Here is a 72,089-nt window from a genome sequence, read left to right on the forward strand (position 1 = left end):
CACCAGCTCGTGGCGGTGATAGTGAACGATCTATTGTAGGTTGCGGTTCGATGCACAGGAATTTCTAGCGTACAGCCTGACCGGATATTGAACTGGTGCAGGGAACTAAGGTAGCGAAATCTGGTGGATAGGTAAAGAGGAGTGTTTTCAGAAAGCACTTGATACACCAAAGTAGTTGCGTGAAGTCTACGTCTGCCATTCAGTCGTAACCAAGATAATTGTGTATAGAATGGGGATACATGGGCGTATGGTTGTATGTCGAATGCATACCTGATGCATGCATTTTGGGCACGTTGCAGTCTCATGCTTTGCTCGTTATTGATATCAATAAAAACTGTATCACAGTATTCGAGACTTGGAAACAAGAGTGATTGAATGAGCTTTATTTTCAAGGACCGAGGAAATATATTTTTAAACCGCTTCATAGGATGCAGGCTTTGATATACCTTTTGGCACACTTTCATCACATGTTGCGACCAGTTCAATGTTTCGCTTATAGCCACACCAAGATTCATAACTGTTTCACAAAATGGAATAATGGTATTGTTTAGTGCTACAGGAGGAATTTCGTATTGTTTTAAGACGTGTAAGTGTTTTGAAGTACCAATGATTATGGCTTGCGTTTTAAGAGGATTAATTTTGAGATTGTTACTCAATGCAAACTTACTTATGAGACTTAAATCAGCATTAACTTTTTCTATAGCACTCTGAATTTTATCAGTTCTTGAGTGGTAGTAGATCTGCAGATCATCAGCATAAAGATGATACTTGCAATGTGTAATCGATTTGGCAACATCGTGTAAGTAAATTGCAAACAGCAATGGTCCAAGTACAGACCTTTGGGGGTCACCGAGGGGTTTGTTAAGCCACTCAGATCTGCTATTATTTACTTTGACACACTGACGGCGATTTTTGAGGTACGAACTGAAAACGTTTATTGCCGTCTTGCTGAAATTTAATGAATCCAATTTTGAAAGTAGCAGTTGAGGAACAACAGTATCAAAAGCACTGGAAAAATCAAGTAGAACCAGTACAGTCACTTGTCGAGTGTCCATTGCCTGTCGGATATCATCAGTTACTTTCAGTAGGGCAGTCGTTGTGCTGTGTCCTTTCTTGAAACCAGATTGGTAAGGGTCAAGCAGTGAGAAGTTAGTCAAGTAAGTGAGGACTTGTTCGTGTACCAAGCGTTCTAGTACTTTGGAAAGGGGTGGGAGAATGGATATAGGGCGATAATCTGATGGTAAACTAGGAGAATTCTTCTTAGGAATAGGAATGACGATACCGTGCTTCCACACAGTTGGGAATACTCCCTGTACGAGACAATGATTAAATATATGCGTCAGAATAGGTAATATGGCACCAATAATACTTTTTATGAAAGATAATGGTATGTCATCATTACCCGGAGCATCAGACTTGAGGGAGTAAATTACACGCTTCACATCGTTCGCCCCAACTTTTTTGAAAGTGAATTTTACTTGATTTACTCGGGAATGAGCATTTATGGCGTTAATATCATCATCAGTTAGGTCATCAACTGGTTGATGATGATGATGATGATGATTATTATTATTATTATCATTATTAGGATAGTTAGCATCATAGTCATTATTGTCAGTAATATCATTATTAGTGTATGCTGCTTTCGTAAAATGAGAATTTAGATCATCAAGTGGTATACTGGGTGTCTGCATGGTCAGGCTGCGACCTATACCCATCTGATGCAAATGTTTCCATATTAGTGCTGAATTTCGTCTGTTTGTTATCCCTTGAAGTGTTCTGGGCCACTTACGATAAAATCGATTTTAATGTAGCCCCACAGTACAATACCTGGCGGAGTGAGGTCAGGCGACCCAGGAGGCCAAAATGTCTGTGAAATTATTTGGTCATCAATTATACTGTCGATTAGAGATAGAGACTCATTGGATGTGTGGTGTTGGAATTACCTCTCTCCTGGGACAATCTACGTAATGATTTAAGAGAAGACTGCTCTAGACAGGCTCCGAACTCTTGCACTGCGCTTTGCGAATGAGATGTGCGATGCTTGCCAGCATTTCTTACCAAAGAACCAAGATTGTGTGTCTCTCATCGGAGGATTGCATGCACCATATTCTCTTCGGAATACCCTTTGTGTAGCAGTGATGGAATTCGATATCGAAATAGAGGGAAAAGATAGTAACTATGGAACACGACGGCATCACTCGGATGCTTCACAGAACTACACTTCCATAGTTCCGAAGTCGTTTAAAACAACAACCTTGAGGATCTGTGCAGCATGAACAAAGATAAGCTTTTTTAAAAAACCACCCCTTTTATATGGATCACTGTGGATACTTAGGCGCTAATATGTTTGAATTCGAACGGATTTAAGCAAGCCTCGGACATTATCTAGCCCGCACAGTGGTTCTGCAGCGAGATTTGCATAGATATTAGGGACACGGACTATCAGAACCCCTAAAATTTCTGCAACTACCTGCGTTACTGTACAGCGGACTGGTTGATATTCGCGACTTGCGTAAATACGTGCGCACTGTAATATATTCCTACTCAAATTTCCTTTCCCTGAGTTACCCGATAATGCTAACCATCACATCTCATAGAAGCTGACTTTCAGCGACCAATATCGACCACACATTCTACTACATTAAGTACCTTTAAATCCGTATTTTCTCATAAAATATTCAAGCCATACATAATAATGACTCCAATCGACACAAAGACAGAAGGAGGAACTTAGTAGTATATGCTCTGTGTCAACACACACTCCAGCAAAGAAAATTAAATAATTATTCTGCTGAAGCATGACAATGCAAAGTAACTCCTGCTCGCTTTAAACTAGTGTGGGTAATGTTTTACAGTACACATTACTTCAAAGAACGCTCTTTAAATGGAATAAACCGTGAATACTAAATAAAATGATAGTTCCAGGACATATTCCTTCATTATTATTATTATTATTGTATTATATGTCCAATGAATTAAGATTTCGTTTAGAGGAAGGATGTATTTTTATTGTACAAATACGAAGCCGTTCATCAAAGAAACTGGCGAATCTCGACTGTCTCTATGCCCTAGAAATGCGGATCATTTAACGAACTATACTAACTATATCAATTATATAATTTTTCGGAACGCCAAGGTTTCGGAAGTTTATTCCGCATATATCGACACACATTTGAGCGCCTTTATATACCACTGGACTGAGTTGAAATCAAACCCACTAACTTGGACTGAGAAGTCCGTACCTTCGTAACTACTCAGCCTGACACCAAATGAAGCTTCCTAGTGCGTTAAGCCAAGGGGGCTGTTAATAATAATAATAATAATAATAATAATAATAATAATAATAATACATGTGTAAGTCAAGGTGACGGTTTACCTCCATTCCTATGCAGCTCCGTCCAGGAAAAAGTAGTAAAAATTTGGAACGATAAACTGTAAAAACACAACCTATCTCCAAAAACACTAGGTAGAAAGAAGAGAGGTGTTGAAATACACTGTCTGGCATTTGCAGATAATGATGCCATGCATTCTGAAAGCCTGGAACGTGCAATATTACAAGTCGATCTCTTGGAAGAAAGAGCCAACAGAACAGGTTTAAGATTTTATGTACAGAATAAAAGCTATGACAAATTTAATAAATGATACAGATTTGCTAATAACAGAAATTGGTTGAATAAGGAAAATAAAGAAATTCAGATGTTTGCGAGAAACAATTCAAAGAAAATAGTTTGGAAATGTTCGCTGTAGAAGAAAGGATACGCAAGATGGAAATAGCATACGGTATAACCAGGAATATCTACAACAAAATGTGTTTATCTAAAAATACAACACAGTATTCAAACCTGAGTGTCTATACGCGAGTGAATGTCTAGTACTGGATTACAAGCTGAATAAATTAGAAGTACTGGAAAGAAAATTATACGGAAAACACCCTGGCAGCTAAGAACTACAGAACTCTGGAAATCAAGAAGTAGAAAACATAACAGATACAATACGGAAGAGGCGATTGATAATTTCTTGGACATTTTTACAGAATGGATGAGAACAGGTTAACCAGACAGATCTTCAAATATCTTTGGAACAAGAAGCCATCAGCAGCATGGATTCATGAAGTCAAGAAAGATTTTGAAAGAAACAACATAAGAGAAGCAGCAGCAAGAGAGAGACAGAGAGAGAGCTTTTTAGAAAGGATGTGTTAAAAATGGAAGGATTCCAAGGTCGTGAGGGAAAGAAAACATGCACAAAATGGTACAAGGAGAGGAAAAGGAGACATAGTGAGCAGATGATGAAGTACTGGAGAAGGAAGGAACAACAAAAGAACACGCATTGAAACTGTGTCGTGGTCCCCAGAAGACCCTACCGGAAAAGAAATATTATTATTATTATTATTATTATTATTATTATTATTATTATTATTATTATTATTATTAATAATTATTAATAATAATAATATAATTATCAGAGTCGACTCTTCTTGACAAATTACATTGTTTTCATGTATAGTACGTAGGAGTGTTCGTTGAGAAATAGCTGCACGCAAGAGTAATTCAGAGGTCTCAGATAATGAAGAACCGAAGCATTACTCTAGTCTTTACTCGTTCATTTCCAAATCCAGCAGAATTGACTGTGTCACGTGAATCAGCCCGACGAACTTCGCTGACGAATTGCATTCATCGCCATGTTGAGTAGATGAAGTTCTAAGAGTACCTGAATCAGGTCACAATGAAGGCTGCCAACTTTGGTGGGTCCCTACATTGTTTGAGATGAGTTCACGCATGTTAAGTCCATCGTTTCATGTCTGCTGACAGAATGTCCACTTTTCCAGAGTCCACAGATGTATAATGTTTACAAGCATGTGTGTCCACATTCATAATATCTATGATCATACAGGTCCACTTAATGGGGCATGATTACCTCGGTGGCTCAGCTGCTGACACCAAGAAGGCTTAGGTTCGAATCCTGGTAAATTGTAGGTTGATATTTTCATCTGGGAATCATGTGACGTCAGGAAGTACATCAGGTTTTAAAACCAAACAATTAGCCTCGGTGGCTCCAGAAATAACTGAGATAAGCTGAGGAAAGTTTAAAAGAATACAGGACCACTTAATCTATATCGAGAGACTTAAAGCTACTAAAATACATTAATTTGATGCAATTAAAATTATGAACGCTTTAGTTAATAAAGATTCAGTATTTCTAGACAGATGATATTATATTATCATTTAGATAAATCACGAAATTACATAAAACAATTGATTAGCTCTAAGTCACATCACGATCATCATGATCATCATCATGATCAACATCGTAGGTTCCGCCTTTCACCAGGTCGAATCACGGCTGTGGCCTCCATATCTCGTTATCTTGTGCCCTTTTCTTTACCTCTGCATATCCTTCCTTTCCTTTTCAAATCTTGTCTAATAGATGGTATCTCCTCCTTCCCCTTCCTCGTTTTCATTTTAACATCCGTGTCCAATTTTGCTTTCTTTTTTCGAATCATGGTTCTCCTTTCAGCACTACCTCGCACGTTATTCCATCTTCGCAACTTACTCCCTACTTTCTTCTCCACCGGGCGAGTTGGCCGTGCGCGTAGAGGCGCGCGGCTGTGAGCTTGCATCCGGGAGATAGTAGGTTCGAATCCCACTATCGGCAGCCCTGAGGATGGTTTTCCGTGGTTTCCCATTTTCACACCAGGCAAATGCTGGGGCTGTACCTTAATTAAGGCCACGGCCGCTTCATTCCAACTCCTAGGCCTTTCCTGTCCCATCGTCGCCATAAGACCTATCTGTGTCGGTGCGACGTAAAGCCCCTAGCAAAAAAAAAAAAAAAAAAAAAAACTTTCTTCTCCAAATCCACATCTCGAGTGCCTCTATTCTTCTCTGTTCTAAACTCCCCAGCGTCCAGGTTTCTGCAGAGCAACACTCCGAACATAACACTGTACTGCCTCGAAGTACTGTGTGTGTACTGCCTTGGAGTACTGTGTGTGTACTGTCTTGGAGTACTGAGTGGAGTACTTTGTGTATACTACCTTGGAGTACTGAGTGGAGTACTGTGTGTGTACTACCTTGGAGAACTGAGTGGAGTACTGTGTGTGTGCATCCAGCCTTGGAGTTCTAAGTGGAGTACTTTGTGTGTACTACCTTGGAGTACTGTGTGTGTGCATCCAGCCTTGGAGTTCTAAGTGGAGTACTTTGTGTGTACTGCCTTGGAGAACTGAGTGGAGTACGTTGTGTTTGTACTACCTTGGAGTACTGAGTGGAGTACCGTGTGTGCACTGCCTTGGAGTACTGAGTGGAGTACTGTGTGTGCACTGCCTTGGAGTACTGTGTGTGTGTGTGTGTGTGTGTGTGCTCCTTTGAAGAACTGTGTGTGTACTGCCTTGGAGTACAGAGTGGAGTAGTATGTGTGTAATACCTTGGAGTACGGAGTGGACTACTGTGTGTGTGCTTTCTTAGAGTACAGAGTGGAGTACTCTCTCTGTGTGTGTGTGTACTACCTTGGAGTACTTGGAGTACTGAGTGGAGTACTGTGTGTACTGCCTTGGAGTACAGAGTGGAGTAGTCTGTGTGTACGGACGTGTAGTCAGCATGTGGAACAATTGGTGTGAGTACATTTACAGCAGTGTCAACTATCGTTGTTATGAAACGTATTGTAGTGCTGGTTACCACTGTTTTGCCGTTGTTGTTGTTGTTGTTGTTGTGTAACCGCTGTTTATTTATGTACGAGTGTTGATTAGTTCACTGTGCGGATCGGCTACGTCAACTGACTGTGTGAGTTACCGGATAAAAATGTAGTCGAACCAAGGAACAGTCGACGTGCGTCATGGTTATCAACAGATAATGTATTCGAGCCTGACTGCGAGCAGCCGTTGTAGGGAGTGATTGAGCGTGCGAAGCTAAGTGAAAGGTGAGCTGTTAATGAGGATTCTCTCTGTGCAGGTAACATTAATGAGTTGGATTACGTACTGTGAGGAGGACAGAAGTTTTATAAGTAGAGAGCGTTTAGTGAGGTATGATCATTCATGATTGAATATAATTATGTATATATTAATTGGGTAACCCTGAGCTAGATTACATTCATAAAACGGACAGTGTTTTATTCCTAACAATAACAATTGTGTTTGATTATGATTACGTGATTAACTTCCAAATACGGTTTCAAATTTCAAGATTAAGCCTTTTTTGCATACTACAAGTTAAAAACGTCTCTTCTGGACTAATTTTCACATATAGGTGTATGTCTTACAGGACTTTTCTGATATCGTGATTTCTATGGTCAACAAAACTTTCAGGCTTAACTGGGATCCATCGTAGGTCTGGTTAGCTTAGACAAAGGTAGCACTCGGATGGCCAAAATTGTTTTTTGACTTTTCCCACTAAAATCGCCAGTGCTTACTTTTTGTTTTGTTTTTTATTGATGTTTTATACACTGAAGCCTTCCGCAATAAATTCGCTAAACAAAGTTTATAAACCGTATTACAATCTATTAGGTTGATCTCGATATTAGCTCATACAAACAACGATAGATAAAACACTTACCAGTTACAATATTTAAATATATCTATATTTTTCACTGTATTTATTGAAAATAATTTCTTTGAGAGAAGAAGATAATCAACTCATTGTATTTTCATATAAAATGTCAGCTATTTCTTAGAGATAATATTCCTCCTCTGGCTCAGAGTGCGACAAAATATGACAGGCGCAGAGAAATTTCCCTCCATAAGATGTGAAAGGAATATTAAAAGCCAACAGTTCCGTATTACGGACGCGGAAACCCGCAGTAGGAAGACCATCTCTTCTCTAATGGAGTGACACGTAAGCAGGTTCCACACAGCCACAATTACCGTTCCCTTACAGCAGATAGCATCTCGGACGAGGTCTGGACCAAACTGCTGTTGCTGTTGAAAGTGCTTCTTACAGAATTGCTTATAACGATAGCACTACAAGATCATGGTGTTGCATTACATAGCTTGCACCTTTGTAGTCGAGTTAAAGCAACTCTAACTTTACTACACAACAAAACATGTTTTACAATTTCGAAACTTCTGTGTTAAGTATGCAGAAATGTACAGCTCGGTCAATTGTAATCGGGGCATCCTACAAATAAAATACAGTAATTACATTTTTGTAAAATTTAATCCCATATACTTTAAGATATGTTTTATTGAGAAGTGTATATAGAACTTTACAGGGCGTAATAATGGTCCCGAAACTTTTTTTCAATAAATCAAATCAATCAGCAATTCAATCACCACCGATCTTCATATAGAGCAGTCAACCAGGTGGCAAATTCCCTGTGAGTTGTTTACTTAGTCTTTTCTTAAATAATTCGGAATAAGTTGGACATTTACTGAATATCTCCCTTCATGAATTATTCTAGTCCATAACTCGTCTTCCTATAAGCGAATCATCATGTGTAGTTTCCAGCTGTTGGCCAGGTCTGCTTGGAACATAGGCTTCTCCATCTCCTCTTGTCTTCCCATCACTCCCCCCTCTTCACCCTTACCCAGTCCTTTCTCGGTATACACTCCTCCACTCCTTTTATCCACCTGTATCTTGGTCGTTTTCCTCTTACCTCCATTTCGTGCATCCTTCTGGGTATACTTTCCTCTGTCATTCTCTTCACGTGTCCATACCATATATTCTGTTCTGTGGTGGCTCTTCTTTTACTATTTCCCTAACTTTCTCATTTCTCATCTCATCAATTCTTGACACTCCTGTCCTGCTTCTCAGATATGTAATTTAATTTGTCTGTATCCTAATCACAGCCCCCTTCTTCTTCTTCTTCTTCTTCTTCTACTTCTTCCCCTTCTTCTTCTTGCGTTACGGCCTCTGTAGGACCACGGACAGCTCCTTCATGGATTGCATTTTCTTCTTCTCCTCCCAGAACCTCTTCATCCTTTCTCTTCTTCTCTCCCGCTCTTCTTCCGAAATATTCAGTATCCTCTTCTCTTGTGTACTCCACTGGTGACTCTCAATCCTTTTCCTGTATCCATCCCTATCATTGATTGTCCTCATGTTCCGGTATAGTTCTTCCCTGGGTCTCCTCATCCATCTCTCACCTCCTCTCTTAGGGCCTAGTATTTTCCTCAATATTTTTCTCTCTTCTTTCTGTAGTTATTCCGCACCATTTCTTCCTAGTGCTATTGTCTCAGCAGCATATAATACAGCATTTCTCACCGTTGCCTTGTAATGTCTGATCTTTGCGTCTGTAGATATATTCTTTTTATTGTATATATCTCTGGTCATACAGAAAGCTGATCGCACCTTCTTTATCCTCTCTGTTATTCCTTCATTGCCCCTATCCCTTCCTGTTATAAATTCTCTATGTGAGTTCGCTGTGAGACGTGCAAGCGTAAACATCGAACGCGCTGTTCTGTTGTGTTCTGTGAGGTAGAGTGTTTCGAGTGGTATTAGTACAAAGTGCAAGACAATGGCAAGCTTAAATATTAGGAAGAATACAGTAACATGTGCATTTCCTGATAAACTAAACAAACCCGGACCGGCAGAAATTCATGAGTGGATTGAAACAGTTTTAAAATTAAATGTTGACCAAGTGGAAGCAATACAATTGGACAATTTGGAAACAGCAGTGTACATAAAATTAACCAGCCAACTTCTGATGGAGCGCATTCTCACTTCAACAGCAGGAAAATCTCAGGTAAAGAAATTCAATGGTTCACTTTCGGAGGTAATTATCACATGTGCTGATGTGGACACGAAACTAGTACGGATAATGAATCTTCCTATTGAAATGGCCAATGAACGCGTGGCAACTTATTTCAGTAAATATGGGAAAGTTAGGGACATACGTAATGAAAAATGGTCTTCTACATACACATTTAATGTATTTAGTGGCATTAGAGCTATGCGTATCGAATTACAAAGTGCTATCCCGACAATAGTGACAATCGACGGATATCGAGCTCAGGTACTTTATGAAGGACAACCAAAAACATGCTATTATTGTCGTGGTAGTGACCATCTCCGACAAGATTGCCCGGTAAGGCGAGGAGCACCTTCGACAGGTGAAACAGGTAGTAGGCTTATGAGTCAAGTAGTTGCAGGGCACTCCACTGCCCCATCTCTCGCGAGCGACACAGTTGTAAACACAGGCAGGAGCGACAAGCTGGACTCACAACAGGTTATCGGTCTTGAGTCACAACAAGACCAGACCAGCCGGGGACATACACAAGATACACTACACGAAGTTCAAGTTATCACAACGGAAGCAGAGATACATCCCCTTCCAAATAACCTTCTAACACATGGACAAGGCAACTCAGTCGATGTGCACGGACCAGAAACAGACACACAATCAGCTCATGTCGGAACTGTAGGACTGGAACAATCTACGGACCACATTCAAGTTGAAGAACACTCACCCCACCATAACACAAATGTCCCTGAACTTACGACAGGAAACGAACTTATTAATTCTGACCTCGTAAATACAGACTTTGACGTAACCAGTTTGTTGGCAGACAAGTTAAATAGTTCTAGTTACCCCAACACTAGCAGCCCTCCGAAGGAAGATATGGAACTAGACACTGATGATAGTAACACCACCGAACATTTGACAGGTCATAGTGAGACTCCTAAACAGCTGTGGTCAGATGACCTTGAACCCTCGCCTCATTCACTGCTTAACGACATTAGCGAAGTTCCCTCAAGTCAGATTGTTCCGCCAGAGAAAAACGTTAAAAAGCTAAAAACTACCCCGACCACCAAATATGGCGTCCATAAGTCAGTACAACCTTATATCAGCCCAAAGGATCCTCGAAGGCAAGGAGGGAGGATAGGTGAGAGACGGTAGTTTGGCAATGTCTGTCAGATCCAAGGGCTCGACAGTTCAGTTTGGTATCCAGATGAATGTTACATTCCTCATGTTATTGACGTACACTATAATGACCTTAAACATTAACTGTATCCAGATAGACAGCAAGCAGCAGCTTCTTAAGAAATTAATTCGTGACCAAGATGTTGATATAGCATTGTTACAGGAGGTTGCTACAGATGATTTACTTCATATATTTGGGTATGAAAGAATAGTAAATATCAACGAGACCAAAAGAGGTACAGCTATATATATAAAAGATACAATTCCCCATACAGCTCCCGTTTTTCTTCCCAGTTCTCGTGGTATCAGTTTCAACATCCAAGGACTTCTAATTGTAAATATTTATGCACCTTCTGGTTCTCAGGCGAGAGTGGAACGAAATGAATTCTATACAAGTGATATCATACATCTAATTAAAAATCATAGAGATCGCATGGTTATTGGCGGGGATTTTAATGCAGTTATCAATGCTAGAGATCAGAGCGGGAGTTTTCAGAATTGTATAGCCTTGTCAACTCTAGTGAAAGGGCTCAAACTGATAGACACCTGGGAATTACAAGCATCATCCGACCCCGGCTATACATATTTTTGCGCGAAAGGAGCATCGAGATTAGACCGAATATATGTCAGTCAAAGTCTGCAAGAGCATGTTGGGAATGCGGATGTGTGCCCCGTCGAATTTTCGGACCATGCAGCATATATATGTAAATTTAAGCAATCAGAGCTGGGAGTAGCTTGGGGAAGGGGTGTATGGAAACTAAATGCAAATATTCTCAACAGTGAAGAACTGCAGGAACAGTTTTATGTGCAGTGGCAACTGTGGAGAAAACATCATTCACGTTATACAACGAGACTTGAGTGGTGGTTATCCTATGCAAAGCCCAATGTAATCAAATTTCTGAAACGGTTTAGTGCTCAGTATACTCGACAGCTTAATCAAAAATCCGAATTCTTCTACAAGTGTTTACGTCAGCTTTATAGGGAAGATCCCAGGAACCCATTAACATATCTTCGTATCAAGAAAACAAGAGCACTTCTCCTCAAACTACACAGAGAAATGATTGAAGGACTTAAAATACGAGCACGAGATCATCGGAATACTACCGATGAAATATCATTGTACCATCTCATTCGTGAGAGTAAACGAGGCAAACAAAAATATATTTCGAAACTGGCATCGTCAAGTGGTGAGTCTTCTGGGGATGTCAATATCATTAAGAACACAATTGAGCATTTCTTTACACAGTTGTATGAACAAACGAATGATGTTCTTCTTGACAGCAACAGCGCCTTTTTTGATTCTGTTCGAGGAAGACTGACACATGTGCAACAAGACTGTCTTATTGAAGAATTGCGGGAGGAAGACATTTATGAAGCCATACAGCGCAGTCTGCCTAACAAATCCCCTGGATTAGATGGCCTTGGACGAGAATTCTACCTGACATTTTGGCCAGTTATCAAGGAAGACCTTACGCTAGCTTTAAATGATGTGTTATATTCAAGACCAAATATAAGTCGCCTAAAAGAGGGATTGATTGTACTGGTACCAAAAAAGCCTAATCCTAAGAGTATAGATGATTACAGACCAATTACTCTGCTGAATTTCGATTACAAGTTACTCACCCGATGTCTTAAACAGCGACTGACCTTCCTTATGTCCGATGCTTTAGGGGCACACCAATCGTGCGGAGCTCCCGGTAGGAGCATTATACACTCAGTATGTGCAATAAGAGACATTATCAGTGATTGTAGGGTCAGACGACAGTGTAAACAACTAATATCTTTAGATTTCGATCACGCGTTTGACAGAGTGAATCATACCTATTTAATTGCTGTTCTCCGTGCAATGGGACTAGACAACCGCTTTATTGGTATCCTACAACATGTTCTTCAGGGCGGTTCTACGAAGGTCCAATTTAATGGTTTTTTTACTAAGGCAATTAACATAAAAACAGGAGTACAACAAGGATGTCCGTTATCTATGTTATTATTTGTGCTATCTCTGGAACCACTATTGAGTAATTTAGCATGTTTACGCGACCGAGATAAGATGGAAATCCTTGCCTTTGCTGATGATGTCACTATCATTGCGGACCGCAGAACAAACGCACAAGATCTCCAAAAAACTATCAGTGACTACTGCAATATATCTGGTGCACAGCTGAACGTTAATAAATCGTGTTTGTTAAAACTAGGAGCAAGCCATATACGTAATAAACCTTTGTTAAACTGGGCAACAGTTCAGAACGAGGTAAAAATCTTAGGCCTTAGTTGTTTTAACAGTATTCACCAAATGATCCAGCGTAACTGGGGCAAAACAGTGAATGTGATACGCGGACTGTTACAGCGAGAAAAATACAGGAATTTATCATTACTGCAAAGAATTCAGTACATCAATACATACATAATCAGTAAACTGGGTTACATGGGTCAAATCCTACCTCTGCCTCGGGTATCCGGTATTAAGATAATGTCTGCTGTAGGATGGTACATATGGCAAGGTTCAATCCTACGGGTGAATCGTGATACTTTAACTCTGTCAAGATCTACTGGTGGATTAGGACTCAAGAATATCCGGAACCATGTGACAGCCTTATTCCTCAATCGACACATAAAATTCCTTATTGGTGAAGGTCATCCGTATTCTCAAAATTTTCTCCAACAGTGGTGCAGTTTACAGCAGTTGCCTAACCCTCCCCTTTTCCATGATGTAGATAAATTCGCCCCTCATGCGCGATATTTGAAATATGAAATGAGCTATCTACCACAAACTTTTATAAACAATAACGTGACCTCGAGAAGCATCTATATGTTTCTGCAGCGTAGCCAATATGTAGCTCCCAGGATTCAGCAGTCTATTTTGGTATGCAACTGGAATCGCATCTGGAGGAATATTACGCATCGGGTTCTTCCTCTTGAACTTCAAGCAAAGTGGTATATAGTTGTTCATGATATTGTGCCGACAAATAGTAAACTGTATAATATTCGTATGGCAGAAAGTTCACTATGTACCGTGTGTCGCAGAGGAGAAGACACTCTTCTCCACCGTCTGCATGATTGTGCCCGTGTTACGCAAGCTTGGCGATATGTGACGTATATCATCAAACGGACTGCTCGATCCCAACATTTTGAAGTACCACCGGAATGGCTTGTCCGCCCCACCTTTGGGACAACTTCAGCTCATTTTACATCTGTGCTCGTGTTAGTGCTTGCAGTGTACGTGCATACAGTATTAAAAACTCCTGGAACTTGGAACTCTCGACACAATAGTTTGTGTCCAGATATTCAAGATGGTATTGGTCAAGTTTTATCGTCACCAAAAGCTAAATATGTGGGGGAATATAGTCCGTTATTGTACTCAATCATGGAAGACTTCTATACTGAAAACAACATGAATAATTAAGCAACTTATTTATTTTTAATGTCTTTTGTAATTCTCCGAAACGTGTGCTACTGTTTCAGCTCGGTAAAGCCAAAAAGAGTGTGTTGCTATTTTATTTTATTATTTGTATTTATTTTCATCCTAACGTTTACATAATAATGCTTTCTAACAAACTTCAATAGTGCCAAGTTATCAAAGCAAAAAGAGACCTTTTACTTTTTTTTACTCTCTATATTTCTACTAAGACATTGTTTGTTAAATTTGTACTGTCATCTATGTCATTATTGGTGTTGTATTCTGTATGTGTACCAACTGCGCCGAAGGATTAGGCACAAGAACTATTCCTTTTTTTGCCCAAGACCAGGTCGTTAATGGTCATCAATTAATGTCATAGCAATGTAAGAATGTTCCAGAACTGACAAGTGGTAGTGGAAGTGGAACGGACTTACTGTAGACCAGGAGACATGTAAACCTACCAACTGTAAAACTTGTAAGCATGTATTTGTCTCAATAAAAAGTTGTTATAAAAAAAAAAGTACTTGAATTTGTCCACCTTTTGCACGGTGCCTTCCGGTGTTGTCCAATCCTCAGTGGTATTCAATGTCCTTGTCTTGTTGTAGGCGATCCTCAGTCCTACCATTCCGGCTATATTGCTTAAGTTGTTGAGTTGTGCCTTTGCATCTTCTTCTGTCTCACTTACTATAGCTATGTCGTCCGCAAAGGCTAGACAATCTACTTGGGCCCTATTGTCCTTTTTGTTCCCAACATGCGTCTTTGGTATTCCCATTGTCTCATTCATTGTTCTCCACTGCCTGATGACTTCATCCAGAGCTATGTTGAACAACATTGGTGATAATCCATCTCCTTGTTTGACACCAGCGTTGATATAAAATTCTTCAGAGAGTACTCCTCTGAATCTCACCCTTGCCTTTGTGTCTGATATAATTTACATTATGAGTTCATGTGTAGTGCCATCTAATCCTCTGTTCTTCATGATTCTTTCAAGGGTTTGTCTGTCGATGGAGTCATATGCTGCATACGTCAGAATAGGCACATAGGACGGCCTGTATATCACTCTTCTGCTTCTCTGAGGGAGACGTCCGTGCTCCAAACTAGGCCTCTGACACTTTTTAGGAACGCTCCTGCTTGTCTTCCACGTTCGATTATTTCCTTATCATTTCTTCGAATTTCATCTATGTTACTTCCCAGGTACTTGTATATTTGATCCCATTTGTACTCTTGAATTCAAACCTTATCTTCATGTTCTGATCTTTCCTACTTTTAAAAACACCCCTAAACCTCATTCGTCTACTACTGTCCTTCCACGACATCTCTCCGCTGACAGCTGGGAACATACCACTTAGTCGAGCAGCTCGTATCCATACACTCATGTCTTCCCACCCTAAAGTTGGCAGCAATTTCGTAACACAACTCTTTTCTCGGAAATGATCCAGAACAAATCATGCGGCTTTTCTGTGGATATATTCCAGTTCTCGAATCAAATAACCCTGGTGAAGGTCCCATAGTCTAACTGTGGTCTTACGAGCAAGGCTATCCCTCTGTACATTCTACATCAGATTCTTTCCATACGAATATTTACTCAGGAATCGCTGATTTCTGCCCCCATCCACCACCACCACTTAAAATCTCCTTTAAGATGTAAGGGTGGCGGGCGGGAGGGCTCTTCAAAGTTTATCACTCGGATTGTTCTGACCGTATGAGGAGAAGCATTATCTCGGAAATGGATTAACCGTTTTGAATGGAATCAATACACGGAGAGATTAAATAATTAACGCTGAACAACGACGAATAAAACATTAAAATTATGAGAGGGAAGACAGACAGCCAGCCATCCTGACGTAATGATATGTCTGGTTTTGAGGTTGTCGACACTTTTATCTACTTGGGCTCGAAGATGCTTTTTCGTCTGGTGTCATCTTATTTACAGAAGGTTGGTAACCATTATGGAGTAGGTTTTCCTATCTAATGCTCCACGAATTAGACTCGCCACATCGTGAATGTCGGTCCAGTGTGTAAGGTTCCACGTCCATATTTCCCTTCGTATTATCAGACTGTGAATGTCACTTCTGAAGATGTGGTCAAAATAGGAATTTTGGCAGGGTTGAGATTTTACATCATTTCTCAACATGACGGAGAATCGTCTATACCAGCAAAGTAAATCCGGTAGAAATTCATTAATTGCAGGTATAAATTCACTGGATTAACCGACGCACAACAGAGAGTGCGTTAATACTCCGTTTATAGGAAGAAGACAATCATTAACTTATACTGTAGAATATTTAAGTGATATAGACAATGCTTCAAAATAAATGCATTTACTATGTTATGGATATTTCGAAACCTGAAGAGCCAGTTCGAAATAAATGAAAAGTTTATTACTTACAGGTTTGGAAGTCCTCACGTGGCTGATTAAATCCCAGATCCTCTGATTCCCAATCCACTTGTGTAAACCAGTTGTTCTGTCGGCGTTCTCATTCGCTTCACCTCAAACTTTCCTTTATTCGCATTACATTTTAGCAAACATGTTAACAGTTCACCCTTTTTCTTCGTTATGTTCGATGTATATACCTACACAGGGTGTTTAAAAATAAGTTACGGAAATTGTAAGAGTACATTCTGTTCTGAAAGAAAAATCGATGTCTAGCGTATTTTATTTCCTCCTGGTGAAAGCTCACCTGGAAATCGACAAAGAAATGTAAGTTCAATCATGGGCAATATCTGTGTCAGCCTATGCGGCGTATAGCCGGCCAAGGTCTCCTGCTTGATAACCTTGAGCGGTGCGCTACCTTAGCACACTGACGTGTCGCTCGCTCACATGCAGCCTTGCAAACAATGGCGGCGTATCATAGAGCAACATCTAATAATGCAGCGTATTTATTCTGATTATCATGCGCTAAGGCATCTTGAACCGACTGGCGAACAAAACTGAAATCATAGCAGTTAAACTCCTCCCGCTTTCGGTGAGCACAATGGATCTGTTTTGTAAATCATATTGATAAAAACGTACATTTCGTGCATGTCAAAGTGTGCCACACTGCAAAACCCACGTAAGATAAGTTATGAAATAAATGTAAACACCGAAAGCAGCATCCTGTGATATTTACAGGCATTAAAGGCTAAGTGCGGAACAGAGTGTTTCTGTTGGGTGAACAGGTAAAAATAGACCGAGCGAGTAAACTACGTGGTTCATATTGCGTAGATGTGACGTGCCATTCGGGAGACTGAGAGTTCGAATCCGACCGGCAGCAGCCCTGAAAATGCTTTTCTATGTTTCCCCATTTCGGTACCAGGCAAATACTGGGGCTGAACCTTAACTAAGGCTACAGTTACTACCTTCTTAATCCTAGCCTCCGCCCATCATTGTTTCCAAAAACCTTCCATGTGATACTTAGACGTTTTACCACTATAAATAAATAAATAAATAAATAAATAAATAAATAAATAAATAAATAAATAAATAAATAAATAAATAAATAAATAAATAAATAAATAAATAAATAAATAAAAATGGGTTAAGGTAGGTAAATAAATACTTCTTTGTTTCACATTCGCATGACTCCTCTACCTTTCGACATATAATCACCAAGCATTTGTAAAGCGTAATATCAAGCATATTATTTCCTTGACAATGGAGAGCAGCGTGCTGTTCATGAACACATGTAACGTGTTATACGTCTCTTGTCCCGTTTCATTTCATGAATGGCATCAACAAATGTGTCTGATATTTTTAGACAGCCATTCCCCTCTTCTTCTTTGATAGCCATTGCACCCATTACAAAAATTCACGACGCCATTTGAACACTAATTAGACTAACATAATTTTCTCTTCATTCTCTGTAAATATTGACATGTACCCTGCTTTTTTCTGAAGAAAACTGATTGCTATACCGACCTCCTCCCGTTCCCACTCGTTTAGTAACCATGTTATTATAACTGCCGCTTCGCCAAGTTTCTGATTTACCGACTTGTGCACATGTGTGCAGTCTATCGGTGTGGCTACATACTGTCGGATAGTAAGTTGTGGCAAGATCCGTTCCTTTGTTTCCGCGCAATAAGACAGGAAAACTTACTTTCTGGCAAATCCTCGTAATACTGACAGGTGATTTAAGGTCAAATAGCTTTCCTGATGTGAAATGTATCTTCAAATGGAATTTCTAGGTCCCACCAAACTGGAGCTCAAGTTTAGCGGTGGAAAACTATAAAATTAGAGCCACTATGCCAGTCAGGTCTAAGCCGGCCCCGCGATGTAGGGGTAGCGTGCATGCCTCTTATCCGGAGGCCCCGGGTTCGATTCCCGGCCAGGTCAGGGTTTTTTACCTTGATCTGAGGGTGGGTTGGAGGTCCACTCGACCTACGTGATTAGAAATGAGTAGCTAACTGACGGTGAGATAGTGGCTCCGGTCTAGAAAGCCAAGAATAATGACCGAGAGGATTCGTCGTGCTGATCACATGACACCTCGTAATCTGCAGGCATTCCGGCTGAGTAACGGTTTCTTGGTAGGCCATGGTCTTTCGGGACTGTTGGAGCATGGAATTTGGATTTTTATTCCAATCAGGTCTACCGAAATACGATGGTCGTAGTGATAATTGTTTTAATGGGAATAACAACTAGGCAACCATCCTCTGTTAATACTAATCAGAGAGAGGAAAACTGGAAGGCCTCCGACACTTCGAAAAATGAAGGTATCGACGAAAGAAAGTTAAAGACCACGCAGGGCGTGAAAATGAAAAACACCCTTGGGCTTAATACCGTCGGAGTCGGTAAAGAACAAGTGTTGACCAATAGAGGTAGGAAAGTAAAGCTGAAAGTCAGAAAGGGCCTCGTGGTCTCGAATCCACGCTCCCCAAGCCTGGGGCCAATTTTAGTCGCCTCTTATGACAGGCGTTATTATACCACCCCCACCCACAGCGTACCGGGATACTAATGGCGATAGCTAGTTAAATAAAGAAAATAGAATAGAAAGAGAGAACTTCCAGTTTTACTGTAGTAATCGTATTTCTGATAACTGAAATAAACTCGACAAAACAAACAGTATGTTGGATGGCGTGTACACTCCCCCTATAATCACGTCTTCAACTCCGCCCATTCCGCTGTGACAAATGCGCTCTTCTACTCGTAAGCCTTCTGCCTACACTGCCAATGATTTACGCGTCTCTTTCACAAACTTTAGACCGATATTTAAGTGCAACGTCTCCAAAAAGATCTGGAATTAAAAGTCGTGGAAGGTCGATCATCTACTTGGCACCCAACTTATTCATATATCACGACTGCAACTGGAGAAAATACACAGCTTAGTTAACCCTTTGAGTGCAAGATAACCTTGCAGTTTACCCTAAATAAATCGTCAAGTTATTTTAACCTTTTCCGACCTAAATAGTTTTTATTATGAAGAAAAGAAACCTTTTTTTAAAAATATTTCTGCCATACATGTTCTGAAAATGTACCAGTACTATCGTAATAGTTAGGTGTTTATTCACCAAGTTTTCCTATTATTCTACACAGGAGAATGTTAAATATTCTAAATGTCTTGTGATTTTGAGAGGGAATACCAATTAATGACAAAAAAGCCGATCATTTTTAACATAGTTAGAACAATCTATACGAAAAATTCCAGTCAGATGGTCCATTTGAACTGTTTCTAGAAGAACAACTTGAATTTATAATTCCACCTTTACAGTACTGTAATTGTCTTCATTAAAAGTTCTACTTGCATTATCAGCGTAACTCCACCTTCTAATCAAGAAAGCAATTTAATGTGGCATTACCATCACACTGTTTTATGTACAATATGCATATAATTTTATTCGCACAGTCACTCACGTTGTTTTATAATAGGACAATTCGTCGCTTTTAACAACAATTTAATCTGTGATTTTAACTGGACTTCATGCTTCATATCATGTTCATGCCGCACCATTTTAACATTGAAGATTGACAAGACGCCATCACGCCGCATCATAGGATACAAAGACTTTTTATTATTTTTCAACATGTCCTCACCTTATTTTTAATGTTTTGTATTTGTGACTGAAGATGTCCCGTAAGAGGACGAAACATGTATCACGAGTATAATCTAATGTAGTCTTTTAATAAAGACAATTACGGTATTATAAAGATGGAATTATAAATTCAAATTTTCACAAGTTGATACTTTGACAATACGGGCTCTAATATGAAATTTATAACGTGCACTGTTTCTAGAAGGTAATTCAAAATTTCACACGCGTGTGGACATTATTAAAAATATGTTTTCTTTGGAGACACATTTTATCTGTGAATTTTACTTCTATTTTTGCATTTCAGGCTGACACCTCCTAGTCGACCACAGCAACAATAAGAAGAAAAACTCTTTGCGAGGACCGCGCAATTGTTGCAGTCTAGACTGTCGCAGAAAAGGAGGCTCATTATTTGGAAAGCATTAAAAAAACCACATGATCTTTCGGGTCTGGTGAGAAAAGTTTATCTGAAAATTCATGCTACATATCTATTTTAATATCTAAGCAAATATGACATGTTTATTCCCCGTTCTTTTGTCTACTTTGAAGCAGAGGGTTTATTTCACAGGTGAGTTATGAATTTGAACATTTTAAAGCGGAAAATAGTTCTAAAGAAGCAAAATTTTAAAATTAGTTACTTAATTTTAGGAATATATTTAGATTTTATATATTTTCAACACTTCAAATAAGTACAGAATCACTTAAACTAAGGTTTGTTGGTGGTAGAATGCCTACTCGAATAGAGCTCAATGGTCAGCGTAGAGGCCTTGGGTTAGAAAGATCCTGGGTTTAATTCCAGCTCGGTCCTGTGATACAACTGTTCTCTAAATACTTTGAGAGTTAAACTCGGTAAGTTTCAGTGAAACCTCGTAAATAATACCCTATGTTAGGTGTGTAGGGTTAGAGCCTAAGTTCGGATATAACTTACTCAGTGTGGTGTTAATGTTGCTTTATATAGACTCCTGTTCGCTCAATGTGCGAAAAATAAATAAAACTACGGCACAACCAGTCGAATGAATTCCGACTGTGTTACTGGTTTTAATGCACATAATTGAGTTTCATTTCCTCACTAATGGAGTGGAATACTTAAAAAGGGACACTGTTTCAAATTAAATGAATCGAAACGCACAAAAGCTCATAAAAAGTGCTAAAATAGAATAAAAAGTAACATTGCCGGGAAAAACTAATCACGATTATTCATAAATTTGAATAATAGAATGCGGTTAATTACTATGATAAACACGTAACAGTTATTATGTCTATGTTCATGTAATCAAATCCATGGACATTTGATTTCAGAGGCGCTCTCGGTTAAACGTTGATCTCTGCATGTTTCGATGCCAATTGAGGTCGGTGGAATGTAAGGTGGTTTAATTGCGACAACTGTGTGTCCTTACACTTTGAAATACACCTGAAGAACAAACGCGTTACAGATTTGCATCTATTAGTCATACATTCTAACTCTTATGAATTTGCATTATGGGTCCCCCTTTCAATACACTTTAAAACTTACACTACAGTTGAATGATGAAATCAGTCATGTGCCATTTTTTTAATTCCAGCACATGTTTCAGCCATCTTAGAAGAGTATGATATCATCCGTCCTTTTTTTCCGTTTATTTACGTAACGACTTAATTCAGCTCATTTTTGAGAACATTAGATCAGCATTCATCTGTAGTTCTCCGTTTCGCAGTTGGAGGCGATGTAAAATCGTTTGTAATATGGCGGGGAACATTGTTAATTTTACCGAATGTGCAGATGTATGGACTTTAGTGATGATATTAACCTTACAACTTTATTTATGAGAAGGCGTAAGTCAATTACCCTTCAAAAATATTTATATGTCTCTGTTACTAAACTGCATTGTTGAAGTACGAACTTGAGTTCTTTTAACATTCCAGGAATTTGATAATAAGTAAATGGTGATAAATATGATATCATATCAACAAGTTTAAAAGAAAATATACAGGTTTATTTGTGAAAAGGCTCAAGTTAAGTGAAAATTCATAGCCTTGTTTCCAGCCATTCGACTGGGTAAGGAATGGAATGAATGAATGAAGCCCCGTCTAGCGGTGAGGATACGAATAGTGGCGGCTGCCGAAGCCTGCCGCATTCCGTTCTTGCGATAATTAATGACTGACAGATGAAATTATATTGGAGAGTGTTGCTGGAATGAAAGATGGCAGGGGAAACCGGAGTACCCGGAGAAAAAGCTGTTCCGCCTCCGCTTTATCCAGCACAAATCTCAAATGGAGTGACCGGGATTTGAACCATGGAACCCAAGCAATGAGATACCGGCGCTCTGCCTCCTGAGGCATGGGGAGTCTGCAAGTCAAGTATTCTTAATAAAATGTATATGCTTCTGTTGTTAACTACATGATAACCCAACATTCCTTTAACATTTGACGAAGCAATACTTCATGGAATATTGGAGGTAGAGAGGTAATGATTTACGCACATGATTGGCATGGCATGAGCTTTTATTGACATCACAATAAAGTAATTAAGGTTTCACTAACAGTGCCTTTTCTGGTAACGCCAACACGCCGCGATTGCAGGTGCATCTGACGTCCTCTCTCACGACAGCTACTTTTATACCATAGAGGGGTCTCATGTGACATCACTGACGTGTTGCTGTCCAGCGCCATCTGTTGGCCTGTTTGTGCACTCGTTGATGATGTCAATAAAACCTCATTTCATGTCAAACAAGTGTGACAATTTTTACCTGACGTGTTGCTGTCTATCGCCATCTATTGGCCATTTTGAGAACTTTATTTAGGTGTCAATAAAACCCCATATCTTGCCAATCATGTGTGTCAATTATTACCTCTCTACCACCAATATTCCGCGGAGTATTGCCTCATCAAATGTCAACGGACTTTTCGGTCATCCTGTACATTGTATAGGATACAACATTCATCACGTAAACTCGCCAAATAATTGGTGGAAAATGTTAACGACTTAAGTTTCCATCAATGATGATCGGGAAGATGTATTTACATTTTGCCATTTCCGAACTGTTGACTATTTGGACTTATGACGTTTCATAAATAAACGATTATGATGTAATTTTAGACGTAACGAATTACCGAAACTTGTGTATATATTTCCAGCTATTTTAGAACGTTTAGCAAAATACACTTTTGTAATTGTAAGTAAGAACCTATTTGCTTTTCCGCTGAATAAATATTCAGTCACTTGGACCTTAAGAAGACATTAGTCAGTGTATTTTAAACTTCTAACAAATTTCAGCTTTAAACGGTTGTTTTGATCATGCACCTGTCCAGGGAACTGAAGTCTGCTACGTATCGATCACCGCTGCAGGTAATTGCGTGACACGACAAATACCAGCCCACCGAGAGCGAGCTCTTTTAGGAGCGTTTTAGATTGTCTTCAGCAACCTAGCGGAGTATTAAAAACAGATTAATAATAATAATAATAATAATAATAATAATAATAATAATAATAATAATAATAATAATAATAATAATAATAATATATTTTGAGAAGACTGCGGTCATAACCAACACTGAAGAAGCCTCTCAGTTGTTGAAGTTAGGAAACGAAAACATAAGGAGAGTTAAGTGCTATAAGTATTTTATTATTATTGTTATTAAGAAATACATCGCAGTTGCGGAATATCCGGGAGGCAATGCTCCCTTACATTAATGTGATAATTAAGTAAAGTTAAAACATAATTACCCAACTACTACTACTACTACTACTACTTATAACAGCAACAAGCAATTCCATGGAAGAAAATATTACAGGAAATACTACTAGCATAACATTCTAAATCCAGTATCACCATACACAAATTCACACACAACTTAAGTATTTCCAGTGCTTAACACTAAGGCTTACGATACTATAGGTTGAGCTTACTGCCAGCTTAACATTTCAACACCGTCATATACAAATTAAAACATTCCACAAACAATTCAGATGCCTTGATACTTCAGTTTAAAGAGGGTAGCGTTGCATTAAAGTACGACACCATCACATAGACATTTGCATACAATTTACAGAATGCTGGAGTATATTTTAGAAGCATCTTATATTTTTGGGAAAAGGCTCTATGACAGCTGCACGTAATGCATTACAGTCATCAATTCCCCGATTTACAAACTAATATTTAGCATAGTTACTGTAGTTTTCTGCGAACTACCTTTTACTTTAAGCGGATGATCTGTCTTTCTGATGTAACAGGGCTCTTCTAGTCGACTGTTCAACTCTCCCGAAGCTGGCTTATTCGTGTAGTCATTATACATGACACATAAGCGCATTCGTTTCCTTCTTAGATCCCAGGGTCTGCCAGCCAATATTTTCTATCGTACTTGTTACACTACTTCTAGGATTGGAATCGTTAAGCACGAATCTAGCAGTCATTAGCTGTAACATCTCAAGTTTCTTAATGCGTCCAGTTTAGTATGGATCCCATAAGGCTGCTCCATATTACACCGTCCTAGTTAGTGATATACAGGGTGTATCCCTGATGATGTAACAAACATTCCGGGATGATGGACGATAGCAAATAGATCAATTTGCAATAAGGAATCATACGCCGGAAACGATCGAGTCAAAATTAAGCAAAATTCTACTCATTTCAGACCGTTTACCTGCACAAGTTTCACAGGCTGCTCTACTTACAACAAATGCTCGAAATGGCATCCCCCCACGACGTCAATTCAGGTACGGCATCGTCACACAAGGTACTGTCATACACGGTGTCGTTTGAATAGCGTCACAGGCAGCGAGTATTTTTGCCAAGAGATCCTCTTCAGTATAGACAGGTGTCTCATACACAAGGCTTTTCACATGGCCCAAACAAGAAGAAATCAAGTGGGGTGTGATCAGGCGAACGAGTGGGCCACGAAACAGGACCTCCTCTTCCTATCCAGGTTGCAGGGAATGTGTGTCCCAGGTATTCACGATCTCTCAGTCCAAAGTGAAGTGGGGCTCTATCACGTTGGAAACACATCCGTTGACGAAGGGCAAGTGGGATGGGTTCCAGGAACGTGGGTAGTACATCTCTGAGCACCACTGTGTACACTGCGTCTGTTAAGAACGAACGGACATTAAATAAATTTGATTATTAATAACTTTTGACTGGAACGTTTGCGGACTATGGTCCCTTATCTCAAATTGATCCATTTGCCGTTCTCCATCATCCCTGAAAGTTTGTAAGATTATCACGGATACACTCTGTATAGCCCTGCACCTTCACCAGGGAACTGCTGCCCTTTAACACCCTCACCCGGGAGTGTAAGGAGTGTACGCTTTAGAAATCACACTTCTTACGCTTCGTATTTGGGAGAAATGTTACAAGATAATAGGCCATAGACCACGATCAAGCATCCAGAGCCGGATTCACTTGCGGTCATTTTTTTCAGCCAGTTTTGTGATTACTTTATATGTGTATATATGCTAAGTATACAAGTCTAAGCAGAGCTGGACAACCAATCCTGAACCAGCCTGCTCTATGCGGAATCTAACCACCGCCTTCGAACTCCATGAAACTGCTCGGTATTCATATTAGGGAGAACCTAAAATGGAATAAGCACGTAGAGGAAGTGAGGTGTAAGACATACAGAGCACTAGGTTTTGTACGTACATGTCTCCCGGGAGGAAGAAGCAAAGCCCTACGAACGACTTATATTTCCCTGCTGCGGCCTATACTACTATATGGCAGGGCCTCTCAGGGTGCATGCATCGATGCATTGCGCGGTTGGTCATAGTGCAGTTCCCCACTCCTGCCTTTTGAGCAATAGCGCTGTCTCTCTTTTTTTCTACGGCTGTCTCCCCCAACCACCGTCCTTAACTGCTGTGTAGCGTACCACCATCCGAACAGAGTTGAGCCGAGCTTAGCCCAGCCACCCCGAGACAAAACGCTGGTCCTAACCAAGCCGAGACGGACCGAAGCCTAGCGCACAGAACCTCTGCGCCTCGGTTTGCACTCGTGAGAGAGCGTTTGAGAGGCCCTGTTATATAGTCTTTTTTTCCTAGCACCAATGGCAACAGAAAATATGAGAAATTAGGTGTCCGGCGTCGAGCATAACCTATAATTAACAAACATATCCCTCTAAACACAGCCAGGTCATTGCTTTCTCCACTATTTATGTAAACAAATAGACGTAGAGCCTCCCTTAAGAAATCCCTGACAGACAGCACACACCTCTCCCCTTTCCACCACCTGCAGCTTGATTACCGCTCTGTTAAGAGAGGTCAAAGAGTTACTCTTTTTCCAAACCTCGCCAGAACACCTCACATTTAAATGGATTTTTCGCACGGTCTGCTCGTCTCTGGAATCTTTTAAGTAAAACTACTTCCTTTTCCTCACTTCCTCCACGCAGTAAAGAAAATGTATATATAAATAGAAACTCATATGTGATGTACATAACTTGTATCAATTAGAATTTCAAGAATGATGTGTGCACATCTACAGCTGAATGTGGGCGGAAGTGTATGCGTGCGGGTGTAAGGGTGGTTGTGAATGAATGTGTATACAGGGGTATGTGTGAGGGTATAAATGACTGGGTCCTCTTACTCTAATATGTATATCAGAAATCAATATACTTATTATTCTAAGAGTACAGTGTTTGGAGTGAAAATATGTTAATTTGAAATTGTCTATCCATATGTGCATATTCAGTAGAGTTTATGTAAGTGTATACATGTGGCGATAGAGGCACTTCCGTGTACGTGGGGCTTTACCTTTCTCCATCAAGCACCCCTAGAGTGTACTCGTAAAATTTAAGGAAAATAATACTGATAATAATCATCTACTCAAAGCAAGAATCTCTGATACTCGAAACACAAACCTGAAATTAAAAACAAATATCCTACCTTATGGATGACAGCCGCTCACCACAGACAGTTTATCTGGAAAGAAAACAAGCAAATCATTAGCAATGTATTTGTGTCAAAGGGAAGTACCTCAAAAGAGCCCTCGGTAATTAATATCTGGGAATTATTCTTCAGACAACAGGTAGCTCTTTCTGATTGCATATCAAAGAAAAGGCGGTTGCTGCCCTCAAAAACTATTTACAGAATTCATGACCTACATAAACTTTCACTTGAATCAGCAATGAAAAAATTCAATGCAGCCATAAGCCTGATCATTTCTTAAGGGATTCATTTAGGACTATTGAGGATATCAAAGCAAGACATTTGAAGAGAGCACTGTGTCTACCAATATATACACAGTCCAGATTAGTGTATGTTTTGGCTAAGGAGACTTTCTTCATCGAATATTTAAAATTTAAGATTTTTCTCCCAACTACAAGACAAAGTACATAGTTTCCTGAAGAAAGGAAGAAGAAAAATGAAGAAATCTGGCTTGAATTTTATTCAACCGATGCCATGATGGAGAGAAAATGCATGGGTACAAACCAGAACTTCAGACACGTACAAACAAGAATAAATATCATAAATGATGTGCGACCACACTATACAGTATCATATGGCGAAAAAGGATCGGATTTGTACCCTATGTCACGAAAGATGGGAAAGATATCACATCGAAGGATGCAAGAAGATAATGAGTATCAGCAAAGAAGGGAAGCTAGCATAGAATTTTATGTTTTTAATGCACTTCATTTGTCGTTGGCTGCAATCAGCGTTGCCAACCACCGAAGACTGAAAAACCATACGGAAATTCAAAATAAAACCGTATTCTTTGTCGTAAAAGCGAACACCCGAATACAACAAAATTCAATAGAATACCTGCAATAACAGCAAACAGCAATAATATCAAATAGGAATACTTAACTGAAACGTATTACTAGAAGGAAGAAAATGCAACATATAGGCTGCACTTTGCCCTTTCTTCACAGGCTGGATCAGGACACAGCCACTTCCTATACTGTCTAAACTCTCTCACTACTGCCTGCATTTTTCTTTCATACTGAGTGTTTTAACAGAAAGTTTTAATTTTTGGCTGTCGAAGGACCTGCTTCATTTTTGGAATCAGACGTTAACCGCATCTTTGCTTAGTTAACATTCAAAATAAACGCCAAAGAAAATAACGTACACTTAATACATTGTAAGTTAACCAACAATAAATTGAAGCACTGCACTGTCACGCAAAATAATTTGTAAGTACATCACAATATTATTCATAAATTTGACGAAATCACATTTTCCATAATATTTACAACTAGGCGCTGCACTGTTACATGTTTGATGTTACACCACACTTGACACTAGTTAAGAAACGAATGAAGGTGTTCATTGTGGGCTCATACAAGACTGTGACTGAACAAATATAAGACTACGAGATCAGCAGTTGATAAAGTCTGAAGTAGAGTAATACCGGCCGCAGAATGAAACAGAAAAAGCCTACGTGTCGGACTATTCAGGCGCATCATTGGTTGATCTGAAACTAGATCCAAGGTAAATCACAACATTCAAGTCTTGGGAGTCCCCTGGAGAAATGGAGGTCATGTCATTATGTCCAGGAAATGAGGTTATGTTCAAACAGGAGAAAAATAATTTTGTATACAATATCTAAACATTTCTAATAAATTTCGCAGAACCGTATATAACGCATACGGTTTGACATTCGAACAGAGCACCGTACATAGAGGGTTAAAAACCGTACATGTACGGTTCAAAAGGTACATTTGGCAACGCTGGCTGCAATACACATTTCAAAAGTGGAAAGAGAGACATTTTTATACAGTTGCTGGTGCTTTTGATGAGTCATTTTAGAGCAAGAATTATTTAAAATACCGTTGAAAAACCCCTACAAGAATATTGTTGAGATTATTTTTAAAAATGCACGTTCAGGATTATTGTTCAAAATTTGTTATAAAACAATATTATTTAGCTCACCAGTCCTCAAAGCTTGTGTTGCCAAAATTTTCAATCCTTTGTGATATTCCTGATGAAGGCAATTAAAATAAATTGCATTCAATATTTATTTTGAAAAAGGAACATTAGGAAAATATTCAAGAGTTCTTGAACACAAGTATTGTGACAATGAAGGCCGAATATGAAGGAGGGCCGGTAAGGCTACAATGCAGACGCAGCGACAACAATATGTGCGGGGTGACCAGCGAGCAAAACAATACCGCCGTCGAATTGTTGGTGCTCGCGATAAGGAAGCTCGATAGAAGAAGTTGAAATCTGATTAATCAGGAAGTTACCTTGAATGATCTAGAAGTGGAAACTGTGAGAATCTCCCGCTGGCTTATAGAAGAAGCGGAGACGGCGGCAGTCAGTCGCGAGTCCCTGCAATGCCATCCAGCGACGAAGGAGTATATCAGACGGCTAAGTGCAATTCAACGTGGCTTATAAGTGAATATGAACAAAGTCCAGAGGTAAACTCAAATGCGAGTGAACTTACAAATAATTATAAATACTAAACCCTAACCCCATGGCGCTACAACTCCTGAAGGGCCTTGGCCTACCAAGCGACAGTTGCTCATCCCGAAGGCCTGCAGATTACAAGGTGTCGTGTGGTCAGCATTATTCTTGGCTTTCTAGACCGGGGCCGCTATCACGTAGGCTGAGTGGACTGCTTCTGCCCGTGAGTAGTCATTTTAATTGTAAGGAATCGCCACAATATTTTACAGGGGATTTGTTCGCTTGAATTTTATAATACTTTGCTTTATTAATAATTCCTTTTTTTTTTTACACACCTACAAAAGTACATATTCAGTATAGACTGTATGCCTTTCAGCGTTCATCTTCAAGCCTCTGTGAATTTGTTAACCTTCGCCACAATGCTGTATTTCTAACTAGTTCTGTGGCCTCATTCAGTGCTATACCTCTTATCTTTCAACCGCTAGAAACTAAGTCTGACTATCGTTGTCTTGCTCTTCCTATACATCCGTTACCCTCCATAACAGAGTCCACTTTTCTCCTAGGTAACCTATCCTCCTCCATTCGCCTTACATGCTCCCACCACTGAAGCCGCGATATCCGCACAATTTTAGCCATTCAGTTAATTCTTAACTTATCCTTTATCTCCTCACCCGGGTACCCTCCTGCCATTGTTCCCACCTGCTTTTTATCAGCGGTCATTCTAGATACTTTCATGCATGTTACTTCTAATTTATTTGTAAGATATTTTGAATCCAGCCAGCTTTCAATTCCTTAAAACAAAGTTGGGTGGAAAACAAAGCGTTGTAAATGTATTTTCGTACGGGAGCTGACTTCCTGCGATCTCACACCATTAGCTTTGCTGCGCCGTGATTCACTATAACTTATATATTTCCTAATCAGCGGACAGATGTCACTCGCGTAGAGTTCCCAGACTTCCCAGTATAGCCAGAACAGTACCGAATTTTCGTGCATCTGTTGCCATGATTCGAAATTCTGCGTGTTGGACGTCGAATGTCTCGGATTTCGTTCAAACCGTAGGATGACAATAATCGTTTATGAGATGCTTTCACTTCGAAATGAAGTCGTCATGCTCAGATGACAGTATTTCTCTCCTCTCCAACTTTCCCTCAAATGAACTGTTAAGCAACAACCAGAGCCAGGAAAGGGTACGGCAAAGAAAATAACAAATATGAGAAGGAAAATACACGAATGTACCTGTTCAACGATTTTGTTCATCATGATTGTGATCGCTCTTGTTCTCGCGTTGCTGCTTTCGGGAGTTCGGCTGTTTTTAACAATTAGAATATTGTTAATGGTTGGTACCTTTTGTAGGGTTTTATCTAACGTTGCAATATCCTAATGCCAAAATAGAGAGGATTTTCTCACTTATGAACTCTTGGCAAAAATAGTCACTAGACAATACGAGGGTTCTAAATAAAGTAGTGGCAATACTGTTTGAACGCAATATTTAATGAACTAACAAGTGCAATTGCATTACATTAGGTCAGTGTATAACCCGCAAAGTCTATCACCTTTTGTCAAATGTCGGTAAGGCGTTCTCTGTTGATGACAGTGAGGGAGCGCCCTAGTGCACGGAGTACAGTTGCCACGTCAGGATATCGGCGGCCTCGGAGGGGTCTCTTCAATTTCGGAGGGCCGATGACCTAGATGTTAGGCCCCTTTAAACAACAAGCATCATCAACTTCGCAAACAGGTCGACGTCAGAAGGACACATATCTGGTGATTACGGAGTGTATTCCAAGACCACATTCCGACCCGCACGAAACGCCTTGACCCATCGCACAACCCTCCTATACGCCACTTGACGGCTCTCGCATCCTAATTGCGCATGCCCGATCTCCTGCGAGTGTTTGGACTATGTTGTCACTTTATTTACAGCCCTCGTATATATTTACCGTGAAAATGCAGTACAAAAATGTATCGTGCTCAGAATTCTATTAATTAATCTCCAAAGTCAGCGAACTTGATCAATCTATCACTGTTGATCTGCATTTAGGACTGTCCTCCAGGTGGAGGATGCCCTATAAATAGCTCACTTTGTCTTACCTTAAAATATTTTTAAAAATTTGGAAACTTATACATAATATTCCTTGGTAAATTATTCCTATCCATAATTCATCTCCCTAAAACAAATGAAAATCCACAGCCTGTTTCCAGTCTTTCGACCGGGTTGGGAATGGAATGTATGAAGTCCCCATCTGGCGGCGAGGATAGGAATTGTGCCGGCTGTCAAACCCTGTAGCAATGATTAATGAATGACAGATGAAATGAAACGATAGGGAGAGTATTGCTGGAATGAAATATGACAGGGAAAACCGGAGTACCCGCAGAAAAATCAGCCCTGCCTCCAACTTGTCCAGCACAAATCTCACATGGAATGATCGGGATTTGAACCACAGAACCCAGAGGTGAAAGGCCGGCGCGCTGTAGACTGAGCCATGGAGTCTCTGCTCCCTAAAACAAATACTTTCACAAATTTTTCGTCATAAACTACACCGCAATTTAATTTTCGTATTATGACCTTTCACTCTTCTGAAGAACTCCGTTCAAGTTTACGTGTCTAATAACGTCATTGCGTGTCATCTCTACATTGTTCACCTCCGTAGCTTACCCGTTAGTGCTTTTACCTGCCATCCTCCGGGGCCTGGGTTCGATTCCTGCTACTGCCAGAAATTTAAGAACTGCAGGATGGCTGGTATGTGCTTGAAATGGTACATGTAGCTCACCACTATTGGGGGTGTGCCTGAAAAGAGCTGCACTATCTAAGGATGAGGACACGAAATTATTTTTCCTTCATCTCTCCACTAAGAGTTCGGAACATACCGCTTAGTCTAACAGCTCATCCGGTAATCAGAAATCTTCATAGTCTCGAGTTTGCAACTATTTTCTGGGCAGAACTAAACATCATGCATATTTAGGTGGATTACGGAATCTGAATATGTGTCTGTCATAACTATAGCCTGGAATTCTTAGGCACTAAGAGGTTAGAATGCAAACTTATTGCAGCGAGTAACAAGTATAGTGTATACTGCGCAACGGTTATGTTGCGAGATTTGTATAAACATTAGGCGTTCGGCACATCGGAACCCCTAGAATTTATGTTACACTTGCTACATTGTGGAAGAGCGGGCTAGTCGACACTTGCTAATTACCAAATTAGTTTGCATTCTAACCTGTTACTGTCCAAATATAAGGAGCTAAGTCATAACCTCCTTATGGATTAATTCACGTACTAGAGTTCACTTGCACCCTGTGCAACTTTAATATAATACCGGTTTCTACATTTTTATTATGAAAGCCTCCATGTTATGGTTCATAATTTTTTCTGAATCCTTAATCCTGTCCTGCGACCGTAGTAAGAAGGCAAGGGTGGCCAACTGTAATACAATTTTACTGTGATAGGATCACTTCACTAGAGAGCGGCGACGTTTGCCTCCTTTGTTGAGATTTTAAGATTGCATCCCTTCATAATGATAAAATATCCACGAGCGAATTTCTACAAGTTATTTCCAGAGCCAGAAAATAAAATCTTATCAACTACAAAGAAAATTGTGTGGAATGGGGAGTAATTTAAGAGTAAATTTGTCCACTGTTGGAACACGACGAATTTTATTTCTGCAGAAGACTGGTTAACAGTGCTCCCAGCGTCTCAGAACCATTTTAGAGTAGTGGTTATTGCTAGAGTTTAGTGAAGTTGCACCTCGCTGCGAGACACCGTGGTAATAAGCAGGAGCTTTTATTTAAGGCTATCTTCAAAACAGCTGACTCACAGTTTTCCGGACACGCAAGCACTGTGTGTTCTTAATCTTGGTACTGTGTCACAGTCCTTTACTACTTGCCCTCCGCTCGTTCACTTTATAGCTGGGAATAAACTAGGACACGACATAACCTGACCTGCCAGCTCTTAGTTATACTCTGGTGAGTGTTTCAAAGACGCTTTGGAACATCTCTACGACGCAGAACAGCGTAAGACATTCAGTATCTGTAAGGCGATAACAAGGTCAAGGACTAAATAATCCAGCTACTAGAATTTTGTGTATTTTTGCAGAATAATAAATTTTCCTTATCTTGAATAATTAAACAACATTATGGTATGGATTCATGGTGCTGACTTGCGGAGATAATGGTGTAAACAAACTGAAATATTGAAACTTAGTGCACTTCTAAGAAGCCCTTAAGTGAGTCATATTTAAACTTCGGATTTTTAGGCAGTAACAGGTTAGAATGGAAACTAATTTGGTTACTAGCAAGTGTCGTCTAGCGCGTTGCTGCACGACATAACCAACGCAACATAAATTCTAGGGGTCGTGATAGGCCGTACTCCTAAAGTGTATGCAATACTCATTACATAAGCATTGTGTAGGGTAGACTACGCTCGTTACTCGGGTCAATAAGTTCGCATTCTAACCTATTACTATCTACGAATCCGGATTATTTATATTTCGAGCCTTTCCCAGGCTCTTTTCATTTTGTTGCCGATACCTGCATTTTCTCTACTGGCAAGGTTTAAGTGTGGATGGTTACCTTTGTACTTCCCCTTGGAACAACAATCACAACCTTCAAACATGAAGATTTTTTATTATTTTTTTCTACTCGTGTAACGTTGCTCTAACATATCGAAGGGTTTCGATGACGGAATGGTGGAAAAGGGTTAGAGATAGGAAGGTAGCGGCCGAGGCCAGCAAGACACTATACTCCGTACGGCTCTACTTCTAGATTGACGTTTTAGCAGATTTTGGCTCTGTCTGGTGGTTATGCGCTGAAGCATAGACATCCAACCAATCCCAAGCTGCCATTCATATCGATTTATATCGGCAGAGCACAATCTCGAAACTTAGTTGCCAACTCTAATATTTACATTCGCCACGTGGTTAACCTATCTTGCTCAGCGTGTGTGGTATTCGGTATGGTACGCGATCTTTTGCATTTTCTTTCAATATTTAGTGTGTTTTTCATATTGTTGGAGGGTTCCAGTGACTCTGAGATCAGTAGAGTGTTCCCTTTGTAGGCCATAACCTCCTTTCTGTGCCAGCCATTAGCCGTTAGTGATGTGTTATTTCCTCGTTCTCTTTTATTGTTAATAATATATTTTCTTTTAGTGCCAGATATTGTTAGAAAGTGTAGTTCTTGTGAATTTGTTTTCAATCCATATTCATTCGTTTTTCTGAGTTCTGTATTACAATTTAAAAGGCCTGTTTACCGCGGTCGTATTGCATCAGCTGTTCTCGCAGGCGTAGCGCGCTGGCAACAGAGGGAAGGTGATGCTCATTTGTTTTGCGAAACTTCAATTTAGAAGTATCACGTGACCGAATCCAACTCTCTGATATGCGGATTTAGAGCTGGCCATTTTTGTCACAAAGCAATCGTGGAATTTTACTAATTCTAGAAAATGAAGAAGGTCCGCCTCTGTGGTGTAGTAGTTTGTGTGATTACCTGCCACCCCCAGAGGCCCGGGTTCGATTACCGGCTCTGCTTCGGAAAAGTGGTACGAGGGATGGAACGGAATCCACTCAGCCTCGGGAGGACAACTGACTAGAGGAGGTTCGATTCCCACCTCAGGTATCCTCGAAGTGGTTTACCGTGGTTTCCCACTCCTCCTCCAAGAAAACGCCGTAATGGTGACAAACTTAAGGCCACGGCCGCTTCCTTCCCTCTTCCTTGTTTGTACCTTCCAATGTTCCCATCGCCCCCCCCCCTTCACAAGGCCCTGTTCAGCATAGCAGGTGAGGCCACCACGGGAGGTACTGGTCGTCTTTCACAGTTGTATATCCTTGACCTGAAGTCTCACGCTCCAGGACACCGCCCTTTAGGGATCCCTCGCTGAGCCCAGGGGAAAGACCAACCCTGGAGGGTAAACGGATTAAGAAAGAGGGGAAAAGAGGAAGAAGAAGATGATGATGATGATGATGATGACGATGATGACGACTATGATGATGAAGAAGAAGGAAAACATATCAAAACGGGACCTAAAGTTCAGTTGAATAGCCTAGTTACAAACGTTGCCATCTTCCTCTGAACTTTTTTATCCTTCAGGAATGAACAAAATTTTACAATTCTTCTTATTCTTCCGCTTTTCGCAGCCTTTGTGGTCGCGGGTGAGAACTATGTGGCACATGTAGATTTGGCCCTGTTTTTTTCCGGATGCCCTTCCTGACGCCAAACCTATTTCGTGTGATGTATTCCTATTCCTCGTTTCTGTGGTGGTTGTCTGAATATGAAGAAGGGAATGTTGGGACAAATACAAACACCCAGTCCCCAAGCCAGCAGAATTAACCAGACGCTATTAAAATCCCAGACCCAGTCGGAATCGAACCCGAGACCCTCTCATCCGAAGGCCTCAACGCTGACCATTTAGCCAACGAGTCGGACAAAATTGTCTCGTATTAAGGACGATAATTAAGAATTCGATATTTTAAGTATAGACTCAGGGGAAGAATTCATAATCGATTCGAGCTTTACCTTGTCAAAGTTTTTAAAGAACATTAATTACAACAAGAGAAAAGATGTAGGAGGCATGTTTTGTAACCAAGACGAGGAGCTGACAGTTTTCGTAACGTTTCTGTACCTTCTCTAGCCTATTCACACCGAGCTCGATAGCTGCAGTCGCTTAAGTGCAGCCAGTATCCAGTAGTCGGGAGATAGTGGGTTCGAACCCCACTGCCGGCAGCCCTGAAGATGGTTTTCCGTGGTTTCCCATTTTTACACCAGGCAAATGCTGTAGCTGTACCTTAACTAAGTCCACGGCCACTTAATTCCCATTCCTAGCCCTTTTCTGTCCTATCTGTGTCGGTGCAACGTGAAGCAGCTTGCAAAAAAAAAAAAAAAAAAAAAAAAAAAAAAAAAAAGACTAGAGTTGTTATGAAGTTTTCTTCAAGAAATATAACATGAATGCTACTGAACAGTGATGGTGTATTTTACTACAGAGTAGCATGCCCTATAAATATACACTTGCTTATTGTTTAAAAATGCCTTTGCTGGCAGGACCTAGTGTTTACAGTGCACTATGTCTTCTGGTATAGGCTAGAACAATTTTGTTACTTTCATAGATCTGTCTCTGTCTTATCCTTGGCTTTGACAATATGAAAGTGACTGAGGTATGAGCGATGCTAGTAATGCCAATCCTTACGCAGTCAGTCCCTGCTATGAATGGTGTGAAAATGTTGCTCATAGGGTCGGTTGGTGTATGCATTTCAGTGGGTTTGGCAGACTGATATGTAATAGCAACTCTGGCTCGATGAGGAAAGCAACGGGAAACAACCTCACTCCTCATTTCCCTAGTACGCCTCTTCAGTGATGTCTAGCCCATCTATGGCAGAGCTGTTGAGGATCCCACCAGCGGCATCGCTGACGGACTGAACATACATTATTGTTTAAAAGTGGCTGAACATCCAGGTCATCGCCTCTTCACATATAAAAAATCGAACAAAAATTTGTTTGAAATATAAAGGTACAAACTTGTGTTTAAACAACGACATTCTAGCTACACTGATTTTCATTATCCAAAAGTTTTATCAACCAAAAATGTCAAAGCATTTCGTAAATACTAATCTAGTCCTTTTTGCATGTTTCATTATTTTCTTACTGTCTAACACATATAATCAATATTTTTCATCAAGCATGTAACTACACTCATCCTTAACATTTCTTTTTTCTTTCTCTCCTTCTTTCTTTCTTTCTTAATCTGTATACGCTCAACGGTCGGTTCTTTCTCTCGGACTCAGGGAGAGATCCCACCTCCGCCGCCTAGCTGCGTCCTGGAGCGTGAGACTTTGGGTCGGTGGGATACAACTGGGAAGGACTACCAGTACCTCGCACAGGTGGCCTCACCTGCTACGCTGAAGGATGGGAAGGATAGACAAGGAAGAGGGAAGGAAGCGGCCGTGGCCTTAAGTTAAGTACCATCCCAGGATTTGCCTGGAGGAGGAGTGGGAAACCACAGGAAATCACTTTGAGGATGGCTGTGGTGGGAATTGACCCTTCTTCCCTCCCTACTCTACTCAGATAAACTCACGAGGTTGAGTGGACCCCGTTCTAGCCCTTGTACCACATTTCAAATTTCGTGGCAAAGCCGGTAAGTGAAACCGGGCCTCCGGGTGTGGCAGCTAATCACACTAACCACTGCATCACAGGGGCGGACCATTTCTTAAATTAGCTTTACGTTGCACCGACACAGAGAGGTCTTATGGCGGCAATGGGATAGTAAAGGCCTACGAGTGGAAAGGAAGCGGCCATGACCTTAAATAAGGAACAACCACAGCATTTGTCTAGTACGAATATGGGATACCACGTCAAATGATCTTCAGGGCTGCCGACAGTGGGGTTCGAACCCAATGCAAAGTGATCCCCACATGACCACCTGCTCGATGTTTACCATTTTCTTGAACAGTCGTTGGTGATTGTTTTATATCATTTGAACTGTTCTATGTCATCCTCGGAACTGACAAAGTCAACGAATAACAACTGTTCAGTAATCATGAGATTGAATCCAACTCCCTGACTGTTGGTTTGGAACGGGCTGTGTTTGTCACAAAGCGAACACGAAGTTAGCAGTTTTCATAATTGTATGAAACTATTTAAGCGGAACTTTACAACGTTTCTACTCAATATATACGAAATGCAAAATTATTCCTTGTTTTTAGTAATAATAATAATAATAATAATAATAATAATAATAATAATGACGTAAACTCGACATTTCTGAGCCTCCGTGGCTCAGGCGGCAGCACGCTTGCCTCTAAGCACTGGGTTCCGTGGTTCAAATCCCGGCCACTCCTTATGAGATTTGTGCTGGACAAACCGGAGGCGGGACAGGTTTTTCTCCGGGTACTCCAGTTTTCCCTGTCATCTTTCATTACAGCAACACTCTTCAGTATCATTTAATTTTTATATGTCGGTAAATCTTTGCTCCAGAGGACTGCGACAGGCTTCGGCAGCGTGTGAGAAAATCAAATTATCATAATTTTGTTATAATATGTCTCTCATTCATGGCCATCCATCAACGGCTGCTAATTTCAGATGGCCACCAGCCATCGGTTGCTAGGTAACAATACTTTACATCACAGCCTGTGCGGCTGCTAGGTTACACCTCAGTCACACATTTTGTTACATACACTATTTCCCTAACACACACATTTTCGAATGACCACAAGTTCTAAGACAAATTGATGTTAACAGTACGTCTGTAACGGTCCTTTATTACAAGCTGTGCGCACTCTCTCTGTCATTTGTCTTTCCTGCACTTGTCACGGAACAGGAAATGCACAGAAGTTTATTATAAGGACTCCCAAAAAATAAAGGACTTTTTCAAACACAGACCGAGCAAAGATAAAACCCAAAACTAATGCTATAAATTTACAACGTTTGACGGAATCAGACAAGGGGATACTTCATGAACTTTACTGCTTATTAGCTTACACTAAAAGCGAGAAATAAGTTGATTTTTGGAGGACAGATGCTGCTGGCATAGAGCCAAGCACTCTATCCCAGTGGCGAAGCGTGAACTATGCAAGGGGGTAGACAGAGATTTATTTTATTTAAACTGTTTCAATCATATTATTATTATTGTAAGGAATTTTGTTTTGGACGCATACATCTGTATTCAGCAGTATATTAATGAGTGAAAATAAGACAAATCCTATAACAACCTATAGCCCTATAGACCTATAGACGAAATATGCCGCGGGAGTTGTCAAATAACAACATACTTTTAAAATAAAAAATAGCAATATATTTCATTGTTATGTAGATTTAATAAGAGAAATAAGAAATAAATAGTTGTTCGTACAAGTCACCTTAAACGATATTCCTGTACAGTAAATGAGTTTAATCCGCCTGTCCTTCATTTCGGCAAATATATCTATTACTTTCGTCTTGAAGTCGGGCGTCTTGCTAAGATTCCATAGAAATTCCTTCTCTATAGCTAGAGTTCCCAAGTTAGACAGTCTCTGGTTGGTCATCCAATTCCTTAAATACGTTTTAATTCGTTGAAAGGCACTCATAGCGCGTTCAATAGAAACTGACTTTAACGGAATATTCAGCATCAAGTTAAGCAATTTTTTTCCGTATGCGTACTCTAGAATACCTTATTAAGACTGGAAGCCAATAGTTGTTGGGGTTATAATACCGCAACCGACATTGGCGGGCAAGAAAATGCACGTACGTAAAGGGTTTTGATGCTGTCATTCATTTATTAGGTGTAAGTTTACTATACTTCGTATTTGAATATTATTAATTTATTTTTAGACGTGTCTTATAATAAAGTAAATTCAAATTAATTACATTAAAAGCATGTCTGTGATGGTAGCCAATAAGAGCACCTTTACAAGAGAGATCCAAATACTAGCCAATGAGAGCAAGAAGAGACGCTGGTAAGTCTGTCTACTGGGCGGTGACATCTCGCTATAGGAAAGTCATAGATCCACAGTCAGTGCCTACAGATAGCGTTAGTGTTGCTCTATCTGAAAGCTTTGAAAATCAAAGGGAAAATACACAGAACGGACAGCGTCTACTTTCGCCTACGTGCTTCGTGTAACTGACGCGAGCCTTAGCATTGCCGAAGTGAGAAGAAAATAAGTAAAGCGGGGAATACAATAACGTCACGAATGTCGAAATAATTAATGTCCTAAAAACTAATTGCATTGACTAGACAACATTTCTTTCACAAAATGTTAAGGGTACACGCTGTCTACCCTGTCTCCCCTGACGCTTCGCCCCTGCGTCTATCCCATTGAGTGCTGAGGTTACAAATGGTGAAAGTCTTTCTGTACACACTTCGTAAGGTCTGCATGCCTTGTAAAATGATGGATTTGCTTTACTAGTACTGCCCTGGAAATTATAGTAAGGAACATTTCAGTCAGCTGCAAAGACTCGATCTTTATGCCCAATTGCAGGAAGTTCCGTCAATTCAGTCCTTGGTGGCAGACCAGGTGATTGATCATCAACTATGATTTCTGATTGTGTTGCAGCAAACCTAACCTCCGATAAACTTGTTCCGATTTATTGATTGAAAGTCTGAAAAAGGAAATTAATCTGGCTGCAGAGCAATTCGTTATCACTGCCATGTAGATTCGTTATGGATGGTGTCGAGCAAAGACATAAAAGTAGCAGTGGATCAGGAAACAGCTGACTGTATTGTGTGACAGCTAAATAATAGCGGTCTAGAGGCTTCGTTTTGATTCATTTTTCGACAAAATGAGTGATGTACACAGTGAGAATGTGAGGCACCGAATTTTTCGTTAAGTTATAGAGCTACTGAGTATAGTACAAGGGAATATTCATGTTATTGAACAGAAAAAAACGAATGCTGTGTGGGCAAAACAGGAGGCAATATGGAAGGAAATCGTTTGCGACTTCATTGAATCCGGTTGACAATAACTGATATCACAAAACACGTATAAAACTGTTCTTGTCTATCATTAAAAATAATTCTGGTATAATTTGTTCATTTTTTTTGAAGATTTCTTGATCAGAAGAATCCATATTAATCAATTACTAGATGGAAATGTAATTGCCAATCAGGCTGGCAAGCAGCTATCGAAGTACGGTGCAAAAATTGCAAAAGGAAAACAAGGATGTTGCAAATAAATTGCAGTTTTGTCTTGTTGGCTGGAGATAAGCATTTGTTTCAAGATGTGGAGTAATTTTGGCAATAAAAATGAATAATCCTTTCCTTGCCCTAAACCCGTATAAGATTGATGTTATGTGTGAGTGTAGTGACTGTTGTTGTTGTTGTTGTTTGAGTCTACAGTCCTTAGACTAGTTTGGTGGCAGCTCTAGATATCACCGTATCCTGTGCTATTTTCATTTCTACATAACTGCTTCATGCTACATCTACACTAATCTGCTTCTCACATTCATATCTTGGTCTATCCCTACAGTTCCTACCACCTACACTTTCCTCAAAAACCAAATGAATAAGTTTTGAGTGTCTTAAGATGTGTCTCTCTTCTTTTCCTAAACCTTAGCAAAATTGGTCTCCTCTCACCAATTCAATTTATCACATCTTCATTCGTAATTTGATCTACCCATCTCACCTTCAGCATTCTTCCGTAGCACCATATTTCAAAACCTTCTACTCTTTCTTTCTGAGATAGTTTTCGTCAACACTTCAATACAATGCCACGTTCCAGAAGGAAGTCTTAAAAAACGTTCTTCTAATTCCTATATCAGTTTTCAAAGTGAGCAAATTGATTTTCTTAAGAAAGGTCTTCCTTGCTTTGCTCTGCACTTTATGTCTTCCTTAATTCTGCCATTGTTAGTGATTTTACTACTCGAGAAACAATATTCATACTTCCATTATTACTTCATTTCATAAACTAATATTTCCTGCATCACCTGACTTACTGCATTACTTTGGTTTTAAAGTTGTTATTTCATTGCCGAACTCCTCCTTCAGGATTCTGCCCATACCATTCAGCAATCTCTTCAGATCTTCTCCAGTCTCAGATAAAATAACAATATCATCTGAAAATCTCAGGGTTTTGATTTCTTTTCCTAGGATTCTGATTCCCTTTCCAAATTCCTCTTTGATTTCCCTTACCACCCGTTCTTTACAAACACTGAAAAGGACAAAGGACAAACTAGAGCCTTGCCTCACTCCTTTCTGGATTGCTGTTCTTTCTCAAAGCCCTCGATTCTTATCATTGCAGACTGACATTTTTATATGCGTAGATTGTAGGTAATTCTTCTTTCTCGGTATGCGATCCAGATAACCTGCAAAATATCAAGTACTTTGGTCCAATCAACATTATCGAATGCCTTTTCTAGATCTACGCCGTATAGTGACTGCAGAAAACAAAATATTACGTCATTCAAATCGCACCTTCTCAAGTGCTTAATGAGATGTATTTAATAGAAGAATTCAATTAATAGCACCCTGTAGTTTAAAGATTGCAGGCACTGATTGGAGATTAGTGCTTGATCAGCATGAATTTGCTGGTCAAATCAGATGAAAGACTGATCGTCGATCAAACCCTGACTGCCGTTCCTGCAATTAAAAAAGAATAATTGCCAATCGGATTCCGGTCAAATTTTGATTGGTCTTTCTACAGCATGGAATTATGCGTACAAGAAAATATTTATCACCTCTGGATGACACTATACTTGTTGCTATGAAAGCAATTGCCTTGAAGGGATCTTTAAATCTACTTCAAACGGGTGCAAATTGAGCCGTACTGAATTTGCAATAAGACGAAGTTCCGGAGAAATGGGAAGAATTTTAATAATATAACAAATTCCAACTGAAAGACAACATGATGTATCATGCCTTAAGCACTATACGCCAATTGCTTGCTGTAGTATCACTCACGACTTACAATACAGTACTTCTGTACAGAAGAAAACTTACACCTGTGATTACATCGGCTTTACCGTGGTATTTTTAATCGGCTGGGTAAATTCGTGGTTTGGGCGCTTACCTTCTCCAGAAAGATTCAAGATCAAATCCCAACATGTTGGTTGGTACTTATGGGGCGAGGTAAACCATTCTAGATTCTTAACATGCAATTATGTGTTTATATACACACTCTCAATATATTAAATGCAAAATAATTCCCGTTTCAACCTTCTTATTTCAATTTTAAATTCTCCCCTTGTTTCTAAGCCTTCTGTAATATATCTCTGTAGGGGGCTGCAGGCAAAGTAGAGCATCTACATCATTTTAGGTCAACATAAATATCAATACTCAATACTCTAGCCAATCATCTATATATGAACCTAATTGGAAACAGACACGGATGGATTAATGTTCGGATTTTATACGCAAGCAGTTCGCAATGAGCTCTAGAGAGCTAGAAATGTTGGTATAATAACACTGGTCTCCTGGATATGTTATGTGCTCGCATGAAATAATGTCTCTTTGTGAGCTATAAAATGCGGGGTAAACGTCATTGTGTCCCCAGATGCCCCATCATGAGGACTATCTCCTTTCACATCAAATCTGTTGTCTTCACGCTTCCTCGACTCGAGTCTCGTATAAAAAACAAAGACTTTTTACAACGAAATAAAATGTACGAGACAAACGAGGATTAAATGAAAAGTCGTTTGCCAAACATTGCTAATGTATTGAAAAATGTACACAGAGTGTTTGAGGAATTAATTTCGCAAAAGTTTGGAGATCGGATTCTTGGAGGCGTTACTGAAAATATTCTCAAAACTTTATATTTTGGAGGTGCAGAGGAAAGGTAACAATAAATGCAGAATATATTAAATTGTTGAGTTATTTGTCTAAATGGTCAGCGGCGGAGCCTTTCTTTCAGAGAGTGCCGGGTTCGATTTTAGCCGCCTCCGGCTAATTGCTCTGGGTGTTCGTGTTTTTCTTAACACACAGCTCTTGATATACACACAACACAGGACGCCGTCAACCAGCATAAAAACACACCATAGTGAACAAATTCCCACACAGAGTTGGGGAAAGGAAGGACATCCAGCCGTAAAACTGGGTAGACTCCGCATGGGCGATGCAGCTTACACCCACGTCTTCGGTAGAGTGTGGGAAAAGGGAACGTAATCACGGGGAGGAGAATACATTTAAGTATACATTTGTTACACTGATTTTTCGTTTTATTTATAAGTTAGGGACATTGTAGTCATCGTGTACCTCCATGGTTAAATGGTTAGCGTGTTGGTCTTTGGTCACAGCGGTCCCGGGTTCGATTCCCGGCAGGGAATGGGTGTATGAGTCGTCTTCACCCTCATCATCAACGCGCAGGTCACCTACGGGTGTCAAATCGAAAGACCTGCAGCTGGCGAGCCGAACATATCATCGGGCACTCCCGGTACTAAAAGCCATACACCATTTCATTTCATTTAATTGTAGTCATCAACTTCTTCTTTTTCTTTTTCTTCTGTGAATCATACTTGAGACAGGTATCAACTAGACAGCCTCCATAATTTTCTGTCCAGGGCATTTTGCTTCAGTTGTTCATAGCTTTTCCCTTGTGTGACATCTCTTAACATTCCAAATATTCTTCTTCCATTTCCTTTCCTTCCATCTATTTTCCCTCCAGCACCCTCTGTTGAAGACAATTTCTACGCAGTATGTGACACAACTAGGATATTTTCCTCTTCCTTATCATTTTGATCAGGTGTCTCTTCTCTCCTACTTTCCTTAGCACTTCATCATTTCTCACTTTATCTGTCCACTTGACTTTTTCCATTCTTCTCCACAACCATTTTTCAAAACTTTCCAAATAGTTGGTTTATTTCTTCATCAACTAAGAGTACTTATTACGTGTCTGATACATAGTACTAATATTAGCGCCAGTATTTATAGCCAACAGCGGCAAAATATAACAGAATACTCTCATCGCCTAGTTCCGAATTACCTGAAAATTGGGAGAGAGTATTCGTTTATTTCAGTCTATTCTTTTGTACATGCACTTGATTTTCCCTGTTACAGATATTTTGTCTATTACTACATTAAGAAAAGGAAAACGTACAACTTGTTTTCCAGTCATTGACTGGGTCAGGGATGGAATGAACGAAGCACCCCTCTAGCGGCGAGGATAGGAATTGTGCCGGCTGCCGAATCTTGCCGCACTCCTCTGGGGTAATGATTAATGACTGCAAGATGAGATGATTTTGGAGAGTGTCGCTGGAAAGAAAGATGACAGGGAAAACCGGAGTACCCGGAGAAAAACGTGTCCCACCTCCTCTCTGTCCACCACAAATCTCACCTGGAGTGACCGGGATTTGAACCACGGAACCCAGCGGTGAGAGGCCGACGCGCTGCCACCTGAGCCATGGAGGCTTCCATCGATTAATACTTTAAATTATACTTAAAAAACCTAAATGTGGTGTATTGCCTCTTCTACTAATTATTACCTTTTTCCCCACCTTTTTGTTTTAGATAATTATTATACAATGTTATCACAGTTGAGAAGTAACCGAATAAAAGTAATCGGATTAGCGATTACATTTTACGTGATTTTTATTTTTAATCGTTAATTTTACAAATATTATTAATAATAATAATAATAACGAGCAACTCTCACCTACCATCTTCAAAAAAAAAAAAATTCCAAGGATGCTACTATGCACCGTTCGAAATTGAAACGGGTGTTAGGCAAGGCGATGGACTCTTACCACTCTTGTTCAACTGCGTACCGGAGGAAGTAATACAGGAGTGGCGTGAGATACTACAAGGTAGAAGTTCGTTCAGACGAAAAAGAACGGTCTAGAAATTGACTGCTTATCTTTTGCGGATGATATAACTATCATCACAGACAATTTTAAAACTGCAACAGAAGAGATTAATGTGCTGAAAGAGGTAGTTGAACAAACAGGTTTACGATTATCCTTTGGAAACGAAAGTAATGTCAAGCATCAAAGACAAGAAGACCCAAATGAACACTAAATATGGAACAATGAATTGTGTGCATAAGTTCAAATACTGTTGTGAGCGGGTCCAATCAAGCGGACTAGATACAGAGGCCTTAGCCGTCAGACCACAAAAACTGGAGATTGCTTCCCAAACCACCCGGAATATATGTAACAAAATTTGCTTTTCTATAAATACCATAATTCATCATAACAACACTCCTGTCAATCCGGTACCTCTCTATGCGTCAGAATGCCTTAAATTCTCTCAGAAATGTGCGCTCGCTAAGTTAGAGGAAAAAGAGAAGGATTCTCCACAGTATTCTTGGCCCAAATTACAAAAATCCGGTTGTACATAAGAAAATCCAGACAAGATGGGAGAGGTCACGATCACAATGCACAAACTCGGTGCTCGCTTCTACGGTCACTTACGACGGATGGACTACTCTGGATGGACAAAACGCATTTTTAATAATTTTTACTAAAAAAACAAAAACAGCAATTCCTTGCTATGTTAATGTCAAGAAAGACCTCGAAGAAACTGGCCTACACGAGATGACGCGCTCAAACGGGACCTTTTCAGAACAAAGCAATGTGACTTTTGAGACTTCCCGGGATGCGAAATGGACAACTGGTGCAAAGTGTTCGGGTGAGCGATATGCTCGACAGAACGAGCTAATGAAAACCTATTAGATCAATCGAAAATGGAATAAACGTGTGCAATGCAACTCATCGTGGTCCCTGGTTGGCCGATTATCAAATACATAATAATAATAATACTAATAATACTAATAATAATAATAATAATAATAATAATAATAATAATAATAATATGGCCACACCTACTGTGTGCAGGAATTTTGATTAGATTTGACGTTCTGTTGCGCTGTACCAGATGGCAGTGAAGTGGATATGCTGGGTGATCTGTGGCTGAAGTTTAATTTTGTAGGTTAAACTCCAAATAACTCACGTCGATATAGTTCAATTCGAGGGATAAATTGACTTTTTATCCACCTTCCAAAATCCGATTACCTCTGCCGGATTTGAAACCTCTATCTCGGTATATTGATGCCGACATTCTGCCACTGATCCGAAGAGGAATTTGCATTTCAATGACTTACAGCCTAAGATATAATTCCTACATCATTCTGAATCTTGTGTGATAGACCTAGCCCACAATTAAGCATTCTGTCTAATGAGTGTATCGAGCACCACCAATTTGAGCATCGGAAGACCGAACACTCACGAGGTGAACTCAATTAACTCGAGATTAATTCGTCAGGTTCCAATCGATCGATAACATCCGTGTAAATTAGATATTGCTATAATTATGGTCCAATTGAAGTGCGCCTCAAATTTCATGCCAAATTACTGCTTCATAGAAGTGATTTCCACTTCTAACACTAATTAATGTCATAGATGATCATGATGTCAGTGGTCAGTAGTGGATCATATGGCTTACAGAAGCGTGTATTCTCGCTAAACATTCAGTAATTGAGTGTTTACCTCGAATAGAACTCCAATTAAATAGTGAAATTCCTCTTGAAAATCAAACACGTAAGTGAGCCAATACGATAATTTTAAGGAAAAAGTGCTACAGTATAATACATCACGTACGGTATATTACACTGAACATGATATAAAACTAAACCAGTAATAAGACATTTGTCCTATTGTGTAAGGGACCTGGTAATTCCAGCTCAAAAAGTCCCTTGGTAGTTAAGTGGGAGTGTGTCTAACGGCCTCTTGCACGTCTGCATCAGAAGTAACTCTGTGACCTTGCAACTTTTCTTTAGTACATCAAGTGCGAAGTTATGTCTGTTTCTAATTTAATCATATAACATAGAATGCAGTAAGATAGAGAGATTTCGCTTAATTATATTAAAATGTTTAAAAAATTCTTCACCTTCCAAAGTTGCAAGAAATTCTGCGTGTCTTCGTAAGAACGGTCTGATAAAAGACACTCAAGGATCTTCTGTCCAGTTTGTTGAGCTCTTCCGTCATCAAATTGTGGGCCCAATCCGTATTTAAACATTGAAATTAAATGGCGTATGGCTTTTAGTGTCCGAGGACATTTTCGGCTCGCCAGGTGCAGGTCTTTTGATTTGACTCCCTTAGACGACCTGCGTCTCATGATTAGGATGAAATAGTGATGAAGACGACACATACACCCAGCCCCCATGCCAGCAAAATTACCAGTGATGGTTAAAATTCCCGACCATGCCGGGAATCGAACCCGGGATCCCTGTGACCAAACGCCAGCACGCTAACCATTTAGCCATGGAACCGGACATTTAAAGAGTAAGTAGTTATCTTCCTACAACAATTCAAAATGAGTTCATTAATAGCATCGTAAATTTTAGCCAAGTGCATGGGAGCTTAGATCTTGGACAAGGAGGCCATTTCAGATTACGGAAACATTCCACATTTTCTCCCATTTAATATTATTATTATTATTATTATTATTATTATTATTATTATTATTATTATTATTATTATTATTATTATTATTATTATTATTGTTCCGGGATATCTGTGGAACAGCAGAGGTGAAAGAAGGTGCCGGGATGAATGGGTCTAACTACAGAGTCAAAGTTAATTAAAATTTTTAACAAAGGTTGTATTTTACAGAATAGAAATTTGATAGCTTTTCACTTTAGAGAAATTACAAGGACACAGCAATCTAAAAACAAAACTTAGAAGAATCCAAGAATTTTAACTCTCTTGGGCTAAAAGCCCCTAGTTTTACAATTTCGAGCTCCTAGCTTAACGCACAAATTTGTCCAAGGGCAGAAATCCCCTAATAACATGGAGCACTTGCTCCCACTTAACAATGTCAAGCCTCCCAGAGGCATTCTTACAACACTAGAAAAGAGCTGACACGCTCTCAGTTTTTCAAGCCTATTCAAGGCAAATGGATGCGTGTACTTGCACTCCTAAATGTGCATTCTTAAAACCTAAAAGGCACTAGGCCGATGAAAAAGGGGCTATTCTCAAACTATGGAAGTGACTCGTATAAGAATACAAAATTTCTTCAAATAAAGTTCCTTCACTTCGGACCAGAGTGCATGATCATAGTTTTTTTTTTGTAGTGACCTCTATGAGAGAATGTCCACATTTTTTGCCATCAAATCACAACTTACACAAATGAAACGGGTTAAGTAAATGGCCCGGAACACCAAGTTAAATTGAGGCGTGTACTTGCACTCCTAAATATGCATTCTTAAAACCTAAAAGGCACTAGGCCGATGAAACAGGGGCTATTCCAAAACTATGGAGGTGACTCGTATAAGAATAATTTAAGACATTACAGAAAGGACGAAAACCAGTTACAAAACGTAGTCACCTCAAAACAATATGAAGGGGAGCTCGAGAGGGTAAATCACTCTCTATCCCTGAATTACAGTTGCAGATTTTATGAAGTTTTTACATAAGCCGGCAGAAAATTACATTTTTAGAAAAGTAGCTTACATGGTAAAAGTTTCGGACCTTTCCCGCGGGTTAAACTGCTGAGCTAGCAAGAAATACATATATTAAACGGCCATTACCTTGCTGAAGAACTGCTGCCTGATGAAAGAGGCACCACCCGCCTCCTGCTTCACATAGTAACAATCAGTTAGATGTTGATCAAATGGCCAAGAGACATGAAAATCCGCAGTTTATAAACCCTCGGGGAAAGTTCGAGACCTTTCATGAATAATCAGGCCACACCCTCTCACTTTTATTGGCTACCTTAAAGTTACACACAAAATCGAAGAAGAAGCCGGTGATTGGTTAGGAATTAATTACAGAAATTCTGGATTGTCTATTCAAAACTGGCGGAAAGAAAAGATAAATATTGCCAACCCACAAATGAATGAACGAAATTTAGTAAAGAACAAACTTATGAATACAAAAGTTCTTCAAATAAAATTCCTTCACTTCGCATCAGGGTGCATGATCATAGTTTTTTTGTAGTGACCTCTATGAGAGAATGTCCAAATTTCTTGATGAACGGAAAACAAAAACAAGTTGAAATACACACAGTACTGGAAACTTCACCATCACAAAATTAAGGTAGTGACATCTTCTGAGTAAAAGTTTAAGTAGGTCTAGTTCCAAGTTCAGTGTTTCTCCTGTAGAGGAGTTCTAATTGGCGCAAGATTTAAATGTGCGGTGTAGAGGTATACCGCCCAGTACAATTATTATTATTATTATTATTATTATTATTATTATTATTATTATTATTATTATTATTATTATTATTATTATTATTATTATTATTATTTTATCTGTATTAATATTACTATTATTGTAACCATTATTATTGTTTGATTCAATTCTATAATCTGATTTCGCTATGTATTAATTAATTATCGCTTGATTTATTGTATTTAGTTATTAAGTATATATATATGTGTGTGTGTTAACATAAAAATAATGTAGAGTGAGTTGCTGTCTAATATCGGATATGTTATTTGTGAAACTTTAATATGTTACAGTAACTGTTGAGTCATCGCTCTGTTATTGTATGCATTTAGATGTATGAGATAATTGAAGGAGTTCCTGCTTTTCCTTGGGCTATTTCAACACAATCTTTAATACTTTGGAGCTAGGTGGGAGTGATATCATGACTGTTTTTAACTATGACGTGGGTGTTATGCCATGTGACAACTAATGTCTATATAAAGAGCTGGATTCTGTAGCAGCTAGTGAGATAGAAGTGGACTCTTAGTGAGTCGGTCAGTGAGACGGCTGGTGAAGAGTAAATTGGATGGGGTCTTGGTCGATGGATTGTCATTTTTAGAGTGAGGCCACAGTTGGTCGGTCAGTCAGTGGAAGACAGAACACTGACATGGATACGTAACCGTCAGTGATCAAATGGATTGTATGTTCGGAGTGTGTTTCGTGTATCTGTTCGGTCGAGTTTTTGTGTCAGTTCGGTGACAGCCGAATATTGAGTCGTCTTAATGCAGACTAATGCAGTGAATTACTTGCAGAGTTGATTGTGAAGCCATGCTATATCTCGTTTGTGAAACTAAAAGGATACTTCACCAAATTAGGCTCGAGATACTCACTGATATCAATTCCAAGGAATACGTCGTAATAACACTCAAAAAGTTCAAGGTACTGTTAAGTGAAACAGTGAGGGATAAATTTCTTGTACAACTTTTTAATGTCTGGTCAAGAGGATTTCAAATTTAATGCGTCGAGTTTCTTTCAGTTGTAATTTCAGAATTTTATATTATCATATAAATTATCGCAGCAAACCTCGCCATTTAAATTACAAATTTAAACAATATATTTTGTTTAGTATCAAATACAATTAATTGTTTTATTTCAATGGTAGATCAGATAACCTCAAATTTTAATTGGGAAAGCGAACGACAAAGTCCTTTCCCAAAGTAAGCTTATTAACTCACACCCTAGATATATTCAAGATTCTCATTCTATTAATGTTACATTTATTTGTAGTGGCGCCCATCAACAATTAAACGTGTAAGTAATCAGGTAAGTAGTAAGTGAGACTACATAGTCCGACGATTGAGTATTTTATTTCTTGGATATTTTAACTCTGTTTCATTTATAAAATAAATGAGATAACGACACATTGTCGTCTTCATAAACGTAGTCTTGTAGTTCCGCAAATAATAATGTTCGGCAGGTCAGTTCCCATATTCTCATAAAGCAGCAGCCTCCCGTCTTAGACAAGATGGAACGAGGTGTGGAAGTACAGATAGCCACTATAGCTGGGTTGATTTAACTGTCTGTCAAATGATGCGCATTGTGAAAATGAGTTGTGTCATAATGATCTATTTTTCTTCCTGCAACTGGTACTTCCTCTCCAGAAACGTTCCCATCCTTATTTTATAGAGGACAACGTGATGTCTTGTATAATATTTCGGACATAAGGTGATAAACCTCGTGTTGCGACGAACTTCCGACCGTCAAACTTCTCACTTAACAAAGCTTAAGAAAGTAAAGCATTGTATGATTATTAGAGCCTGATTTTTAGGCCTTTATAGGTTATAAAGCAAACTTCCTGAAGTGAGCTACAAGTATACTTTACCTGCAGAACTGTTAAGCAATGAGATGTGCGTAAACATTAGGGGTACGGTATATCGAAACTCCTGGATTTCATGTTACTCTTGCTACATTATAGGGGAGCGTTTAGATCGACCCTTCCTAATAACTAAATTAGTTTGCATTCTCATTTCTGGGTCTAATGATTATTATAATAATTTTTTGAACTATGAACAGATAAATGTCACTCACTTGCAATCAAAGACGCATATTTGGTTTAAGCAGAAGAAATGAAGAAATTTCCTTTCAAGTATATCTCGGGATGGGGTTTTTTCCCACTGGTTTAACGTCGTACTAACACATTGAAGGTTTTCGGTGATGCACGGATAGGAAAGGACTAGGAGTGTGAAGGAAGCGGCCGTGGCCTTAATAAAGGTACAGCCCCAACCTTTGCCTGGTATGGAAATGGGAAACCACGGAAAACTATCTTAATGGCTGACGACGGTGTGATTGGAACCTACAATCCCTGGAATGCATGCTCACAGCTACGCGACCCTAACCTCACGGCCAACTCACTCGATCGGATATGTAAAAAGCACGTTCGTCTTTAGTTGACTGTTTAAAAATGAAATAAAGTTTTTGAAAGCAGGTGATCCATGCGTCAAAGATCGATCAAACTCACAGTCAAAACATAACACATCTTTATTCTAATTATAATTATAATTATAATTTTTTCTTGTAGTACACCAGTGCAATCAATATTCGTTCGATAAGTACCGTGTAAGTAGTGTTAGGTTTTTGAAAGTCTCAATTGAAAAGTACAATACTGTCATTTAGAGTACTGATAAGAAAGTTAAGAACGCAACATTGCATAAATCCCTTCAGCCTTTAAATGCTGATCTGGAGTAGTGTGGGTTCTGTTGTTCGGATGCAGCGTGGAAATGGAAGTTGTGACTATGGTCGCCGAAGTCCGGTTGTTTAAGTAGTTGGAATGCAAAGTAATTTGGATAGTAGGAAGTGTCGTCCAGCCCGTTCTTCCGTTATGTAGTGACACTAACATAATTTTCAGGGGTTATAATAGGCCAGGCCCCTATTATTTATCCAAATCTCGTATCAGAACTGTTGTCCGGGCTAGAGTATTATAGCCTATTATAGACTTAATATTCGTGTTCTAATGATCACAGTATATGCTGTCTTGTAAAGTCGTAAAACTATAAGCTGAAGACTTCTCTTCTGGCTTCTCGGACATAAGCAGTGGTATTATGTCGTCTTCGGATCGGCCACGATATAGCAACGCAATCCTACGTACTGAAGGGAAAACCTCACTCCCCTACCCCTGGTGTGTACTTGCGGCGGTCATCTTACCGTGGTACACATTCTTACGGAGTGCGTGGACGTGGCTGATCTGCGCCGAAGTCTAAAACTTCCCAGTACCATCTCCTTCATCCTAAGAGATGACGAGTAGTCAGCAGACCTCGTCATACGTTTTATGGGGGATAGTCGCCTGTTTTATCGTGTATAAAAGTATATTTTCTGTTAGTATTTTATGGTTTACTACGTTTTATTCTATTGACTCTGTTTTCGTGTGTGTTTGTTTACTTTAATGTGTTATTTTAACTATGATGTATATGACTGCACTTCAAGGCAATGCCTTATTCTACCCTATTGTATATTCTCTCTCATTTTATCAGAAAATAAGGCACTGCAATTTGATCCACTGATTATTTTAAATTCATAATCACTTTTCATCATCATTCGTTTTAAATTCTAGTCAGTGGATACATTTAAAAATTTCAATTATCGTATCGTTTCGTTCCAACTCTTACCGTTAAGGTCTGATGACCTACATGTTAGGCCCCTTTAAACAACAAGCATCAACAAAACTATAAGCTTGCTTGCTTAGGTATTTAAAATTAAGTGTGACCCAAGAAGAAGACCTAGTCGATATCAACGGAAGGTATCAGAGGGACCGACAGAAGGGAAGTGAGACGTCCGATATAGCAAGGCAAAGTGGGAAGCTGTTATGGATGAGAGCCGGCCAGGACACAAGAACCTAGCAGACGATGGGAAAGGTCTTTTCTCCAAAATAATATTAATCGGGCTCCGATGATGATAATTATGATGATGATATCAATACCTGTCAGTCAGTCCGTGAACGTTCCTTGTAAGGAGTGTTCGAAAAATAACCACAATATCTGTAGTGCGATTTAATCAGCCTTAAACGTGACCCTGAATGTCTGGCTACTTCGCCGATTGGTTAGCATAGTGACCTTCGGTTCAGAGGGCTCTTGGTTCGTTTCCCGACTGGGCCGGAGATTTTAGCAGTATTTGGTTAAAACCTTAGGGCTCTGGGGCTGGATATTTGTGATCATCTTAAACCCCATAGCTGTCTTCACTCGACACACTCCATGGAAACACGCAAAAATGAATACGTTCTTTCACACGAGATTGGCGTCAGGAAGGGCATCCGACCGTAAAATGTTGTTATAAAGGCCGCGAAGGAAGAAAAATAAGACCGAGCAAATGGTTGCGCGGCTTGAGTCACGTAGTTATCAGCTTGAATTCCGGGGATAGTGGGTTCGAACCCCAGCCTATATGCTGGTTTTCCTTTTTCACTGTAGAAAAATTATGGGGCTATACCTTAATTAAGGGAAGGGTCACTTTCTTCCCACTCCTACGACTTTCCTGTTCCATTGTCGCAATAAGACCTATCTGTGTCGGTGCGACGTAGAGCAAATTGTAAGTAAAGTGCCAGCGTATAGCAAAGGAAATAAAAATTGTTCGGCAAAGTAAAAGAAGCGGAGGTATGGCATGCAGGGAGAAATAGAATGTTTTAAAGAAAACACGAGGTAAAGGTGCTTTGCTAAAGTGCGCTAGGGGACGAGCTACAAAGTTGGGCTTCAAGTTAAGTCGTTGAAAAGGGAGACAGCTCACCACCTCATACCCTAGCGACTCTCAACCCCCTCTCATAACTTCTACGGCGGGCAAATCTACTTATACCGACTGATTTATTTTTCAATTCTCTTTCTTTTTGATGAGACTCGTAAGTGGAATATAATGAGCGTATTCTAGGAGAGATCTGAGATCATTAGTAGGACCTACTGTTTTCATTTTTACATCTTCTCCCTATTCGCAAGGAAAAGAAATTCAGTCAGCCCATAAAAAGCTGCTGACGTTGTTAAATATCATTATGAATACATCGTGAGCTTCTTGCCTTAACAAGATATTTATAGCAGGTGACGTAGTCTTTAGTTTACAGTTATCAGATTGAAAACACAGAGCAGTCTGAGAAACAAGTAAGCGTTTTTGTAAGGTTATTACTGAACTTCGTCAAGCAAAAAGAGAGGAAGACTAGGTGTCCATTGTATAAACTGCTTCTCTGGTATCGCATTTGAAAACTAGCAAGTTTGTTGGTTTCATTTCAGGGTTAATAATAATAATAATAATAATAATAATAATAATAATAATAATAATAATAATAATAATAATAATAATAATAATAATAATAATAATAATAATAATAATAATACCTTCTCCGTCCAGTTAATCTGCGCGCCTTCTCTAAGGCCATCTATATTATGGAACTTGAACCAATGTAACGCAAGATACTTGGGTTTGCAACTGTTAGATGTCTCTACCATCGGCCTAAGTTCCCCCCCTCCTCTGAGGGGATTAAGGACAATTAATTCTTAGCCTAAGGGAATTTCAATTGTCTATGGTGGTTAACCGTAGTTTTCGAAGATCGTTTTGTTCATGTATCCAAGTTGTCAACACTTCTACTGTTTCCTTCTTCCTTAGTTACTAACTAAACAGAAATTTTGTGAATATTTTCTTTCGCCATTTAGAATTTGTGGTGTGTACAGGCATCCAGCCTATCTATAAAGAGTTCTGGAAACTTCCCCTCGTAATGCTATAAAAGCTGGGCGATTTAACACCGTATTGGCATCTCCATCGCTCCAGTTCAGTGTGTGCGGCGTGTTATTCGGGGGCAGGGGCTGTAGGTCGGCGTTCGGAAGGCCCAGCTAAACAACGTGATGGCAGAATTTTTTAACATGTGGTATCTTCGCCAGATAACTTGAGGGGAGGGTTTCAAACGTCTTACATTTTATGTAAAGTTCTAATTTAACGTTCTAAATGTAGATTTTCGGCACGTCTGAGGATTCTGTTCAAATTCTGGCTGGGAAACATGTATACTGAGGAAACAAAGTGTGATTACCCTCTGTTGACACCCATTCAACTTGGTATCGGGTGACTAAAAGTTTCGAAACCTCTAAATTCTTACCACAGTTTTGGCTTTTAATCTTTCTCGTTTATTCACCCCTCTAATAGGCTTAGCCTCTGCATCTTCGGGCCATAAGCCCTGGTGGGGATTTAAAAGTTTATCTAGAAGGAGTGCAAAGTGTCTTGCCTCCTAGCTTTTTGTTTATGGCCGATTACGTTAAAACCTTTCAGTTTTCATTAATGCCATTTAGAATGGGCACTCATTGCCCCTTTTTAAATTGTAATTGTTTATAGACCAGTGTGTAACGAACTGATGAGCAGAAGTGACCGTAAAGTTTGTCACGCATAACCTTGCAAGGAATGTATGCCTCTGAGAGGTTGGACTATATTAACTTTTGGAGCTCGGACTCCTAGGCTATGCAAATTAGTGGAGCAAACATGCTCTTATATATAGTGTACCTGTTCGGGGCTAGAGTGCTCATTCCCTTGTATATTATCAAGTTGACTATTCTCTCTAATTTTTTACCTGATTTTTGACTTTAAGTCATTGTTGTTGTGGGAGCTGGCGAGCTCATTATTATATTGTTGTTGTTTATTCATATTTTCTATCAAATTTTAAACTAAAAAAAGAGGAAAACATTTCAAAATTTAACGCCATAACTTATGCTCTGGTAATTTTCTTGTCCGTCCATTCCACCCGATACCTTCTTACACCTCCGCGTTCCACAATATTCGCTTATTATTATTATTCTTTCGAGTGGCTATTGCTCTTGTGGTGCAGCCCGTGTAAGGGAGGTCCTCCTTCGAGGGTGGATAGTAGTAGTCGTGTTTGGGAAACTGTGTGTTATTGTGATGAAGGATATTGTTGCATGTGCTGTGTGGGTCGAATATATGTTGGGGACAGGACGAAGAATCAGTCCTTGAGCCGAAGGAATTAACCATTAAAGTATAACATTTCTCGATCCGATCAGCAATTGAACCCGAAGCCATCTGAACCACGAAGCCGGAAATTTCTAGAATGAATCGCCATGAGAATTTATAAAGAGATTATAGAAAAAACATTTTGTTTTTAAGTATATATTTTTTATTTTTCATATTCAACCTCTTTAGTTATTAATAATAATAATAATCGTATGACCTCAGCTACCGTGTGCAGACATTTCAATTTGACGCATCTGGCTGTCTGCTCGTCAATTTCGACCTTCCGTTTTGCTGTAGGCCTACTAGATGGCAGACCGAGTAAACCGAAACTCTTGGACGTCTGTGGCTGAGATTTAATGAATTTTGTCGGGTAAACACCAAATGTGTCATCAAAGATCTTTTACATGCTGACATCGTACGACATGGAGTGACGAATGGACTTTTTCCGCCCTTCAAAAGTCCGACTACACCTGCCGGGTTTGAACCCGCTATCTTGGGATCCGCCGGCCGACACTCTACCACTGATCCGCAGAATATAGAAACATTCAACATTTTCATTTGTAGATTTTTATTTTCATATTCAACCTCTTTTGTTATTAATTAAATGGGACTATGCCGGAGTGACTAGCTCAGGCAGTAGAACGCTGGGTTTATGAACTCAACTTGACAGGTTCCATCCCGGCTCAGTCCAGTGTAATTGAAGGTGCTCAAATACGTCAGCCGCATGTCGGTAGATTTACAGACAGGTAAAATAATTCCTTTGGGAGACAAAATTCCGGCAGCTCGGCGTCTCCGGGAAACGTAAAAGTAGCTAATGAAACGTAAACATTTTAACTTTATTATTAAATGCAACAATTTAGCTCATCCCGCATAATACATCCGTTTGAAGAATTTCGCAAAATGTTAAATCAATCACCCAATTAAGTCGTGAAATTTGAGGTCATTAGAGCACGATTCGTAGTTGCTTCTTCGATCAAGAGATTAAATAATACAACTAAAATACCAAACTCATGGGAAGGACAGAGTAATGTGCTCTTGTGCTATGCTGATTATTCTGACCACAACTCTTCAATAGAATGCAAACATCTATGAAACACAAATGGGAATTTTTGTAAGGCAATCTGCGAAGAGGCGAAAGAAGATTCGATCCTCAAGATGAATCTAATAAGGCGAAAAGTTAAGATAATTTTATCGTGTATAGCCCCTTCACCCTTCGGGAAAGGACTCCTGCCCGTGAATTACACTATATTGGCAGTCGACAAATTTCCATTATGTGTTTAAAGCTTGATGGAATACTGAGAATGAATACCACTGTTGAGAGGTAGACAGAGAATATATTAGATAGATTAGAAAACATATGAGCCAGTATGGTGGCCTGTCAAGTATCGATGGTCTGACATCACGGTTAGCAGGTTCGAGTCCCGTTGGTCGAAGACATTTTCTCTGTCAGAATACTGGTCGGCAGGGTAGAAGAGCTGGTAGTATACAATTTGTAATCACTAGATTGCGTGCCAAGCGCCTGGGTTCCCCAGTGTTCATACGGAGTGAGGGCATATAACGCTCGTGATGGTGTTTCGTCCGTAGGATGGGGACATTAAGCCTTGAGCAGATTCCTGGTGGTATTCGACAGGCGTAGCCTTATGTTTCAGCACCGGCTTTCACCATCTCCCTTCCTATTATCATATATCATGTCTCTCATTTTATCTCACTAACTTCTCTGATGAGGTTGACACGAGGAAGGGAATCCTGTCGTAAAACTCGCTACGAAGATTCATCTCACTTCATACCCGACCACGTAGAGAAACAGGACAAGGGTTGAGCACACAGATTATATTGGATATCGTCTTTATGTGTGGCGTATTAGTGGCTCACGGCGTTTTCTTATACATCACCACTTATTCCAGTTTTATGATTACACGATACGGTTATTAAAACAACAATATAAGACTAATAATAATAATAAATAATAATAACCAGCAAGTAGCCGCGCGATTTGCGTTACGTACCTCTCAGCTTGCATTCGGGAGCCCTGACGATGGTTTTCCGTGGTTTCCCATTTTCATACCAGGCAAATTCTGGGGATGTAGCTTAATTAAGGCCACGGTCGCTTTCTTCTAACTCCTAGGCCTTTCCTATCCCATCATCGCCATAAAACCTATCTGTGTCGGTGTGACGTAAAGCCACTAGCAAAAAAATATACGTTAATCTCACAAGTCAGTTTGATGAATCAAGCAAGTACCTTTGGTAATTCACCTTAAATTTCTTACGGAAAGTCGTACTCCTGATATTGGCAGGGAGAGAATTCTATGACCCAGCTGAAGAGAGCGGTTGTAGGTAGGCCTATTGTAGTAGTAGTACGGTGTAATACTTTTTTTTGCTAGTTGTTTTACGTCGCACCGACACAGATAGGTCTTACGGCGACGATGGGACAGGAAAGGGCTAGGAGTGGGAGGGAAGCGGCCGTGGCCTTGATTAAGGTACAGCCCCAGCATTTGCCTGGTGTGAAAATGGGAAACCACCGGAAACCATTTTCAGGGCTGGGTGTAATATTATGATGAGTTTCGTGTACTCTGGTGAATTCGTGGGAGGAATTTAAAATTAGTGTAAAGGTAATTAGGTTTAATGGAATTAATTAAATTAATTGAATTGAATATTCTGAGGAAAAGAAATGAGCGCAGTTTAGGACGATCTTGCACTCGAAGGCATGACAGTATCATAATGTGGATTCAGAGTACGTCTAATGCTGGTATTTAATGACCAGTCTAGTTTCTTATTACCGTCCTGAGTGATGGCCACTAATGCAGTGTCACAGTAGTCAAGGCTAGGCTGTAGCTTAATACGAGGATCATCTCCGTTAATATCACGCCTCGAACTTGTGCCTAAATAATTACCCGCATACATCGTACAAATAATGGCTGCTGCAAGAGCCGCAGTATAACTTTATACCACACCCTCAGTTTACAGCTGTTTGTAGATCAATACTCTCCTAGCCACTAACATTATCATTATCTTCATCATCGGAATGATGGTAATTTATGGCTTTAAATTTGTTTCACTCTATTAACATTTCCATTGGAAACAAATCTAAGTGGATAGAACGTCACGTAGTGAAAACATAATTTTAAGAAATGGATCACCTGAAGTAAGTAGGATGTACTGTATATTCTTCCACGATGGTGGTATATTAAATGACATCGAGCCAAGATGTAAGAGAGTTACTGCGCTGCGTTCACAGTTGTGATTAGATAGATAAAGCCTTTATTATATGTGACCAAGTTAGGGCTCCTGGCCCTTTCTTACACTTAACCACACGCTTATTATTACTTATTAATACTATGAAACTGATAAAATACTGAGACCTACAAATAGCACTAATGTTTAAGACAAAAGTATAAATATATACACACAAAGAAGAAAGAAAGAAAAAGGAACTGCCTACATAATACCGATTTGAGAAATACTCATTTCAGTACACAACGAAAGAAATACAAAAGTAAACATTCTATTAAACTTAATAAAAATATTAAATGAAATTTAACTAATTGTATTCATGCAATACTAGATGTAAGTTAAATACTGTAATTACTACTAGCTATGTTTACTTTTAATTGGTAAATATAGAACGGATGTTCTTAATTTAGTTCAGTTATTGATATACACTACATTATTAAACCAGAAAGTCATTAGGTCCGAAAAAGAGCTTAACACATTTAGTCAGGATGAAAGTTGCAGACTGAAAAGTTACAGATCTAAACTTAAGACATTCCTTGAAGGTAAAGTGAGTATTCATAAAAAAAATTTCTTCCAGTCGCTCTGTTTTCAGGTTGGCTTAGAGCGAATTCTATGTGGACTCAGAATGGCTTATTGATAAACTGGATTTAAAGGACGCGAAAGTAGTGAGAATCATCGTTAGTACAAATAGTAGCAGGACGGCACGCACAATCACGGGAGAAATACTAAGAATGCAAACTTACTGAAGTTCGTAACAAGTACAGTCTAGCCCGGACAACGAGTCTGCTTTGAGATTTGCATAAACAGCAGGAGCTTGGCCTGTCAGAACCCGCAGAAGTTATGTTACTCTCGCTACATTACGGAAGAACGGGCTAGACGACACTTCATACCAACCAAATTGGTTTGCATTTCTAACCTGTTACTATCTAAATATCCTGACTCTATTTATTGCAATATTACCATCCATTCGGACCGCAGGGAAAAATAATGGAAAATCTCTTCCCTACAGCATCCAAGACATTCATTTCCGAATATGGGTTCCCATTTGAAATATGATCAGTTCGACTTTCTACCAAGCGTTGTCGGTGTGGCTCTGATTCACCCTATATAGTTATTCTAGGTCAAATCTGTATCATCCACTTACAATTCGTTCGACTTTCTACCAAGCGTTGTCGGTGTGGCTCTGATTCACCCTATATAGTTATTCTAGGTCAAATCTGTATCATCCACTTACAATTCTTCAATCGCTCTCCAGTCATTTAGAGCATAGGGAACAATTTAATCTTAAAAACCTCATTATCATTCGACTAATCTCTATAAACGAATTGTGCTGTTCTTTTCGTATCGTTAAGACTTTATGACCCTAACACGTGGACAGTATTCTCCCTGTAAACGTAAGTCTCACTAAGACGCTGCTCTGGAATATCGAGTGACGTGTATCGTCTCTCATGACTTAACATTATCTCTCGCTCCCTAAGAAGCTTAGTTGGGGGAACATTCTTTATAATGAACAGCCCTTGGCGAACTTCACTCCCCTGTATTAACAAACCTCTCATCAGATGACCCCTATGCACCACTTAGCATTCCCTCCAGCTCTTGCGACGTGACACGAAAATGCTCCTAGCAAACTAACAAGGACATAATTCCATATAACATCTAGAATCCCCTTCTCTTAATTTGTTGAATTAATTTATTGCTCTGACGGTAGAAGCGTGAGTTAGAATGAAAGATAAGTCAGCTTTTCTGCGTGGATGCAGCCCTATATAGGTTTGAAATTTGGAAAGTATTTGCTCATTGATTTATATATAACGTGTTATTTTATTGAGGATCATGAAATAAGAAATAATATGATTCAGTTTTGAGACGGTGTTGGCTTAAATTTTCGGCCTCTAACCACTTCACAGCAAAGAAGGTGTTTCTCGCATTAAGAAACTTGAATAAGCTAAGTGTATTTGATCTGGTTTTATCAGTTTTATCCTTCAGTAACTGCTTTAACTCATTTCGGTCATTCCGATGCGTTGTTTTATGTTCCGGTAAATATACTGACACGAGGGTAGAACTGAGCAACTTTACCACCGGACTACACCGGGATCTAGCCCACTGGTTTGGGATCACAGGGCTGCACTGATCAGGAATATGATGAAGATGAATATCTAAAGGAGAAGGAAGATTGAAGAAACGATCACACGGGTAATTAGGAAGAAATGAGTTATAAAATGGCGGGGAGGGGAGGGGGAGGGGAGGGGAGAGGAGGGAAAATTAATGCATCCCTACGTCTCACACCTCCTAACATCGCCAAGACGAAAGAAAATAGAGAAGAATCACCGAGGAAGACAAACAGGAAATATGGCTGGAGAAATAAAGACCTAAGGCAGGCCCACAATAATAATAATAATAATAATAATAATAATAATAATAATAATAATAATAATAATAATAATAATAATAATAATAATAATAATAATAAAGGATACCTACAATAAGAAGAGTCTTTCCAGTAAAACTAAAATCAGGCACTACAACGCAGTAATTAAAGCAGAATGGCTCATAGTTACACAGTGTATGTTCTCCATGAAATCAGGAGAAATAGGAGAACTATAGAAAAAGGAAAGAAGAATTCCTAGAAAAATGAAAAAATGAAAATCCACAGCCTATGTATCCCGTCATTCGAGCGGGTCAGGAATGGAATGAATGAAGCCCCCATCTTGCGGCGAGGATAGGAATTGTGCCGGCTGCCGACGCCTGTCGCACTCCTCTGGGGAATGATTAATGACTGGCAGATGAAATGAAATGATATTGGAGAGTGTTGCTGGAATGAAATATAACAGGGAAAACCGGAGTACCCGGAGAAAAACGTATCCCGCCTCCGCTTTGTCCAGCACAAATCTCACATGGAATGACCGGGTATTGAAACGCGGAACCCAGCGGTGAGAGGCCGGCGTGCTGCCGCCTGAGCCACGGAGGCTCACTCTAAGAAAAATCTGTGGCGCATTAAAGACTGAAAATAGGGAGTTCGGACACAGAAAGAATACAGAATGTACAAAAATAAATAAAGTGAAAGAATGTCTGATACAATTAGGCAGGAGAGGGTTAAGGTCTTCGAACACATAATGAGGATGGACAGTGCCACACTCACAAAATAAAATTGTAATCGTAAGATTGGCGATTAGAGGATGCGAAGGGTAAAAGAGAGTTATGGTAGAGATGGAATTAACAGCAGATATAATATACGACAGAACAACGTTTAGGAGATTGGTACAACAATAGCTCAGTATTCTCCACGTGAGAGATGTAATTTATTCAGCTTGAATCCCTCAAATTCTTGAGCACTTCCTGATGTGAGCCTTCCCACCACCTACTGGGCCATGCTGACTCACCGCGTCTTATTTCCGTCTGGCAGTATTTGTTCTATTTGCATCTATTCCTAGTGCCAATATATCACACTGTCTTCTAGAGCCTGTTGGACAAATGAGCATCAGAGCGCGCCAAGGACGAGTGTTGGGGGAGATAAATAAATCTGTTACGGTCGATGACGCTCTGTTTCGGCAACTTCAGTTAAAGTGAAAACGTATCAACAATAACAAGAATAATCATAATACCGTTTAAGTCTTCAGATGTGCCACCTCAGAGATACAAAATGGTGTCCCTGCGTTGGTCTTTTCATGGAATGGGCTTTGGACAGACACCCTGGTCAACAAGCCTGAGAACTTAAGAAAAGAGAGAGTGAGAAAATTTAATTTAATGATAATTTACATGCCACTGGTGTTGAAAAGCCCGTTTATGTAGATACGTCATGTAATAATATACGGGTTTATGAACAATTTAACTAAATTTTGGTAATATTAAATTAAACATTAATAAATGAATTAAAATACAGATACCAAATCCAGTAAAATTAATAATAATAATAATTTATAAGAATTTATTGCAGCCAGATGGCCATATAATGGGATACCACTAGGTTACAAAGTAAGCATGAAATATTGTCACACAATATACTGCGATTCACAGATGCTCGAGGCGGTTTAGTCTTTGCTATAGTCAACTATGCTCTTTTCCCTTTTACTACACAGTGTTATGTGGTATTTGTCGCATGGATTCTCACACAGAGAACATATACATACACATTCTTTGTTCGGTTCATGATATTTTATGTTTTTGCAATTTTTGTAATGGAAACCGTGTACGACGAGTCTAGTGATTACGTTTCTTAGTTTCTGATTTTCCTGTGTCCACTGGATTTTTACGCAACGGAAGCAATGACCGATAGACGATGGACACAGGAAATATACAGATTTCTGATTGTTAAATACAAGAATGCCCGATCTCAGCCTTTTGCGTACTCCCCCAGGAAGGTAGATGTTAAGGACTGCTTTAGTTGATTACAGTTAGTGTTTTTTGTAAAACGGTGAAGATTAAAGACGTTAAAGACACGTGATGCAGTGCAAACAAAATATCCGTCTCGTGAAAAGCAGATGTGTGACCTTCTCGAGTAGCAGTTTCTTTTCTATGTGAACTTTCATTTTAAAGAATAGTGATAATGTCTTAAACAATTGGTGAGAAGAAGTGATATCGGTGATATATAAGAGTGCGCATTCGGGTTATTTGGTCATAATTCAGGGCACGAGCTTTAACTGAGACTATTATTATTATTATTATTATTATTATTATTATTATTATTATTATTATCATTCGCATTATGATTTAAAACAAAGAAGGGACTATTGGAACCCTCATAATAATAAATATCGTGAGCGGAGACTCTATGCGTAGGGGGCGGGTGCAGTACGATAAAGAAAGAGAGCTTGGATAGAACTGAATTTCTTTACACTTACTGGCAATAAGCATGAAACCTGTTACAATAGCTAAGCTACCAGGCGATTAGCCGTGCGGTTTATGTCACATAGCTGTCAGCTTGCATTCAGGAGATAGTGGATTTGGACTCCACTGTCGGCAGCCCTGAGGATGGTTTTCCGTGATTTTCCATTTTCAAATCAGGCAAATACTGTGGCCGTACCTTAATTAAGGCCACGGTTTCTTCCTTCCCATTCCTAGCCTTTTCCAACCCCGTCTCCCCATAAGACCTGTCTGTGTCGATGCGACATAAGCTAATTGTAAAAAAGCTGTAATAAATTGAAAGGCTGTTAAATTACATAACCATTAATTTAAGCCCTACATAGGAATATATAAACTTCTGCTTGTTCAAGGTAGTACCTCTAGAGATAGACAACGGTGGGGCTGACCGCATTCTCTCCTAAAAACCAACTTAGACTTTTTTTTTTGCTAGTGGCTTTACGTCGCAAAGACACAGATAGGTCTTATGGCGACGATGGGATAGGAAAGGGCTACGAGTTGGAAGGAAGCGACCGTGGCCTTAATTAAGGTACAGCCGCTGCATTTGCATGGTGTGAAAATGGAAAACCACGGAAAACCATCTTCAGGGCTGCCGACAGTGGGATTCGAACCCATTATCTCCCGGATGCAAGCTCATAGCTGCGCGCCCCTAACCGCATGGCCAACTCGCCCGGTCAACTTAGATCTACAAGACTCATACTACTCAGTCAACTTGCTCCGCAAACTCTAGTTCTCAGTGAGAGGTGATTTTGATTCTCGTGTGCCCTAACGAGCAAGTAGTTTAACCTGTAATTTTATATAACTCGTCTCCTAATAGCCTGGAAACATAACGTGCTGTATCCGCATCCCACAGAGAGCTATCTTACTGGCATCTTGAGCCAGAGTACAGTACAGTTATGACTAAGCCCAGAATACAGCTGACTCCACCCTCGACGAGGAGACAGTATTGCGTTCCTCTGTAGGAAGTGTAGTGTGTTTGAAGTTAGAATAGAGGTAAACTAATTTTGTCCTCGAGGCCAGAGGTTACATCTGTGCAGGCGATGAGTGCAAAAATCGAACAGTGAATCTTTGAAAATGGAGTCCAGTTTTCCTTTCCCTTTCTCCATCTAGCTCCCCTAGATTGTATATGTAGAATTTAATAATAATAATAATAATAATAATAATAATAATAATAATAATAATAATAATAATAATAATCGTAACACACCTTCAGTGACAAATCAGTTTTACTTGACCGCTTTATCAATCATCCGTGAATGTTCCTTCTTGCTAGTTGCCTTATATCGCACTGACACAGATAGGTCTTATGGCGACCATGGGATAGGAAAGGGCTAGGACTGGGAAGGAAGCAGCCGTGGCCTTCATTATGGTTCAGCCCCAGAATTTGCCTGGTGTGAAAATGGGAAACCACGGAAAACCATCTTCAGGGCTGCCGACAGTGAGGTTCGAACCCACTATCACCCGACGCAACCTTACTGCTGCGCGCCCCTAACCGCACGGCCAACTCGCCCGGTGATGAATGTTCCAGCCAATGGTAATTGTAAATACAGGAAACCATTTCATGAAAGTAGGCAGACAACAAAGAAAAATATCTATCAGGTCAGTAGTAGTAGTAGGAGGAGGAGTAGTAGTAGTAGAGTGATATCTTTATTATTTACAACTGGCATAATAAACGCTGAGAGTCCAACAGCTTTACATTTTACATTTCAAAGTGTTTCATCGCCAATTATTGGCATTATAAAAAAAACGGAAACAATTTCGTTGTTTTTAATATCAAAAGGTGGTTTTCATTTGGTGAATATTGGTGGGATGTAGTAAGTCGATTCTAAGGATGAATCTGCAATTCATTCAAATATTTTTGTAAATATATTATTTAATTTCTGATGATAGTCTTGTTTTTCACTGTCCTGAATGACCACTTGATTATTTTAACTGCGTGCAGGTTGGCACAACATACTGCTGTCAAGGGGGAAATACTGACTCTCTGAGAAATAATATACTGTGTTGAAGGATTTCCCTGGTTCGTTGTTGTTAATAAACGTCCCAATGGCACGGAACTGTCATATTTCGAATGTGAAAGATAAAATATTCCGTGTGACAGTGGAAATGATATTATATTTTTCGGAATAACTTCCAGTATTTTCGAGAAATTATGTTAGTTGAGACCCCGGTGGAATTTTCATTTAAAAATTAATCCTGGTACATACTGCAGCTTATATAACTTACAGATTTTTCTGTGTTCTAAGTGTTATATAAGTGTTTGACAGAATGGGTATTATTATTCTACTGCCCACACCCACAAGGGGTTGAAAGAAACACGTAGAGGGAGACCAAAACAATGGTGACACAATCAACAGCGATATTAAAACACCAAGACTATGGCTATATGTTTACAACAGAATAAAATGGTGGTAGAATGTTAGAAGAGCACTTGCAATCAGAAGCGGGAAAATGACAAGAAAAAGTAGACGAAGAAGAATGATAGTAAAAAGGTGTAATGCTTATGTTGGCTACTATTTAGGATTTAGAACATAATAAACAGTGGCGTATGCTGATATCAAGAAGTGGACTACCACTAGACTTAGGTTATCTCCAGCCTCACTATTTTTGGACAGTTTGTTTATTAAACGTCAAGCCTTACGCCTTTTAACCCACCAGAGTAGCCTGCTGTGTTGTCAAGGCTGTTTCACATGCTACTGGCCTGGCCTCTGCCACTGCCAATACTCAACACCTGATCAATGGAAATGGTAGCCTAGATTTTAGGAAATTAAAGTCCTTAGCAAATAAAAATCCGGCATTGTGGCTAAATGCGTCCGATGGCCTCTGTTCAATTCTTGGAATCAATCTCCTCGTACTGTTAATTCCGCTGGCTTGGGAATTGGGTGTTTATGACGCCTTCGCCATTCATTTAATCCTCATTAGGTCACCACCAATCCTTTCCAGAGGCTTTACACCGTTATTATTATTCAATTAACATTTAGAATTTTACAGCGTTAAAAGCGATCGTATCCGCCATTCAATGGTTTATTAACTTCCTCGGTAGACCAGTGGTGATGTTTGACCCATGATTACGGGTTCGAATCCAAACAACAAAAGAGAATACTAAACCTGAAAGATTGCATTTCATTTTAGCAGATCTACCTACAAAAAGAAAATTGTATTACTCCTATAACAGCTGGCATTGCAGAGTCTTCCTACATACATGTAGAAGTAGACGGGAGTGAAAAGCCAGCACTCTGTTATCCATATAATTAAGTCAGAAGTATGAAGTGAGGAAGTATATACAATGAGGAGCGCATGGTTGTTAGCAGTGGCGATCTGACGAAGCGAAGCCTTGCACACCTCTCCCCTCGGTCCCCGCACCAAACTAGCATTCAACAGGAAGCCGCGCGAGGCGGGTCGAGGGGTGTGATAGGCAACGTCTTGGCTGCAATGTCAGTTTCCGATGCCTTGCACTCAGAAATACGTTTTTTCTCATTGCTTTCAGGTATTTTAAATGGAACAACGTGTCAGGTGCTTCCATTATAATGTGCTTTATATTTCCATTGTTCTCGTCTGAGGTTTGGGCCTCACCGATAGCCTTGGTGGCCCTCAGTATACGTCACTGATAGTAAACCATCAACCATATATACTCACGTGTATCGAAACCAGTCCGGTCACATCGTCTGTGAACATACTAGAATACAAATCCACAGTGATTCTACAGTAACTAATGACGTGTTTTCGGCCTATGCATATAATTTTAAAAATGCTATAATCTCTCATCCTTACCTGTAGCTATAATAATATTAGCACTCTCAAAAATGCTCCAAATTTGCTCTCAAGTGGCGTAGATGGAGATGAACATCCACTCAGCTCTAGAATTATAAATGAGAGCGCAATAAAACGAAAGGAATTCTCTTTTTATCAACTGTGATTAGCCAGATCCATGGGGAGCTAATCAAAGCCCAGTAAGGAGCCGTGAAAAATTGACTGCTTTGCTCTCTGGAGCAATACTAATGACAGAACCTTTCCCGTGCCAAACTTTTCAGTCTTAATTTACTGTAACGGATGTTGCTAGAACTCCACGAATTATACATTATTACCTGACAGGAAGGCACGGAGTAGACCCTGAATTTCAGAAGACATTCGTCAGGAAATTTAGTAATAAATTATTACTCATTGAGCGCGGATGTTTAGGTGGTAACAGATTAGAATTCGAACTAATATGGCTAACAGGCCGCTTTTCTGTAATGAAAGGGGAGTAACATAACTTTTAGGGATTCTAAGAGGCCGATCCTTAATGTTTATGAAAATCTCATATCAGACCTGTTGTCCGGGCTAGATTATACTTATAAGTCGCTTCAGTAACTTTGCAATCTAACCTCTTAATGCCTAAACACGCCAGCTCTAAATAATAATATTAATAATGATAATAATAATAATGATAATAATAATAATAATAATAATAATAATAATAATAATAATAATAATAATAATAATAATAATAATAATAATAATAATAATCCACTTAACAGCCGCCCCGGTCAGGAAATCGAAATGATCGGCTTCGTAAACAGTTCACACGAAAAATGTGTAAATAGGTTATTTTTTCTGAGACTGCTGAAGATCTGGAGAAATTGCTGAATAATAAGGACAGAATCTTGGGTAAGGAGTACAAGATGAATATAAATAAGGGCAAAACAAAAGTAATGGAATGCAGTTGAACGAAGTTAGGTGATGCAGGAAATATTAGATTAGGAAATGAAGTCTTATAGGAAGTAGATGAATATTATTACTTGGGTAGTAAAAATAGCTAACCATAGCAGAAGTAAGAAGGACATAAAATACAGACTAGCACAAGCAAAGAAAGTCTTTCTTAAGGAAAGAAATTTGCTCACTTTCATCTGGAGCGTGGCACTGTATGTAAGTGATAACTAGATCACAAAGAAACAGAATAGAAGCTTTTGAAATGTGATGTTTCAGAAGAATGCTCAAGCTGAGATGGATAAATCGAAGCACGAATGAAGAGATACTGAGTCGAATTGGTGAAAGGAGATCGATTTGGCTAAATTTGATCAGAAAAAGAGATAGAATGACGGGACACATCTTAAGATACGCAGGACATGTGCAGTTAGCTTTGAGGGAAGTGTAGGAGATAAGAACGGTAGGGTTTGAATATGACAAGCAGATGTAGGATGCAACAGTTACGTAGAAACGAAAGGTTCAGCACAGGATGGGGCGGCATGGGAGGCTGCGTCAAACCTGTCTATGGACTAACGACTCACACAATATAATATGTTTCTGTTTTAACATGCAAGCGGGGTTGCGTTATGACGCAAAACTGACATTTTCAACGAATAGCCCGACTTCATCTTCCAATACATGGAACTTTAAGTCTGGTTGGGCTATTACATATTTGTTTAACAGTCGTCCACAAATTTTTCAACATATACTCGCTTATGGTCTGGATGATGATGCCCGGGACTTTTTTCAATTCTAAGAAGTCCAGCGACTCCTTATGAACTGTCCCTTTAGCGCCAATTATAAGCCCGATGAATTCCCATTATTAATTCCATACTTCTTTCAGAGACTGTCAGTGCATGATTCATATTTTTTCTCGAATGTTTTAGTGGGTTAAATAAATAAATAAATAAATAAATAAATAAATAAATAAATAAATAAATAAATAAATAAATAAATAAATAAATAAATAAATAAATAAATAAATAAACAAATAAATAAATAAATAAATAAATACATCAATCAATCAATCAATCAATCAATCAATCAATCAATCAATCAATCAATCAATCAATCAATCAATCAATCAATCAATCAATCAATCAATCAATCAATCAATCAATCAATCAATCAATCAATCAATCAATCAATCAATCAATCAATCAATCAATCAATCAATCAATCAATCAATCAATCAATCAATCAATCAATCAATCAATCAATCAATCAATCAATCAATCAATCAATCAATCATCTGAATTTAGGGCTGTGGCACTGGTGGCAGATTCCCTATCATTTGTTTACCAAGCTTTCGTCCTGAAAATATTCTATGAACCTTGACTTTTATAGAACATTTATCTTGATTATTTATTCCAATACTCTACTGATCTACTCCCCGTCCTATCAATTTGGCCTCATGAATTGTACTTTATATTCATATTATTCTGTTTCCTACTTTTAAAATCACCACTGAAGCTTATTCGTTGGTTTTTCCCGGTCAGTAACAACATCATTAGCTTGTCTCGTGGATACATTTGTGAGAACACATTCCACTCCTTCATAGATCACAATAATTAGGGAATGGAATTTTATGCAGTAAAAGTTTTGGAAAAATAAATTGCATTCCATGATTACACACTTTTAAGTCGGCCTACGTACTGCAAAACGTCACCCACCAGTGATGTTCAGACAGTGGTGGGTTACAACAGTTCGACTTTCTGGAAGTTTTCTATAACAAACCGATGTAGGTTGTCAGGGAAGAATGTAAGATAACGGGAGAATGCGTGTTCAACATCACAAGAAGATAGTCTAGCAAATTTCATCGGAGGAATATCAATGACGCACAAAATCTCAGTTTCACTAATGTCTTCTTGCAGGGACACACAAAAAACTTAATACTGTTGCTTTTAGTGTTTTAAAATTTATTTAATTAGTAAGAAACTTTCTAAGCTCTAGACTTTTCAATTTATAAAAAGGAATACCAGATGTAAGAAAAGCTTTGCATATATTTGCATAATATTCAGAAATTCTTACAAAGGAAGAATGTGAAGTGGGAATTTCTTCGTCTAATAAAACTTGTGTAGAGTTCGCACGTCAAACGAACTCTTGATCTGTATTTACAGAGTATAATTATTCTATCACTTGTAAAATTCCATTCATTTCAGTAAAAAATTTGCTATAAACGAGAATGAACACATGCCTACAATTTCGAACGGCTTGGAG

This window comes from Anabrus simplex, chromosome 11 (genome assembly GCF_040414725.1).
Source record: "Anabrus simplex isolate iqAnaSimp1 chromosome 11, ASM4041472v1, whole genome shotgun sequence".
Lineage (NCBI taxonomy): Eukaryota > Metazoa > Arthropoda > Insecta > Orthoptera > Tettigoniidae > Anabrus > Anabrus simplex.